This window comes from Diadema antillarum, unplaced genomic scaffold (assembly GCF_040938485.1).
Source record: "Diadema antillarum isolate AM-2024a unplaced genomic scaffold, OU_Dant_1.0 seq00001459_RagTag, whole genome shotgun sequence".
Classification (NCBI taxonomy): Eukaryota; Metazoa; Echinodermata; class Echinoidea; order Diadematoida; family Diadematidae; genus Diadema; species Diadema antillarum.
Genome location: NW_027272204.1, coordinates 911,555 through 983,643, shown reverse-complemented (window position 1 = coordinate 983,643; position 72,089 = coordinate 911,555). Strand labels below are relative to the sequence as shown.

The window sequence follows — 72,089 nt, the reverse complement described above, 5'->3', positions numbered from 1 at the left end:
TGAAACTTTCTCGTTATTTCCTCTTCCCTTCTGCCCAGAAGAGAGAGAGGGAGCGAGAAAAGGATTTTGTCTTTTCTAGAGGCCAACACCGCAACGACAAAAAACAAACAAACAACAAACATAAAAATAGCCCCTAAATGAATCTTATCAGCACGCATTAGCCTTCATAGTCGCACCTATTCAGCTAAAAGGTAACCTATATGCAATATGAACATCGAGTCCCAAGTTACTGTATAAACTGGAAAAGATGAATATTGTATGTACATCCCACACACACGCATAAGCGAAGGCAAAACCTAATATGACGTCCTGATAAGTGATTAATAGATACGCATGTAGATACAACACAGCACTCTCTCAAACGCCAGTAATTATGATAACAATGATAGTAATAATAATATTTTAAAGATTTATTTTCAATAGTATCGATAGAAGTGAGCTTAACAAGCGAGAAACTTACCTGTCTCTATATCAGTAGGAATAATGGTCGCAAGCAGACGGTAATTTTGCTCCACTGTAGGTAAAATACACATCCCATAAAAGGGCATAGTGCATGATACCACATGAGAATTACATCATAAAGGAGTCAATGTGGCGTGATGGACATGCAGAAATGATTACAAAACGCTTGAAAACCTGCATGCAGTCCCGGTAAACAACACGCATGGAGTTTCAGATACTGCTCTCCCCAGTGTTAATGTCATAGATTTGTATGTATGTGTACTCTATACTAGTGTGCGTGTATCGGCTCTAATGGGAGTCACGAGTAACTGGCTGTGGACAATAGATACCGAGATCGTTTCTGTGTAACGAGGTCTTCGTATACTCAGCTGTTCACCAGACCTGCTAAATCTACACATGTACGCCAATCCGAAGTTATTATGCACTCACGATTATGGTGACAATTACCGTACAGAATTCTGCAGGGTTGCCTTCCATTCTTGTCCATAAAGCAAGGACTGGACAATAATTTCTGACCAGTCCTAAGGATGAATTGACAAACAAGATTATAGGCCTAAACGTGGACTCATTGCAAACCAAAAATATCGCTCTACGTGAGAAAACACTAAAAGAAAAAAATCAACAACATAGAAATAAATATCTTTCGACACGAGTGAATCAATCAAGAATCCAGCGTGCAGCAAGAGAGATATCATTAGGCGTTTTCACATCAGCCCGATGTTTCGAAATAGCGCGCTATTTTCTGACTTAGGAAATTAAAAAATATCTCGAGCTTGAATTTTTATCGGGCTGATGTGAAAACGCCTAATGAAAAGTCCCTTGTACATTGCAATCATTATTATGAACAGTTTTTGATTCATATATATATATATATATATATATATATATATATATATATATAATATATATATATATAATATATATATATATATATATATCATTATTATTATTATTAATATCATTATTATTATGTGATTTGTAGCATGCATCATCACAAATTACTACTGCATAATGATGATGATGAATATAGCTAAACTGATTTCCACTACAGCTCCACTTTCTGCAGACTATGATTTCTACCTCATTTCTACCTCATATTAGTATGCAGAAGTGAATATGCAAAAGTTGCATTTTACTCTATTTTTTAGGTCACATTGTATACTTTTGTCGGAAATGAAATAAAAAATGAAAATATGGTTGGAATTCATATTCCGAGTGTGGTTTATATACCCCTTGTCACGTTTTCAGTTTTATAGTTATGACGTAAAGGGGACATGTGAAACACTTTAATATTGTAGTTAATTAGGTCTATACCCCGGAGATACAGTAACCCTAATCGAATTTTCAAACCGATGTTTCCTGAACTAATTCGCAGCAATTATAAACTACACAAGTTAATGATCGATGTTTAATTTAGGACAACGAAAGTTATACACACTGGATGTAATGCAGACAGTTTGACCATGGTTTGACAATTTTACATAAATCTATGATAAATTATGTATGGTCCGATACTTTAAAGAAAAAAAATCACAATTCACGCCAGTCATATAAGTCTATAAAATAATTATGGAGTGGATTTTCACTTTTTAAAAGGGTATATTAGTGACACACGGCTAGAGTTGACATGTCTGTAACAGTGATCACCCGCCATGTCCTCAGCATGAAGAGCCAAAGGCCTACACCTGGCTGAATGCTAATAGGAAACACGCACGACCGCGAGAATAAAATAATGCTGGAATCCCGAGGAATGAAAGTGGCTTACGATTCCAGCAGTGCATGTCTCTGCTATAATAAGGGAGTTCACTGCTGTGATTTGCGCATGTGCAGAACAAAGGTCAAATAGAGAATGTCTGTGTAATTGCCACTGACTTTAAAATGTAAAGAATCCTGGGGCAACTATGAGAATCTGAATTGTGTCAGTACAATGTATGTGTTTCAGACTAAATTGGAATGTACAGGTGTAAGTCATTCATCAACACTGTTTAGCATAATCTCTCCATGCACTTTCTCAAAATTAGGCGTTTTCACATCAGCCCGATAAAAATCCAAGCTCGAGATATTTTCCAATTTCCCAAGTCAGAAAATAGCGCGCTATTTCGAAACATCGGGCTGATGTGAAAACGCCTATTGATTTAATACAAGATGACATGCTTCAAGAAGGAATTCTTGATCACAACACATGTCCATGTTATTTCAAAGTCTGTGGTGTAGGGGTCAAATGAGACGTGCACTAGCCGTGAACACCCTTATAGCACTCTCATCATCTGTCTATCGAAACTTAGTTTACTCCATGAGTAGCCATTAATATGACGCTCACGACCCTCTCTATATACAGCGATGACTACTCGTTAAACATAAAGGGGATGGCTAGTAACCGATCAGTGGGAATCAGTGGGAATGCTGAGGGATGATTGTTCCTATCCTTGTGGGATTCATTTAAGAGTACATTATATATCTACTGTTGTGTGAAAATTATTTGCTTCAAAACGGTCTCATATTCAAGTAATGTGCAGATTAATGCCCCGTCACTGACCAGGCACGCTAACCTGGAAACATTAAACTGCACATTACTTGAATATGAGACCATTCTGAAGCAAATGATTTTCACACAACAATAGATATATAATGTACTCTTAAATGAATCCCACAAGGATTGGAACAATCCTTCTCCAGCATTCCTACTGATTCCCACTGATCAGTTACTAGCCATCCCCTTTAATGGAGATCAAAATTCCATAAACTCATGGACAGATGGGAGAATCATGTGCTCAATTAACTAAGAATGGTTTGTTCTCATTTCAAGGACTGAACATCACGTTGAGGTCTAGGCGATGGAACTTCTTGTTCATTGTTAATTTTACTATTTTACTTTCGATCTGTTCCGCTACATCATTTAAAGGTCCTGTTTACCTCAGGGAGCAGGGATGTTAAAAATGTTCAAGATATCACTTTTGATGCATGAATTATGTTGTGTAAGTCAGTTGTATCACAAAACATCCTATACCATATAAAAAATTTACAGTAAAGCCTAAAATATCAGGAGATATCACTGTTTTTCTCATTAAACCATAACTGTAGACGGTTTAGTCTGGAAGCATTTTTATTATAACTATTGTTCACATTTTGTATATTGAACAATACTTAACATCGATTATACTGCTTCTAACTTTTACATCTAATTTTTACATTGGTTGTTCCTATCCCTAACTCACATTTTAGAACGATTTTAAGAATGATATTGGGTTTTTGTTTCATCTACAAATGGTAAATTATGCCTTTAATATAGAATTCATATAGTTATGTTTCATCATTAAAGATGATTGCCTTTTTCAGATCCATATGATTCATCTTTAAATGTTTGCAGTATTTGTTGGGGGGGGGGGGGAGAGTCGTATTTCTCAAAGCTTGCAAGCGGGAATAAGTCCCGGTTACGGCCTCCACTTGTTGCCTAAACTGACCTGTAATCTTGAGGTAGGGGGAGTTCTGATAACTTAACATATACGTTAATTCACTTGAATTCAATTAAGTTCAATATATTTCCGTTTTCCCATTTTCTTCAACAGAGCGTAATATAATATTAGAATAATTATTGCAAACGATCTTAGAGGGATGGTTAGTATTGGCTGGGATGTTTATTCAGCTTTTAATGGTTTGAGAGATACTTAGAAACCACTTTAACGTTAAGGAGCATATATCTAAGAGGAATTCAAAGTTTATTTGATGAAAATCGGTTATGAAATGGTCGAGATATCACCAAAAAAAAAGTAATAAAAGAAACCGATCCTAATAAAAGGCAGGTCCCATTATTATTAGGATCGCTTTGTTTTGGATATCTCAGACATTTCAAAACCATTTTTTCTCAATTGAACTTTGAATTCCTCTTAGAATTATATGCTCATTTACATTTTATAAGAGAATTCTCATTATCAAAAGAAAACAAAAATCATCATTAACTAGAAATGTCGCTATGGCGACAGATGCCTCCGTCATAATGCATGATTCTCCCAATAGGTGTATAGTACAATGTCTTCACAATGTGTGATCCATGACAGTTTCACATAAATGGTAAAATATTGAAATGACAGGTTTGTCAAAAATGTCTTGAATGTTCACTTTCCTTGAACTGGGTTTGCTATAATTGTCTAATTGTTTACTTGAATTCTGACGGACCCTTTTATAAGTTTATGCATTGAGTAATTGCCAAGCTATGAAGAAAGAGTGTAATTGCAGTACAAAATAGATTTTTTTTTTTGGGGGGGGGGCGGCATTGAAACCTGGCCTTTGACCCTTAACCTTTGACCTTTGACCTTCTGGCTGGAAATTTCCCGGAGAATCTCCATTAGGTAATGCACGTATATATAAGTTTTAAAACTAATAATGCAAGCATTGCATATACTAGTATATGAGGGAAATAGTAAAATTTTGAGGAGTTGACCTTGACCTTTGACCCATGACTATTGACCCATGATCCCTAAATTCTCTAGATAATCCCTGCCAGTCAGTTCATGCGTATGTACCAAGTTCCATGAAGATACATTGAACCATTTGCGAGAAATGTGATATTGCAACATTTTCACCTAACCTTTGACCTTTTGACCTTTGACCTTATGACATGAAACTCTCTCTGGAGAATCTTTACGCAGTAGTACATGTCTACACCAAGTTTCAAGAAAATACCTTTGGGCATTGCATAGATATGGGGGAAATAGCAACATTTTTAGCATTTGACCTTGACCTTTTACCTCTTGCCAATGTCACTAAAATCTACTCAACTAATTGTCCCATCATACATCATCCTTGGACCAAGATTGGTGAAAGCTGCTTCATCCAGTTTTGAGTTATCACATAAACAGATAAATTCTAGGATTTGACCTTGATCTTTGACCTTTGACCTCTGTCCGATTTCACTAAAAAACTAATGAAGTATATTGTCCTATCATACATCATCCTCAGACAAAGTTTGGTGAAATTTGCTCAATCCAGTCTTGAGTTATCGCAAAAAAGGATACAATTTCATGATTTGACCTTTACCTTTGACCTTTGACCTTTGGCCGATTTCACCCAAAAACTTATCAAATAATTGTCCTATCATCCTTTATACTTGGACCAAGTTTGGTAAAATTCCAGTCAATATTATTCAAGTTATCGCGTAAACGAAAGCGGACGGACGTACTTACGTACGGACGGACAACCCGAAAACATAATGCTTCCGGCACCACTTCGTGGCGGAGGCATAAAAATCGTTGGAAACCTGAGGCCCCATCTCAACCGAAACTATACCAACCCTTTAAGTATACGCAATGATTGACTGTTTAATAAAGTTAGTGGTAAAAAGGAATTTAAAGCCTTAATACATTGTTTTAACCAAACTTGTTACATTATCAATGTTCTAAAAAAAGGGTAAGGAGTCCACTAAAACCAGTGCTTGTATACTGTGGGTAACTCTTGTTATTGTTATTGACGTAAAGGCTTGGATTTTCTTAATTGCAAGAGGAAAATATAAAGTAATTCAAAATAGTGTGGTGGGTAAAAGAGATATATTTTCAGCCCTACGTTTTGTTTGTTTTGTTTTTGTTTGATATTTTTTCTACCCTCCACCCAATATCTTTGAATGGTTATACGTTATTAAGTAAATTTTCAAGGGCGCTGAATGCGAATCTATAGATAACGCCGCTCTTGTATCCTTGGGGATTTTGAGATAATCCAGATGGCCGTGAACAATTTTAATTTCCATACATGTTATTTCCTGATAAATGGTGAAAACTTGAAAAGATTCCATGTTTTAATACCCTATGTCGAGGGTGCTGAATCTGAATCGGGTCGACGCCACTCTTGTATCTTTCAGCCGTTTTGCCTCTGGCACCCAGACCAAAATAGGACAGATATTACACAAGTTACAGAACAGACAGAACTGGCCAAAAATAAATAAATGAATAAATAAATAAATACAAATATGAAAGGACAGCGACATTCATCAACTTCAGACACAATCGAATGGTCAACGTATCTAATTCTGCCTCGATATTCAATTTTGATAGCGCAACCATTGCAATTACCGCTATATTCAGGGACAGTTGTGATATTTCATTCGTAAGCAAGACAGTATAACCTTTCTTTCCTTCTTCCGCAGAAACTATGAATAAAAAGAGATAGAGGCAGAAATCGGAACATTTATAACAATGTGCACTATCCAAACAGTACTTGAAAAGTAATAAAAAAAAGAAAAATAGAAAATAAAGCAAGCTTTCGTTCTTCCTTTATCCTTTCTCACTCCAATATCCAAATTCACAACCAATCGGGATGTACAATTCCCTCAAAACATTATAGCCATGCATAAACATTTGCCATGCAGTACAAAAGTTATAACTACAAAGACTAGTGTACAGTATATTTTGCCCCACTACAGGTTTTCCCGGCCAATTTCGGGAAAATGACATTTATTTTCATGTGATGTGCATTCAAATTCGTACGTTTGAAGCGGTGCAGTGACTTTGGTCAAACGATTTCACGTCTAATGCTTTAAAACTTTGTTTTTAAGCACCCACATTAGTGGTCACACGTTCAAATTCGGATGTGAGCATTTAATTTCGTGTATAGGCATGGATTTCCAAGTTTGTGCATTCAAATTAGTGCGATGGGCGCGATAAGCACTTAAAAGCACTTTCAATTTCGTTTTTAAGCAAGCAATTTTCACAACTGAGCATCCAATATACTTATAAATAGGCAAGAATGATTACGTCCAGCTAGTCATTGAATGGACTTTTACTTTTATGACATTTATATTTTCATCATTATGATCAGCATTTGTTTATTTGAGCATCCACATTGTTTTCTTTTGCTAAACATATTGATATGTAAACTTCAATATAAACTCCTCATTTTGTCATGTCATCTCATGGTTGTCTTTGTCTCTAATTTACGTCTTTATTTTCATTAAGATCATCATATTGTGTTTACAATTTTCATTTGACATCTGTATCTTACCTATGATTATCACACAGCTTTCTGATCTTCATCTTATACAATACTATATCATTGTGTGATTCACATGTAGACGTTTTCAACGTTCAATTTAAAACGCAGTACAAGTAATGTACTTTTTTAATGGACATTGTAAAGGTTTAATTTGAATGCTCCTTTTATGAACTTGTTCGCCCATATCCGAACTTGAATACTAGGAAAGAGCTGGCGAAATGTGGAGACGAATTTGAATAACCGTTGCCGAAAAGGTAAGCGCATTCAATGAATTAGAATACGCGAATGCAAAATCGGTTTCCAAAAGCATTAGTCAATTTGAACGAAGAAAAACTATTTTGAGTGACCGTATTTTGATGCCTGAGCAAATTTGACGAAAATGAATGCTTCTTATATGAAATTGAATGACAAAACAATAAAATCGGCCGGTAAAACCTATAGTATTCAGACAATTCAGAATATACTTTTACTATATATCGTTCGGGATATTCGTACAACTTCAAACAGTCTCGAAAGGAATAGGTATAAGAACATATAAATGCAATTTTGGCATCTGGCCATGCATCCCAAGGTTTCACACAACGTTTCGGCCTTCTTTGTCCACAGCTGGATGTTTATTTACTGGCTAGTTTTGTTTGAAGTTATAAATAAACTTTTGGATTTCGGCTTTCTTGTGATGAAATGGAAAAATGTAGGCAAATGTCACTTTGTGCTTGATCTTGGAATGATTGTAATATAAGATAGACGTAAGGAAGCGATGATTATTCCCTTTCGAGTTGAACAGGACAATATATAGGCAGATATCTTCTCATGTGTTTCTCTTATGATAGCTCAGTGGCGGATCCAGAGGGAGCGCGCCCCCTCTTTATTTTTTTTGTTCAAACAAAAGAAATAAAAAGAAAAATGGGGGAGGGAGCGTGCGCCCCCATCTAATTTTGTAAAGACGCCTCCCCTTCACGGAATTCCTGGATCCGCTCCTGTAGAAACTTGATAAACATAATTATTTCATGCGTGCAGCTGCCGCAGTGATGCACAAAGTGGTCACAGAGAAATGTGATGACATCTCTTTATCCAAATCACGTGGAAATTTTGCATCACAATATATGAAACATTTATACCGTATACGTCCCAAAAATAATTACAACGGGACCCTCAGCAACGGTTACTTTAAAAATAGTGAATCAATCCATATACAATTTAAGGGTATGAAGCTATAACTCTTTATCCACATCTTACAGAAAAGGTTAGAGTGGTCACAGAGAAATGTGGATAGTTGGAAAACATGTCATGGATCTATTTCTTCCAAGTTTAGCCCTTGGATGCTCTTCGAACTGCATATCAATGTGTGAACACAATCGATAGGACTTGGAGGGAAGGGATTCCTGACATGCTCTTCAAAGATCCCTCATTTATCGTTGACCACTGAAGCAAACTGGATGGGATTTTCTGCAAATTATAGCTAATGTGTTATATTTTTAGACTCAGCGATAGCAGTTAGACAGCCTGCAGCCTGATCATTTTGAAAGTTATTAGTGCGGAAATTCAATTGTATTTTTCTTTTTTTTTGGGGGGGGGGAAGGGGGGACATAAATGGCAGGACTAGATATTCTGCCCCCCCCCAAAAAAAAACCAACAACAACAACAACAACAAACAAACAAACAAACAAACAAACAAACAAACAAACAAACAAACAAAAAACAAACAAAACAAAAAACACAACAAAACACAAAAACACAAAAACAAAAACAAAACAAAGCAAAAAAACAAAACAAAACAAAACGAAGCAAAACACCTGCCTCTTGTCGATGCGATGTCGATGTCTTTTGACAAATATCAAAATTATGAACATGTTTACTTTATTGTATCAAAATTCATCAGCAGGTAGATCAAGGAGGTTCGAGAGATGGAGTTACAACTGACTGTAATTATTCAATCAGCTGTCAGTTTTCTATGGATGGACAAAAGAATTCCACAGGTGCATTTGTGCCTTTGATGTTCGATGCTTGAACCGCTATCTTTCTGAGCAAACTGAAGATTCATTTTTAACGCTAACATAATATCGGGTATCATGCTGCTCGTTTATATATCAAATGCAATGAAATTTCACCTAATGATAAAGCATATAAAACAAAAGTCAATTCCGTTCGAATATAAGTGTAAAAGTGTAAATCTGAGCTGAAAGTGTTTGAAATTCTACCCTCATATGGAAAGCCGGTTTTATCACTTTTCTCCTTATTTCCGCCAAATGAAACTAATATGGTATCATCTTCAAGTATACTTCTTTATAAATTAATATGTCAGATTGGCGTACAATCACGTACATTCGAGTAATTTTGATATCTATTTCAGCAATATTTGAGCAATTTCTATTCGCGCACCCCCGTGCCGTTACCATTGTCTACCGCCCATCGTTTGTAAGTAGGGATAGCGAAAAGTAATTACCATCACAAAGACATATCTTCCTTGGAGAGTGGCTGATGATTATGCAATGAGACACGAGTCAATTGTCTTCACATCTGAGCGGCAGATCCAGCTTGACACATACTTCAAATATTTTTGAGTGGCGGCTTCGAGCATGGGATCAAAGTGAATAAGACGGTTGTGACTCCATTTCTCGAACCTCCTGGTGTAGATCTAATAGTACAAGAACCCCTTTTCGTGGATGTATTTGTAGAAAACTTTACATAATAACTTACCCTTGATCTTGGCAGGTGCTGTCGTATGCTCGTGTCTGTAGGCACACTGATATGGATCACGTCCCGGAGGATTATTGGTCTACCAGTCTTGATCAAGCAGATTTCACATCACGATGCATGGGGCCTCGCAGCAGAATCTGCAACCAACGACAAATTGGACACAATGATACGTCTTTAGTCCATCATAGAGGAAGTGGGACTATTTCTATTTTCACGCAGAGGAGTTTTGTTTACCGCAAGACGACATCTTTGTGAGGGGGGAAAAAGGTGCTTTTTAATTACACGTGTAGTGACAGAAAGCATAATTTTATATGAAAATATTCACAGTATCCAAAACAGATGGTGTTTTTACACGAATTTACACGCACGACAATGTGTCTTGGGGTCAAAGTCCAAACATCCAATACTACTGCGTCCAAGTTGGAAAATGCAACACTATCATAGCAATATAGAATCCATGTATTGGCCTTCCCGGTTAGTACTATAATACATGTATCAATTAGGCCTTCTGGAGCTATCTCTATGCATGTTACCACAGGGATTGGGTCTTATACTCACTGATAAACTTCCACGGATTTGCAACGACGCAAGACTGCCCACATTTTACCACTGAAACTCGAGGGTGGTGTTCATTAAACAATAGAACTGATTTTTTTTTTCATACATAAAGAGCACTATTGAAAGCGTGACTAATGTGCCATGTAAAATGGGTACCATCAATGATGAACAACATCAATTATGTAGAGCGCATTCTCCGTTTCCAAAGTGCTATTGAATGCCCACTTTAATATAAACACACTCAATCAAGTTGTTTCGCACCGTGGCAGGTGAATGTGTGCTGTACAGATATCAGATCAGCGCCTCTAATGAGCAGACCTATATGGGATTCTGATCGCAGAAATTGAATGAGGCCCACTCCGGGTATTATTCATTGAAACAAAAATGGTAGAAATAGAAACTTCGACAGCCTGATTCAGGAACATCTCATTGCTGATCATATAAGGTCTGATCACGCATTGACAGGCATCACGTTTTAGTTGGGGTTTGCAACAACTAATAAGGTATTATTGATATCATCTACAGTGGCGTATCTATACGGAGTAGGGGGTTTTAACCCCCCCCCCCCATCTTATTTGGCTGCCAAATGAAAATGTGATGTGCATAAATAAATCATGTGTCCAGACCAACAAAATAATCAAATGTTCCCATGGCACTCTGTCTCAGTTGCTATTCAACCGATTTGTCGCTGGAATTGACGGTAGACTCTTTTTGTTTGTTTGTCTGTCGGCCGATTTAGCGAGAAAATTGTCATTGTGTTAACCCCCACCCCCTATCCAGAAGTAATTTTCGTTTGTTTTAAATCTTTTGTAGGGCTGTAATGTGTTCCAAAATGTGAGTTAAGGATTCAAATCACCAACATGAAAGTGATTTTCAGTATAAGTAACGTTGAGTATTTTAAAATATAAAATAGATAATATAAAGTAATAAAAAAACGATTCGCCCTGATCTACATGGTGGATGCATGGATATGGATGGCAAAAGACTATTATGTAACTGACAACCATATGTCATTATCTTCCGAGATGCTACAAACGCTGTATGCTGACGTGTGTGTGTGTGTGTGTGTGTGTGTGTGTGTGTGTGTGTGTTTGTGTATGAGGGTGTGTGCGTGTGTGTGCAAGCGCGCCGGAACACTTCTGTTTTTTTTTTGGGGGGGGGGGGGGGGGCGCAAAATCTCGACGGGGGCACATTTTATGTGACGATGTGAGATCCTCGGCGCGGGAGCGAAGCGAGCAGACGGGGGTGGAAAGGGGGATACCCCCACTGTAGGGAACTTTTGTAAAACAGAGTACAAAAGTCGCGTTTACTAGTATAGACCATTTGAAAGCAAATTTCTTAGGAATATAACATAGTGAAAAATAATCAGTGCGAAGGACCATGATCATAACATACGGGAGTACATAATAATGTGATGGTGTGACATCCTCAGCGAGGGAGCGAAGCGACCGAGCGGGGGGAGGGGGGATACCCTCTCCCACGGTAGGGATTTTTGTAAAAACAGAGTATAAAAGTTGCGTTTATAGAGCATTCAAAAGCAAATTTCTAGGGAATTAACATATTGAAAAAATCAGTTGGAAGGACTATGATCATAACATACGGGAGTACATAATAATGTGATGGTGTGAGATCCTCGGCGCCGGAGCGAAGCGACCGAGCGGGGGGAGGGTGTGGGAGGGCCACGGTAGGGACTTTTTGTAAAAACAGAGTCATTATAAAAGTCGCGTTTATAGAGCATTTAAAAGCAAATTTCTAGGGAATTAACATATTTTAAAAAATCAGTTGGAAGGACTATGATCATAGCATACGGGGATATATTGTGTGATGGTGTGAGATCCTCGTCGAGGGAGCGAAGCGACCGACCGGGGGTGAGGGGGTGTGGGAGGGGGGATACCCCCTCCCACGGTAGGGACATTTTGTAAAAACAGAGTATAAAATTCGCTTTTATAGAGCATTTCAATTTAATTTTCGGAGGAATTAAACACAGTAAAAGAAATCACTGCGAAGGACTATGATAATAACTTATGAAAACTTTTCATTTTACTAGCTACGGGCAGAACGAGCGAGCCACTTTCACTTTGCCATTTATCTGAAATGTGCTCATTAAAAGCTTAAACGTGATCGCATCGTTCGAACAATAAAGAATATTCTTATACTGCTAGAAAGCAAAGAAGAAAATGAAAATGTAAGGGTCACTAAAGCACTGTATGTTTCAGCGGGCACTCTCGAGGACACGAGGCTATCATGTATACACTAAATTTACTCATAAGTTACTATTAGTGTAGATACAATAATGTATGTTGTTAGTGTATTTTAATTTTCGCCCCGTTAGGGGCGAAAATTTTCCATTTTCAGTTATGAAATTACAACATTTAGACAAGAAATATGCCTTTATTGTTCATTTTGGGCTTTAAATAAGTGATTAATTATTTGTTACAGGGGGCACTGGGGGGGGGGGGGGGGGGGGGGGACTCGTTTTCGTCGCGGAATGTCGAGAGTAGGCCAAGCAGTACCTTACTTTCAAATTCGTCTTTCGTCGTTCATTTTCAAATAAAGTCCATTCAATTTAGTCATTTGGCATACATTTTCGTCATTTACAGTTCAAATTCGTCAGTCTCACTCGCAGCACTCAAAACAGCAGGATCGATTTCGTCTTTTGTCAATTATTTTCGTTAATTTTTCATTCATATTCGTCTCATATCTCTACCCGGTGTGATTTTACAGTCATTCATGTATTTTTTTTTTCCTGTAACCGTTCACATTTTACATTCATGAGTTAACATACACCTAAGTGCTCCCCCCCCCCCACACACACACAGAAGTTGAAGCACAGATACACACACACACACAAGCAATCCGTGTACACACTGAAACAAACATATACATGTACCATGGTATACCGTCTCGTAAACGAAAACACTGACAAACAATTTCTAGGCAAACATGATTAAAGACAAAATTTATGTGTAGAATTGTCGCCTGTTTAATGTCAAAGAATGGATAACATAATTACGTTTGCTGCTTTCTAAGGTATAAAATTTAAACTTTGCTTCATGCATTAGGCCTATGATGCGAAAACCTGAACATTACGAGTTAAAGTCCAAAATGTGACACTGACATACTGTCCTGGGTTATGACTTTTGACTGTCGTTTATCCTTCAATCATTTTCGTTGTCTTGTTTTTTGTGTATTGTTAAAGCAAATGGTTAGGGAATAATGTGTAACGATACAGTTTACTAGAGAAACTAAAAATATGTCGGCTTAAAGTTGGTTCACCATCAAAATAAAAAATCGACAACATCTGACTAATTTGAATGAAAAATTCATGAAATTGTGTGAACAAAGACAACAATTTGATCTTCACATTCTGCGATCCGTCAGCGGGAGGGACGAATTTGAATGACAACTGGCGATTTTGAATACTATGTCTTCGAAAATGATTGACGAAAAACGAATTACAATGACAATTGACGAAATTGAAGTTAGGATTTGCGTTCCACCTGTTTCTCGGGACGAAATTGAATAATAAATCTTCGAAATTGAATGACAAAAGTGCGAAAATGGATGGGAAAACCTATAATAATGTTAATAATGATAATAATATCAACAATGAATACCAACAAAACAATAGCAGTGAATTGACTGGTACACTGAATATACCTTTTCCCAAAATCCTGCAAAAATTAAAATTTTGACTTTCCACGCAGCTCATAACAAAGACCACTTACAGATAGGCCTACACGTAATTCTCGGTTTGAACTACATTAAATAATATATTGGGAGGGGATTCTTTTATATTATATTATATATATATAGATAGATATATATATATACATATACATATATTTAGAAGTCAGATGACCTCTCGGATCAAAGATAAAAACTGGTCTTTCAGACTGTTTGGACGTCCGGAAACTATTTGTGAGGACATAAACTTATGTACAAAGATTGGCGTTATAATAGATTCGAAACCGTAATAACATCGAAATTAGTCATAAAAACCATTTCCTTGATTGAAACCGAAAATTGCTATCTGAGCTCATTAAAGGAGACCTTCGGATGATTTTAAGACTTTTACATTTGAACAAGTATACTGCGTATAGACTTTCAGAATTTGTAGTGATTAGGATGAAGAATAAGAATGTTTTCAAAGTTTATAACAAATTGCAATGAACACGGACGGTGACATGGCAGCCTCACCATAAGAATGCATCGAGTTGGGGCTCAAGAGAGCAGAACAAAAGAAGGCGGCATGTATAGATTATACACAGCTAAAGTGGTTAAGCAAGCTGTATTAGAATAGAATTACAGTGCTACATTTCTGAAATATGTGAGCCTCCTATTATGTCATCATCACTGTTCAGTGCAATTTGCTTGAGATTTTTCAAAGCATTGCTTTCTCCGGCTGTTCTCTGCTCAAGGACCGCAATGAATTCCACAAATATATATGGAACTATCGAGTTATGTACTACATAATGTGAAATATTGAAAATTGTCCGGAGTGCCCCTTTAAGATAAAGCTAGAACTCATGCAAAATCAGAGTATCACAAACAATAGGCGAACATTAACCACTATAACAATCGACAAATTGATATTGTGTGATAAACTGAGCTCATGATACCTCGAGGTTGATTTTGCCACGCAAGTAGGCTTGACCATTCAGGAGCATACTAGTATCATAGGCATGCATGAAATATCCTGAATTACAAGACCAACAACAATTATTTTGCATTTAGTCAGTTCGTTACAGAAACAGTATATTGTTCTCCTGAGTGCTTCAAAGGCATTGCACTGTATAGCGTACATAAAATTTTATTATCATCATCATAATCATCGTCATTATCAGTATCATTAATCGCATATGATGATACCTGTAGTTCAGCGAAGATTTCTTCGCTGCACGCTCTGATAGATACCATAGAACAGTGAAGAAATTTTGAAAGTAAACAAGCTGGATTGATACAATCTCTTCCATATAACGTGATGACATTTAGAACCATCCACAAAATATTAAGTTTTAGAGTTGACACTGCAAAAATTTACTGTCCTCAGCGATATTAGATAAAGTTACATTGACACCAAAAACATTGTCACATTTTCCGTTAGATGAACAATTTTTTTTCATTCTCCAATCTAAGATTTGCCTTTTCTGCTTCCTTCATGACATCGCAAAATAAAACAAAAACAAAACAAAACATGAAAGCACGCTTGGTAATTCGTGTACCGAGAAGAGATTACGCATGCGCTGTGTTATATTAAGTTATATCTTACATAAACTATAAAGGGGATGATCTTGACGTATCTTGATGATGCAATATTGTCATTCATTTGCCAGAGTGAGGGTTCTGTCAAAGGAGTTTTCAAGCCAATAGAGTAATACATGAGGCATTCAAACCTTTTCAAAATGCTTGAAATAAAAAACATCGAAATAATTGAAATGTTGTAGGAAAAAAATCGCTCATTGAACACTCGAAAGTGATACCACGGATACCATCATGTCAAGCGTTATCTTATTGTTACAGTAGTTTTGGTCACAATCATGGTCACAGGGGAAAAAAATTTCGTCGCAAAGCGACCAAACGATGTAAGGCATAGGCTTGACAGTGAACAAGCAACAACCCGCAAATTATGAAATGTACAATTAATGCCATTATATACATTAGTTATATAATGATAGATCCTACATGATCGTATGTGTCGCAGACTATATGCTGTATGCACGTTTCTACGAGTTTCGCTGATAAAAGTGCCGCATGTGACAAGAGGTGTTGTGCCCTCGTCTCGATCTCTAAGCTAACTTTGTTGTTATTGATAGGTTATTATATTAGATGGCAAACGGATAAATCGGCCAAAATCAATCCCACTGCGGCCACATACGTAAAACTATAATGATATATGATATGATATGATATGATATATGATATGGTATGATATGATATAATAATATGATATATGATGATATCATATCATATCATAATAAATTGATATACGATATGATATCATATCTATTTTATGGCAAGTATTTATTGTCTATTCAATCATGAAAACAGATATTTTTTGTTTTCCACTGGTATGTACACACAACGAAAATAAAACATTCAAATACAATCATCACACAAGCTTGGTATACAGTTATACACACATGCGTGCATACAAACATATACTTATAAGTACTGTTGCCAACATTATCGTAATCAATAAATCATGAAATACATCATCAACGACGAGATGATTGGAGCTCGCACTTCAGACTGCGACTTCTAGCAACATGCACTACCAAATTTTGAAAAATTATGAAACAAGCTCAAAGAGGCTGCGGCAACGAAGACTATACCAAACATGAGGAAGTTGAGTGCACTTCAAATTCAAGGTTCGAAACTATGATCGAGGGATTCTTTATGGGAAAAAAAAAATCTTTTTGTTTTTCGTTTTTGCTTTAAACACCATGTCGTCATTTTTTATGATCGTCTGCAATTTGTGAAGCCGCAAATTTTCATTAAGATCTTGAATGTGGAGAATGACAGGCAGGGCCGCTCCCGGGGACAGATAGGCCTACAGCACGGCTTCGGCTGGTGAGTCCAAATTAACTGGTTTCCTACAATACGGAATAATCCTGTGAGGTGAATATCTTCGTTGTTTTTGTTTTTGTTTTTTCGTTTGTTTTTGTTTTGTTTTCACCTTTTAGTGAGGGCTTGAACATTACGAAGCTCGCTTTTATCCTCATGACAAGTTTTGATCCATCCCACCCTCTAAATGATTAGAATACGAAATGACCCAATCTATTTTTTTTTTCGGGTTATGCTAAGAACGCTTTTTAATTGGCATCATAATATAGCACTTTTCGCAATGCACTTACTTTATATCACAATTCTCAATACTATCTATCTATTTATGTATGCTATATCCAGTATCTTCTCTCATCTTCTCTTTCACTTTTCTTATGAAAGCGTGATATCATTCTCATAGCAGAAATATTTATAGGAATTATCTCAACATAAAAAAGAACGCATGCTTAAGTATTAGGCTCTTGAGAGAAATCAGGGTGGGGGTCAAAGAAAAGAAAATTGTGAATGTTCTAATCAACGAATGAGACGACCTATTTGATAACGTAATACTGTTGATGAACCTTATGATTAACCTGAATAATACACTACATAGTGTGTTCAAAGTTCCAGTGAAGCGGGGGGCTTTCCATGAAGCGTTTTGTCAGATTTTTTTTCAGGCAAACTGTTATAAGCTACTGAAATTCTTGCATCTGATTGGTTGAGAGCAAATATGTCTGACCAATATAATAAAACATATAATAATATATTTGTAACTTCCTCTCTCACAGTGTATATAAAATAGAGATTATCCCGTCCGTATTTGACTATTCTGATGGTCAACATCGTGAACATTGTCGAAAATAAGGTTCGGTGTAAAAATGGCAGAGGTAAAAATGGCAGAGGTAAAAATGGCAGGGGTAAAAATGGCAGAGGTAAAAATGGCAGAGGTAAAAATGGCAGAGGTAAAAATGGCAGAGGTAAAAATGGCAGGGGTAAAAATGGCAGAGGTAAAAATGGCAGGGGTGAAAATGGCAGAGGTAAAAATGGCAGAGGTAAAAATGGCAGAGGTAAAAATGGCAGGAGTAAAAATGGCAGAGGTAAAAATGGCAGAGGTAAAAATGGCAGAGGTAAAAATGGCAGGGGTAAAAATGGCAGAGGTAAAAATGGCAGGGGTAACAATGGCAGAGGTAAAAATGGCAGAGGTAAAAATGGCAGAGGTAAAAATGGCAGAGGTAAAAATGACAGAGGTAAAAATGTCAGAGGTAAAAATGTCAGAGGTAAAAGTGTCAGAGGTTAAAATGTCAGAGGTTAAAATGTCAGAGGTAAATAATTATGTCAGTGGAAAAAATGTCAGAGGTAAAGTTGTCAGTGGTCGAAATGTCAGTGGTCAAAATGCTAGAGATAAAAATGCCATTGATAAAACTTTAGTCGTTGAAATGCAAGAGGACGAGGTAAAAGTGACAGCTTTTTTTCTTCATGTTTCTGACACCTTTCTCGCAATACGCCCTTTTCGTGCCTTCTGAAATAAAGCACGGGGGAGACCGGGGAGAAATGGGACATGGGGAGAAATATGGGACACTCGTGTAACTTGAAAAATGCTTGGCCAGTTAACATCCAATTATATCAGTAAAAAGATGAGCCTCGGTACACCTGAAAATGGACATATTAACCACTATATGTACAGCTCTACAGGTATCTTGTCAGTAAAATATCAAACTTACTATAGATCTGGTAGGTCCTATACTATGTTCATAGGTGTTTTAATAAGTGTGCAAACTTCTGAAAATAAAATTGCTTGATGACAGACATGCAGGTATGAAAAATTGGCAGGGATCTTTTACTGCTTCTGTTACCACTGGGAGAAATTTAATAGGGCAGTGTTACATTTCTCCCCGCGGCACATGTAAATCCTACTTTGGTCATGATGGTTATCCAATTTCTCTCCAGGTTGTCTCATTTCTCCCCGCTTGATGTTCCATTCCCCCAAAATAAGGGGTTAAACAAATCATTAAGTACACGAAAATGTTTTATATATAAAGGGGTATCACTAAATACTCTTAGTGGGGCAGCTTAGAAAACCTATCGTGCATTTTGTGATACAATCACCAAATTTGGCACAAATGTACATTAACATTATTGCAAACATTTTCAGATATTGGGCCACTTGGAATTCTCTCTTTATGTCCGCCATATTGGATTTCAAAATGGTCGCCATTTGAAATCTACAGTTGCGATTATCTCTGGGTCTAATGGTGCTATTGACCTGATTCTGGTTTGTTCCGGGATTTACGCCCATGCTTTGGAGCAACAGCTAAGTTTGAAAGGCATCAAACATTTACATTTTTTCGCCTGCGGATTCGTTCAACAATGATTGAAAGAAATCCCATGGCAAACTATCGGTTTTTTTTCTCTCACTATAACAGTTTATAGCTCAAATTCATCTCCAGTTTTAATAGGCATAAGTTTGTAAAGTGACCACAAAGTGTTCATTAAACTTCGAGATACATGTATTTGTTTTTGCGCCGTGTGATACTTGAACAATGTAATAAAATATTTTGCAAGAGCTTACTTATGTCTGCCGATACATCCGCTGTAGTTTGTTTTTTGCGTTTTGTGCTTTTCTATACTTCTACATTATGTCGCGATCAGGCCTTGTGAGATAAATAGGCTCCTACGAAACCTGAATGTGAGAAAATAACATAGAACAGGTGAAAAATTAGCGGTTTGCTTCGACTACGTCTCCTTCACTTCTTTACACTGAACAGTTCAAAAATGAGAAATAATGACAAAATACTAGCCTGGACGTGAGCGGAATTCGTTTGTTGTGTAAGAGTGTGTATGTGAGAGTATGTATATCTGCGTATAGAAGTGGTCATTATGTTTATACCAAAAGGGGGTTCGTGCGTGTGTGTGTGTGTGTGTGTGTGTGTGTGTGTGTGTGTGTGATAACTTCATTGGGCGAAACAACGTAGGATTATATTGTTTAAAGGCTTTGCAGCATTGTTGGAACCCCCTTATAATGATAGATAACAGTAATAATAATAATAATAATAAAAATGAATAATAAAAATCATTTCCATAGGCCTACTAGGCTCTTAGCTGGTTTATCATTCCTCTGAACAGACAGATTACGCCACTGCACTTGAATCAAACTCAGAATAATGAGAGTGCTCTAATCTTTTTAAAAAACATAATTCAATAAACATTCTTCAAATCTGCAGTTTGGATTTGATAATTCGATAAATACAGTTTGCTCTGGCTAGGTTATCATTCAAAACCTCTTCATTCGTTTATCTCTGACGAAATCGCTCTCATTACTTCTAACATTTTACCTCTGCCATTTTTACCTCTGCCATTTTTACCTCTGCCATTTTTACCTCTGCCATTTTTCCCCTGCCATTTTTCCCCCTGCCATTTTTACCTCTGCCATTTTTACCTCTGCCATTTTTACCTCTGACATTTTTACCTCTGCCATTTTTACCTCTGCCATTTTTACCTCTGCCATTTTTACCTCTGCCATTTTTACCTCTGCCATTTTTACCCCTGCCATTTTTACCTCTGCCATTTTTACCTCTGCCATTTTTACCTCTGCCATTTTTACCTCTGCCATTTTTACCCCTGCCATTTTTACCTCTGCCATTTTTACCTCTGCCATTTTTACCCCTGCCATTTTTACCCCTGCCATTTTTACCCCTGCCATTTTTACCTCTGCCATTTTTACCTCTGCCATTTTTTCCCCTGCCATTTTTACCTCTGCCATTTTTACCTGGCACCGAAAAGAATTCCCTCTAAATGGAATAATCACGTTTATTGGATTATTACAATGTGTGAAAGTGAAAGGGTTTAGCAATGCTATCACGAGTTTCTTTCATATTTCCTACCCATTACCCCTTTGTAGAGAAAACTTGACATGTATGTTATATACCAGATGGGCCTATTAAGGCCTTTACGAAGAACGGCACTGTGACAATTTGGTAACGGACAGCAGTACTCTATATCCATAGGCACACAAGCACACAAAGATTCTGGGATACAGGCGTCTTCGCTCATAATCAAATAACGTACAAGATACAAGAAATAAGTTTCCATTCAGTTACACACTGAATTACTTTAATGATTCTTTTGTATACCATGATCGTCGTTTACAAAATAGGAATAACATTCAACGCATGATGTCTCAATAACACGGATAAGGTGGGAACAATTTTTGTTACTGTTTCCATTATTACGGTATTTTTCTTTTCTTTGGCACAGAGAATCGCACAATTGAGAGATCATAACAGTGCCATGCGTAGTGTTTTCCTTACTGGTATGTCTAACTTTACATTATGTTCTCCAGCACCGTGTCGCCGTAACATGATACATAATTTACACTCCCTGGCCTGCACCGCGGAATAAGTACGGTAACATCAAGCACGGCGCGGGGACAATTTCTGACGACACGCTGTGGTTTTCAAACACATCTATCGCCTAAAGCTTGTGTTTTAGTATCACCCTTTACACCAACAGATTCACGCCTCTTACGGTGGACTATCTATGAAATAAAACGTATCCTCCGTTTGTATGGAATCATATCGCTCCGCTGATATCGTTTACCACAAATAATACCTTTTCGCGGCCTATCATCAAATACTCAAATAGTACGGTTACTGAAAATTAAACTCAAGGACCCTACCTAAAAGAAAGAGTCCACTGGAGCGAATCATGGAAAGAAAAAAAAATCACATAAATATACAAACAAACCAGATAACATCATACATTCTATAATTTCATCTTTCTTGTTACAAGAATGTTATCTATACAAACTGAAATGAAAAAGAGTCATTAGAATAAGAATCTATCTTTTCATTACTTGAGAGGGCGCTCCAAAGATGACAGCCAAACTTTGTCTTGGGCCGTTCTTATGTTCAGGTACTCAATTATGTAGAAGTCAATAAGAGCGGCCTGGAATGTTTGTTTGTTTGTTTGCTTGCTTGTTTTTTGTGGGGACTGTGGGTTCAAGGGTCAATGGTACCCTTTCAAGGCCTGATACAGATGTCATACGTCCACTTGTCCCAGTTGGCACTCTTGAGGACCAATGTCATTACTGTTTTATCGAGACACAAATAGTATTAGGCCCGCACCTCGGGCACATGAATGACACAGACCACTATTAACAAACACAATCCCATGTCAAATTCATGATTTCACTATCAAAAAAAAAAAAATCTTTTGAAATCACTGCCACGAGTCTCCTTATCCAGCTCCCTATGCCGATCACCATTCCTCTTCAGCTCACATAATCCATGTCATCATTCCTCCAGCATGTAGGACACTGCCATCATGATGACATATAACATGCATTCTTAATAAAAAAGAATATCTCTGAAGTTATCAGGTAATATAAAAGAGGAGTTATGGAGGTACCTTTCGCGATGAAAATAATGCAGGTTGATAATGATGAGAACAAACATCTCTGAGGCTGAGCACACCTCCATTCAACAATGCTAAAAACTAATGAACAAAAAAATATGATCACACACTACCTTCATACTTTGGTAAGGCACAGCGACGAAAAAAAAAATTGAAATTATTGATATGTTTCGAAAGCATATATTTTGTTTAGATATAAACAGAATAATACTGACAGATCACGGCAGATTGACAACAGTCATTTGGCACATTCAAAAATGTAGTCAGAGGGCAAACCGAGCTGCCACAGATAGATGGCTAAATATTCACAATGACTGTCCATTCCATACTTCAGTAATCTTGAATAAATAGATTTGAATCATATTAATCAAATTAAGACAGTAACATGGCCCTCAAGTTACAGAACAGCAGCGTCAATTTCAGTTGATAGCATGCACTGGTCGGGGAAGAAGGCCTCGAGCCCCGGTGAGTAAGTTTACCTTTTCCTCCCCTGGCAACCAGCGGTATGCACCTAGAATCACCACATTCTTTACATCATGTAATATAACTTTGTATCTGTATCTTATGCTAAAATGCCAAATAAATGATGATGATGATGATAATACTAAAGATGATGATAATAATAATAATAATAAAGTATGCAAATTAGGTGTGGTGATGATGTCACAGTCTCACAATTATCCCTTTGATCTGCACATGAATCCCAACAAAATTCTATTGGTTGTACAAATAAAGTAATTTTAGCTCTTGTGTGAAATAATGCAGATAAATTAGCTATGCTCTCTTTCCATGGGTAGGTCTTTGCAGTTGCTAAATCAGTCACTCATTTTTTTTAAATTAATTTTATTATTATTTTTTTTTTTTTTACTGAATTAACAACCACAACAATTTCTGTGAGATTTTCAATGTACAGACCAATGGGAGCTGGAGAATGGCATTACAGTCTTTTCTATGCTAATATGGTGTAGACTTATATCATTTCCTTCAAAACATGTGAAACTCCTAAAATATAGTGCCTTTAAATAAGTCACCGAAAATATGATTGCTGTAAGATTTTTTACTGCATCAACCAATGGGATCAGAGTACGGCAATGACAACATTGTCTTGTCCAATGTGCTACTGTGGTGTAGACTTATAACACTTCCTTGAAAACATGTGAAACTCTTTAAAAACCATTCCCTTGCTATTCAAAGTTCAAATTCAATGACACTTCTAGCGCTCAGTTTGTCTACTTCAATGTAAACTGACATCACCTTGAACATTAAGTGGAATGGTACTTCATTTCAATTCATTTCAAAGTGCACATAACTTTGTTGCAGAGAGACAGCAACAGATTAAACAACTTCTTTGTACTAGGATACTTGAGAAAATTAAAAGAACTAGTGCCTTGGCATGTCACTTATGTTACCCTTAAAAGGTAAGTTGGCTAAAACCGAAGAAGTTAAAATCATACGTTTGATAGCAAAGTATTGACTAAAGTTTAAACAATATATGGCTATAAAACACATTAATGTAGTTACCACTGACTGGCTTAGAGGGCAACATACAAAGTGATCCATCCAGGACAAAGTTGAGGGAGGACTTACGCCCTCCACAAAACTGTATTTCAAACCCCGACATTCCAATATTCTCTATGTCCTTCACACAAACACACTCACACACACACACACACACACACACACACACTCAAAAGTCATCATTTGTTGAAATATTACATAAGTTAGACAAACTGCTTTGAGAGTTACACATACCTTCTGACTTGGTACATTTTCAAAGGACACCATTTTTGGCAGCATTGCCAGCAAGCCAAACGCTAGTTATGCGGCTCTACACACAGCTTCAATGTCTTTGCGATCCATCGCAAGCAGATTGTCATTACCTCATCATCACGAGCTGCTTCCTTGTTTACTAGCCTACAACCCACAGATGTTCTCACACGGAAGTAGGGGGAGGGGGTAGGAGAACAAGGAACTGGTATGCAATAATTATGGTGATCATGTTTATCAATATTGCTGTCTGTTAGTTGACATGATGCACATAAGGTAATCCATTGACAGCTTGCACAACTGAGGCAACACACAGCTTTAAGTAGGAACTTGAAATTTGAAGTGCTGGAAGACAACAGCTGACTTGCATGCACAAACTGCATGGTATATCACACTAAAGCTGATCGAATACAAAATGTGATTAATTCTCAAAAGGAACTTATTACTAATATAAGTTGGGCTGGTTTGCTTTAGAGTATTGCATTTTTTATGATCACACTTACCAGCTCAAATAGTGGAATGCAGATTATCTGGTACATTCCACTCTCTTCATGTACTGCACTAATTTCTGAACATGATAGATGGACGAGATCATATAGTATAAATAGCATTGTCTTAAAGTAATAGGTCAGCTATGTTGGTCAGAAGATTGTTGATCTCTACACAAAATGATTGCCAGTCACATGAACTGGGGATAATCTGACTTCTGAAAGTCATTGATCACTACTCATCATGATTAAATCATCAACAATAAATCAAACCAGCAAAGTCCTCCGTACAGAGCGCAAAAGTTATTTTGGGGACAACTGCATTTGAAGTTTCTCGTTATGCCTGATTTATCGTCAACTGCGAACCAGCAGAGCCACTCTTTCTCTGAAGTTATATCAAATTTTGGTCTAAAATTTTGTCAAAAGATAGACCACACCTTCTACCACAAGATTTCACCAAAACCTCAAATTTGAGTATTTATCTTACGTTCTCAAACACTTACTCGGCCGGTTTGATTTATCAGTGACGAAATATGCCACATTCGTTGCCACAAATATAAGTTGTTCCAGCGGCTGCAAACTAGGTAGACATTTCCTATCGAGGTCATCAAAGGGTTCAATGACTAACAGCCGACTTAGGAATCATGAATCAGTTTTAAGTATTACATTGAAAAAGATATTAAAAAAAAAAAGTGAATTGCAAATTTTCCTCATTCTCCCTCAAAGTCTACGAGTGTAAAGAAGGGATATGTTAGCTTCTCCTTTCCTTTGAGGTCTACCAATTCGATCACGACGATGCATTCTAGGATTTCCCCTTCCATCTTCTTCACCAGATCACATGCTGCTTTCATTGTTCCTGGGATGTGAAGTAAACCAGAGGAAAAAAGAAAAGTCTCTCAGAAGAAAAAGAAAAGAAGCCTGACGTAACACAATTACAATTCAAATGATATGGCTTGCAGTGTTGAATATTCCAAAACATATTGGCCCGAATTCATGACAGTGGTACAAATGAAACCATGGTTTAAACCATGGACAAAAACCATGGAGCGCCACGTGTCCCACGGAATATTTCATTACGAAATTGGTCATTTCGTCCACAAAATGACCGTTTTGTTAGCGAAATTATCATTTCGTGGAAGAAATGTTCAATTAGTTACAAAATGTTGTCATTTCATTACAAAATAATCATTTCAGCGACGAAATGATTGATTTCGTAACGAAATATTCCATGCGTAACTTGGCGCTCCATGGTTTTTGTCCATGGTCTAAACCATGGTTTCATTTGTACCACCTTCATGAATTCGGGGTCATTCAGGACAATTATATAAACATAATGACTAGAAATCATACCTAACAGTTCATGTAGCAGACCAAAGGCGTGATATTTGCTAATGTATTTAATGTATGTGCCAATTGGAAAAGTCAAAGAAAAACTAGAAATGTCGCTACAGCGACTGGTTATACCCCCGCCAAACAACATTTCATAAGCTTTGGTCAAAAAACTGAGGAAGTAGTTAAATCCGCAAGATCTTTCCTTGATCTTCTGCCATTAATATGCCGTTACCATGGCAACGTACTTTCGGGTACTGTAGAAAAATGCGTCTTGCACATCTACAACCAAAGGCACACATCTGTACCAAATTTCATGGAAATTGGGCAAAAACTGAGGAAGTAGTTTGCAACACAAAATTTTCCATCATTTTGGCTCATAATATGTGAGCTGTTACCATGGCAACATACTTTTTGTCACTGTCAAGAAATGTGTCATGCTGACCTATATCCTAAGACAAACATTCAATATGAATTCCATGAGAATTGGAAGAACACTGATGAAGCAGTTTTGCCATGAAGCATTTTGCCCTATATTTTACCAATAACATGCCGTTACCATGGCAACGCACTTTTTGCCACTGCGGAAATATGTGTCTTGCACATTAACATATTCAGATGAACATCTGTACCTAATTTCATAAAAATTGATCAAAAACTGTGGGAGGAGTTCGCGACGCAAGATTTGTACCCATTTTTGCCCATAATATGCCGTTACCATGGCAACGTACTTTTGGGTACTGTCAAAAAATACGTCTTGCACATCTACAACCCAAGGCACACATCTGTGCCAAGTTTTATGGGAATCGGTTGAAAACTGAGGAAGTAGTTCGCGACGCAAGATTTGCAACGGACCGACCGCCCGACCGACCGCCCGCCCGACCGACCGCCCGACCGACCGTCCGCTGATTCCTATATACCCCCTTCAAACTTCGTTTGGCGGGGGTATAAAAAGAGTATAGAATTCCTGATGTGCCATGGCATTAGTATTTGTAGAGCAGGATGTGGAGTAAGATAGATATTTGGTATTTAAAGGAGACCTCCGGATGATTTTCAGATTTTTACATTTGAACAACTATAGATTAGTTTTACTGAGGACAGAGTTTCAGAATTTGTGATAATTGGGATGAAGAATAAGAATATTTTCAAAATTTAGAACAAATTGCACTGAACAAGGATGATGACATGGCAGAGTCACCATAAGAATGCATGAGTTGGGGCTCAAGGAAGCAGAACAAAAGAAGAAGGCATGCATAGATTATACACAGGCGAACTCGCAAGCAAGCGGTATTGTAATGGAATTACATTGCTACATTTCTGAAATATGTGAACCTCCGATGTCATCATCCTTGTTCAGTGTAATTTGTTTAAGATTTTTCAAAGTAATATTTCTCTGCTCAAGAACCACTATAGATTCTATAAATCTGTACATGGGAGTTGTCGATTTATGAACTACATGATGTGAAATTATGAAAATCGTCTGGAATGTCCCTTTAACTGTCACACCCTACTTGTACGTAAAAAACTTGAAAAAAAATAAAGAAATAAATCAATCCACCTACTGGCTTGCTACTGGTGTAGCCCTCTCTGGACTTTATCTACAAGTTTTTGGTGTTTCAGTTCAGTACCCCATAATCTCCTTATTCACATTCATGAGATTCTATACTTGGATGGAATATTTTCATCAAGGCGAGTAAACTTTGTGCATGTATTGGTACATGTATGTGAATTTCTTGCACTTCTAACATCCACAGGAGGGCTCAGCCTACCAGTCTGTTATTACTATTGCTATTCATTTATTTCACCACATTTATCAGTAGTAATACTCCAAATAGTAGTTCAGAAGTGTGAGAGTACTTGCAGAAAAAAGTCTCAAAAAGTTTGAAACTTGTGAAAAACAAGTCTAAAGTAAATTAAACTGTGAACATTTCAATGAATTTGAACTGCTAAAAATGTCTGAACAAGGTAAGTGCCAAATTGTGTCTCGCCCATTCGCGTACCAAGAAATTAATATTTTTCTAACTCCCAGAAGTTCATTGACCCGCCTATGACCTTTGACCTTGTGGTGACCTTCAACTCCCCAAGGGACATTTACCATCCAAGTTTGGTCACAAACGGACAAAGGGATCAAAAGTTATGCGCCATAATCGAAATGGGCCCTAAAAGTTCGTTGCCCCCTGTCTGTGACCTTTGACCTTGTGATGACCTTCACCTCCCCAAGGGACATCTACCATCCAAGTTTGGTCACAAACGGACAAAGGGATCAAAAGTTATGAGCCATAATCAAAACGCGCCATTAAAACTTAACATTGGACCCTAAAAGTTTGTTGACCCCTGTCTGTGACCTTTGACCTTGTGGTAACCTTCAACTTCCCAAGGTACATCTACCATCTAAGTTTGGTCACAAACAGACATATACATCAAAAGTTACGCGCCATAAACGAAACGCGCCCTAAAAACTTAACATTGGGCCCTAAAGTTCATTGACCTCTGCCTGTGACCTTTGGCCTTGAGGTGCCCTTCATGTTTGGTAAAATGTGTAACTTTGTATAACCACTCTTCCCTCCAAGTTTGATTGAAATTGAAATCCTCAGTAGAGAGTTATTCAAGTTTTTGTAGTGTTACGGACAGACGACGGACGACGGACGGATGGACGACGGATGGACAGACGCCGCAGGCGATCCCTTAGTCTCCCCACACCTCCGGTGGGCTCGACAAAAATGGGTCTTGGCAGTACAGGTGTTTGTCTTGGATTAGTTGGTGCTGTATAATGATCATCTCCATTGCATAATAGTTATTTGATATCATTCTGCAGTTTTGTTTTACCTCCTGTGGCAATGAGATCGTCGACAATGATGACAGTCTGACCTGGTTGAATGGAGCCTTTCTGCATCTCAAACACATCCTGGTTAACAGGAGGAGAGGGGACAGGGTGGCAAGCAAGAAAAGAAACATGTTATGCATCAGTAAAGAGTAGCCTTCATTTTTTTAATATAAATAATAAGTGTATCAAATATATTTAAAAAATAGTAATTTTCCTTTTGTTTGCATTTATCATACACGTTCAAAAATTTGCATCACTTCAGTGATCCCTCACATTTATCCCTGTGTCGTGTGGATTTCTATCAATTGGGTTTATATCAGGTTTACATCAGTTTCTGACCACACGTGCACTGGCAATTTAGTGGTTTCTTGGACGAACACCACACTACGGCCTTTCCATATCTCAGTCAGTACAATGTAACATCACAGGTTTAGCAATCTGGAGGTATCAGGTTTGAATCCCAATGGATTTTCGTTTTTCTTTCCTCTTTTTTCATTTATATTCATGGTCAGTTTCCCCTAAATAAGGCAGATAGAAAAATATTGCATCTAATTTTCATCTTTTCTAATTTAAGTGGTAATTGTTTGTCTAAGTCACCATGAGAAAGTCAAATGCATCAAGTAAATTAATTTTGTGATCATTAACACAATGAAGATTAGTTCCGAGTATACTCGGGCAGGTGTCTATGAAAAATGCCTGTTGTAGCAAAATCAGCTTGTCCTAATACAGGTTCATGGCACTTGAAGTGAGGGCTGCACTTAGCTGGGACTCACCGTGCCGTATTCCAAGGTGTACGAGACCTGAATACATTCACCCGGTAGTTTGCCCTTTTTGCGTACGGGAACAAAACTGCAGCCAAGGCGCTGGGCTAGAAGTGGGCCAAACAGGAATCCCCGGGCCTCTAAACCTGCAAAAGATTCACAGCATTGATAACAGGGGATGCGACTAGAGCTGTCTTTTCAAAGCTCATGGGTGGTGAGTTAGCTCAGTCAGTAGCGGTGTCTGTCTCACGATCCAAAGGACCCCAGTTCGATTCCTGGGTCACACTGAGCAATGTTGTGTGTAATCATATTGTCCCCTCTAGGTAGAGGCAAAACACTCTGTCCCTTGGATAGGACATAGGACATAAAAATGGAGGTACCATGTCTGAGAGAGTCACAACTCCTGCATGTTAAAGATCCCGCTTTATTTATTCAGTGCAAGAGCAGGGTGTTTAACCCGGTGATGTGGTCCCACCTTACATCCAACTGGACCCCATGGAAGACCAGGGGCCGTATTCTGAGAGCTAATTAAGTGTCTAATTAGCACTTAATTACCGAATTGGTATTCTGAGAGCATGATTAAGTAGGGGGTATATTAACTACCATAGCAACAAGCGTTTTGGCTGGAAGGACCTACGCGTTTGCGCGTATCAATGCGCGTGCACCTCTGAGAGGACTTAATCACAGAGTTAATTACGAATCGGTATTCTGAGGGTGTACTTAAGTATGAAAGTTAATGGAAAACTTAATGATACCAAAGAGTGTCATTAACTACTCCGATATCACGCATTACATTGTGTTTTCTCTGCCACAACGATGCTTACCGTCTTCGGTAACCGAGGAGCGGTTAAATCTTGTTATCATGGTATCCGTAGAATTCAGTGAAAAAAAGAAATATAGCCGATCTTCGAGGAATTTTGTCATTTTATGTGAGCAAAGAGGTTGAGATCTTCGCGTGCGTAGGTGAGGGGTTGTAATCAAATACCGGAGTGTGCGCACGGAGCTCTTGGGTTGTAATTACAGGGGACGTGCAGGAGCGCGCATTGAGGGCATATTTGCGCGTGTAATCATCATTTTGGCTTCTAACAATGCGTCTGATTGGATGGAATAACAATTAGATGGGAGGGACCTAAGATAATTACAGGGGACTTAATCATACCTTAATTACGTCCTCAGAATACCGATTTTGCCCATGATTAAGGGCCTATTAACTTCACGACTTAATCACGAAGTTAATTACAGACTTAATTACGACCTCAGAATACCACCCCAGCTATTGCAGCTGAATATGGGCTATCCAGCCATCTTCTCAGATGGAAATCAAACAAACAACATTTAAATGAAAATACTGTATAAGCAGTATGTTTTCTGATGGTTTCACTTTTAACACAAAATTTAAGAAGTTGATTGACATTCAAAACAAGCAGAGATGTTGCCTTCTGAAACACTATTGAATTGTGTATCACATTAAAAATGCGTAAATTCAGCATTAATTCTCTCATGAATTGATAATACTCCTCTCTCATTCTGCCAATGTAGTTCTAGATTATGAATTTAACCACTCATGAAATTGGCTGAAAAGTCTCAATTTGAGAAATATTATACTCATCAAATATATGGGGTACAAAGTATATAGCTAACCACTAACGACTTCATTTTCCAGTAACTGCTTGCTTTTCTCCAGATAACCTGACATGCAATCATTGAAGAGGTTACATGGCCCTTAACCCGTTGAGGACGGACTGATTTTGCTACAACATGCATTTCCCATTGATCCTTGCCCGAGTATACTCGGGACTCGCCCTCAACGGGTTAATGTCACCTTGAACACAATAACTTTGAAATTGATTCTCTTAGTTCTGTTCCTTGACCAAATTTGTTTGAATGCAATCCAATGTTCTTGGCACCATCAACTGGACGGAGAAATTTCACTTCAAACTCTGACCGGCAGGTGTCATGAACAAAACTGGTTGACAGTATTGAAGTACGAGTTGTACCTCATATTTTCCCACTTTCATGCATTTTGATTTACCTACCAATGACAACGTCAACTTTCTTGGTCAGGACTTGCTGGACGTGATCAGATAGGAGGTCAATCATGTCACTCAGAATGCTGGGGTCACGGAAGACAGGAAATATGTCCCTGTAAGACAAAAAAAAAAGCGAGATGACATGAAATATGACGATTTTATGACATTCATGACTATGCAGTCTTTGCCAAGAATATATCCTCAAGATATAGACCAAACTTTCAGTCAAGCTTCTATGAGCAAGCATTGTGATTGCATGGCACGGGCAACCTTTGTGAATATTAAAAGCACACTATAGAATTTGAATAGATTATCGAAACAGTCTTTCAAGCAAAAGAAAAAATGTCATTTGTTCAATACCAAAGTGGGAAAGAGTTCCATATGTACCCCTCACTAACCCTACGACTCCTTATGTGCCCCAAAGTGCACATGCAGTGCGCACATCAGAGCCCTACATTATATTCAAAACTTCGAGCCAGCTTTTATATTCAAGTTATCATCATGGATATGGAAGTGCATTTAGAATAGCACCAAGAATAGCACCAAGAAATAAAATTCAGAATAGAGACCAGAGTTTATACTAATTAACATTAGTACCGAGGCCCTCCTACTAATCATACCGTTGTCCGTTGACGACACATCAACATCGACTCAAGATAGTATTTGGCAAGGGATCTGGTAGATGGAAAATCTGTCTGTCGAAGGAGTCTTGTCATTTTTTTACGTTTTATGGCTCTCCTCTGGGATCCGTGAAGCCAGACGCAGTCTCCATGGAACATATCCCCGACGACCAGATACAGCTGACCAATCTTTTGGTCAAGGCCAAGGGATCTGGCATTACAGTGGTAACCACACAAGTGACTTCATGTTATGGCCCCAACACGTTCATCTGTTTATAAATACTGGTTACAGTTAACCCCCGGTGTGGGCGCGCTGTAACCAGTACGTGTTGGGGTCACTGCTGCGATTAGGTTAAATTTACAGTATACAGTACACACTGGTACTACTACTAGGTAGCCATGGTAGCGTCCCAGGGTTAGGGATCTGGTAGTATACATGCTTACCTCTCTGTCTACACTACACTTTACAGTAAAACTGAATGCCAAGGTACATGTCTAGACTAGTAATAAATTTACGTGTATTATTGACAACCAATTTAAATATCTTGTTTGGCCAGGAGGGAGGCAGGCTGTAAGTGTCACGTGTTACTTAACTATACACAGCCCTGTCGCTGTACACAAAAATACTATTATTAGTCGCGACAGGCGTCTGATCGGGCTACGTGTTATTGTTACTGTGAATAGACTGTGTTGATTAATAGGACAATGTAGACTACGCACGGTTATTCTTACCTAAATAGAATACCTGGTTTGGGGAAATCCGGGATGCTTCCAATTGCATTCTTCACTCGCGTCATCTTCTCCAGATCGGTTGAAGCCATTTTTATTGTCGACTATTATGTTCTGCTATTTCTGGGCCAAGGACAAGGCTGAGCTCCGACTCCGAGACCGAGTTTGTCCGAGGTCCGAGGCGCGTGGCGTGGTAGTGTACGTGTGTGGATGGTCGGACTGCTGTGTAGATGTAGCAGCAGTGTAGGTAGTCTATAGTAGTACGGTACGTTGCGTTGTCACATTCACACCACGCTGCAAAATGATAATCCCTGCTGTTGAAATAAGCAGGAATGGAATATATGTACGGACTTGAGAAACACCGATGATGCTCCAACACAATTTAACCAATAAAACTGCTCCAGAAATAGGACCCTACATGAGATATCTCTAATATCGTGGCCTCGCCACCACACAGATTACTCCACTACCGTCTAATCCCGTGAGAGGGTTGTCGCCCTCACCGGCTACAGCGGTAGAGACGGCCGTTTGCTGGAGGGGATGTCCCGGTGAAACGGGGCGTGGTGCTTCGAAAACTGCAAGTGGGCGTGATGTCCCGATCGCCCGTTTTATATAACAAAGTGGTTAAAATACTCGTAGTGATTGTAGCTAACTTCTGGGGCCCGTTGCATAAAACTTACCATTGATTTTCAATGGTAACTACCATCAAAATTAGGCATCACAGCCAATCAGCATCAAGGGTTATAAAATTTACCGCTAATTTGAAGACTTACCGCTAGAAAGGAGCGGTAAGTCCAGCGGTAAGGGTTTTATGCAACAGGGCACTGATTTGTGCGCCTGGGCCCCATTTCATAAAAAAAGTTTATATGACAGCAACTCTTGCTGGAATGGCAGTTGTCATGGTAACGACAAGAATCTAGCTTCCTGATTGGCTGTTGCTACGGAAAGCTGCCATTCCAGCAAGAGCTGCTATCCTAACATCTTTTATGAAATGGGAGCCTGATGCTTATAAATATAGACGATGACATTTTCATCATCAATAATTTAGGCTTACGTGATGAGACCGTACATGAAATACTAGGTCCGTGTAGGACATTATGTGAAAATTCAGTTGAGAGATAAAACTCTTTTGCATAACAATCATTCATTAATATCATGATAATGATAATGATTGGCATTGAGACAGGGCATAATAATCTAGAAGATTCTTAATGTATGCACCTTATCAAGACTTCTTAAATGTCAGAAAAAATACTTTTCAAAGACTTTACAATATTCGCAAGGTGCATTGTCTATCTCAGATCAATTCTCTTTGTATCGCCGGTGACCTACTATAGTATTTCCTCAAATGGGTCCTGCAACAGCAAAAGAACAATCCCCATATGACCACGTGGACTCCAAACTGGTCAAGTAGATAAATGCTTATAAGAAGAGCGAAGGTTTTAATTTTTGTCGGAGAAGTGTGTACGGAGTAATGGTGCTCTATAAATAAGAAGGAGATTTATTGATTACTATACTCCATGACATAATCATCCAGAAGAACAATTTTATATGCACAATACTCTGGGAATAGCTACGGGAAATTGTGTCCAGTACAGGCGCTTTAACATGACGTGATTGGATCCCCACACTTTGCACGTTCCAGCACTCAAGCAGCACTGTTTCTGACCATCTGCGGTTTTCCTTCCCCCCCCCCCCCTCCGGGATGGCATAAAGAATAACAGTACTTGTGTTCTACCTGAAACAAATGCATATTCAATGTCCTACGAATGCGTGCGACCATTTTTTTTTTATCTAAAGGGCAAACATAGATGAAATTAACAATGATTTTTTTAACATGGTCTTTAAAGGGATGGTATAGTAATGGTTGAGGAGAGGATTCAGTTTTTTACTTTTTGTGAGATACTTATAAACCATTTTATGAAATAATAAAAGAACATATAATTCCAAAAGGAATTCAAAGTTTATTTGATGAAAATTGGTTTTGAAATGGCTGAGATATCCAAAAATGAAGTAAAACAAAATGATCCTAATAAAAGGTGGGTCCCACCTTTTAACAGAACTTGTAAGTCTTGTAACAGATCTTTAAACGATAGTTGAAAACCATTATTCAAAGCCGGAAGAAGAAGAAAAACAAAATCTTGTTTCAGTCTACGACAGCCTGTAATTATGTTGTTATCGTTCGTCGCCTATGTGAAGGGGAAATGCTGGTAATCTGAAAGTGACATAGATTCAACATCCATGCTGTGTGATAGTCACACAACTTCCCTAAGTGTTGTCTGCGTTGATCCTTTGATTGTTCACGACGAGACAGGCATATTATTAAGGAAGTGATCGATTCGTATTAAATGTATACGTTCTGAATCGTGGATGTTTTTGTCGGTGTGTAATTGAATATCATTAACTTGCTTTACGTCAGACATGACCAAGTTTGTAAAATATGCAGTATTTGTAGAACAAAGTCGGACAAATGGATGTCTCATGGAAAATGTTTGCTCTCTCAGGTGGTGCATGACATATGATATCCACGTATGTGCAGGTGTAGAGAATTAAAGGACAATGTCAGTATTATAGGAAACAAGTTCCCCAGCGGGCCTTTTCGTCCTTTTCCTCGTGGGCTGTACACAAAATGAAGTTTAGAGGACAGCTGAGAGTCCTTGTTGGTGGGGCGGGAGATCACCCCGCGTTCACATTGTTCCCCTCGACGCGGGGACAGCCACAAGAGATCATCATAACAGTCGCTCCCAGCGTGGGGGAAACAACGTGCCCATGTATTTCAGAGACATTTTGTCTTCACTAATTTGCTGGTGTATGAATCAGATACCCAAATAAAATCAGGGTGAAAAAAAGCTCCCCATCGGATTTGCGGTTTGCGGTTAGTGGTACAGGAGCATTCAGTTCAATTCAATTTCTATTTTCCACTAATGGGGTTGAACACCCTCGTCACCCACAGGCTGCGTGGTTTTCAGAGAGGTCCACACAGGTTCACGTCCAAGCATTATACATACAACCACAAACAAGTACCATAATTTACTTATGCAAAGAACAGAAAAAAAGAAGGAGATATCAACACTGTAGTAAGCTTGTTTAATTTTAGACACAAAAGAAGGAGCGGAATACGTCGCCCTTGTCTTCACTACTTTTTGTGGTAGGCTTCTTGTCCGAGAATTGATTCAGTTACGTAATATCATTGTCTCGAGTTAGAACGTGACGGACGGTACAGCAATGGTGAGCGCCCGTACAGGTTTGTGTTGCGAGCGCTGGTCTCACTGGGCAGAACATACAGTGAAGAGAACGTGCGTTTTGAAGAGCCATGATCCGTGTCGAACTTGATGATTGCGTGTGAGTATATCACTATACAACTGTGCTGTGAAACCAATTGTTTTTGTGTCTCTATTGATTAAGCTAGCTCATCCTCACAGCTGCAAGCCTAAAGATCACGGGGCATTAAATATACAAAAGCGATTGATTCATTTCTGTTTTCTTTCAAGAGCACCAATACAGGGTATGTAAAGTAAAATCCGCTGATACATTTGAAATACGACACATATAACCTCTTTATCATAATTTGTGGCTGAATTGAGAGACCCGTTTTCTTGCCTGTAGCCGGAACATCCCTCCATTATGGTCATGTGTATAATCGTGACATCACAAAGCGTGTAGGCATCCCACTCAAATAACGATATACATGTACAATGCACTCCCAAAATTCACGGGCGGATGCGTTTTGTGTATACCGGTATAATATGCTTATGAATGCGTCTTTGGAATAAGCTATATTATATACCACCTCGGGAGTAAGCTTGAAGGTGCGATTGTTGAATTTGAAAAGGATTGAACTGCGAAGTGTTTACATGCTTTGCAAGGACCGCAGAACGGGGGGGGGGGGGGAGGGGGAGGGGTGGGCGCTGAGGACTGCATCCCCCCACACACACACACGCACACACACACACTTTTAGCTCTTAAGAAAAAAAGGAAAAAGTATATAAAAATATATCATTTTAAAAGAGGCACAGCAAAATCCTCGAATATCTCAGAGGGTTTCCTCCCTTCCTTTCCCGTCGAAGCGGGGGGGGGGGGGGGGGGGGGGGGAGGGGGGAGGAGAGGGGACTGTGAGGCATGTACCATTGACACTTAAAGGGCCCCTGAACTCCAAATGCATGTTGACTTGTGTTGATTTATGATGCCCTCAACATCACTTTTGCGGTGAAACGAATATCTAGAAACATTCCATATATTTTTAACGATTTTTCTTCTATTTTTCTTCAGATTACTTGGAAACGCCCGCAAAAAAAAAAACCAAAAAAAAATCACCTCAAAATCACCTCAAAATCACCAAAATGAACTTATCTGTCAGTCATTGCTAAAGTACTGAAATGTTTAGCAATATATAGATGATGACTGGCGGGGGAGGGAACATGCAAAAGTCACCATCTGTATGGGTTAGTCAAATTAGTGAAAATATGATCGTTGAATAGTTTGATATCGTTTGTCATTAATTTTGTTACGTGAAAATGTTTTCCCATGGGCGAACATTACAAACATGTCCTGCCCATGTGCGAACATAACCAATGTGCCTCCATCACGTGACTGTGTGAAGCCAATCACTAACCTGTATTTGACTAACCCATTCAATGTAGGACATTGGAATGCACCTTCCCCTCGACTCAGCATAACTTGCATGTTTTTGTGATATTAATGTGACTAACAAAAGACATGGCGAGGGAACATGCAAGTTATGCCGAGAAGAGGGGAAGGTGCACTCCAATGTCTTTTGTTAAACATATCAGTACTTTAGCAATGATTGACAGATGAGGTCATCTGAGGAATACTGGTTTGGAAGATTTTTTCGTGAGCGTTCCCAAGTAATCTGAAGAAAATAGAAGAAAAAAAATCGTTGAAAATATATGGAATGTTTCTAGATACTCGTTTCACCGCAAAAGTGATGTTGAGGGCATCATAAATCAACACAAATCAACATGCATTTGGATTTCAGGGGCCCTTTAAACAGATGCCATTATCAGCACATTACCTCCGGACCTCACCGTGTCAAACTTCAGAAAAAAAAAATCACGATTATAATACAATGTGATTTAGGGTTTACCCCTTTTGTATCACCCGTCAGCCATGCCTGTTGCGAGTGTATTCATGTGCAAAATCACTCTTGCGCCTGGAGGCAATGGGTAGTAGCATGGTAGTAGAGACTATAATCTAGTAATATGGTTACATTATTTCGTGTAATGCACAAAAAAAGGTTAAATATTCAGATATCATAAGAGCTATATACTATATAAATGGACATACATTGTCACTTACAAATCATGAATAAAAGATACAAAAGCAAACTGTAGGAGATTCTCAAAGAGTGGTTCAGGGCATGTAGTGTGTTGTCAACAAAAACAGAAGTTTGTGCTCGTGAATTATCATTGTTATTATTATCATTATTGTTGTTGTTGTTAGTAGTAGTTGTTGTTGTTGTTAGTAGTAGTAGTAGTATAGTAGTAGTAGTAGTAGTAGTAGTAGTAGTTGTTGTTGTTGTTAGTAGTAGTAGTAGTAGTCATTATTATTTATGTTGCTATCATATTATTGTCATTATTATCATCATAATCATTATCATTCACACCATAATAATCTGTTTAGATATATTTTCCCGGCCAATTTCGTAAAGTTATCATCCATTTTCTCTCTATCAGCATTCAAATTCGTGCCTTTGAAGTAGTGGATCCTAGCGACATGTTAGTCAAACGATTTCATGTGTAATGCTTTCAAGTTATGGTTACGAAGTTCAGATTCGGATGTGAGTATCAAAGTTCATGTTTGGTCATGAATTTTAAAAGATGAGCACTCAAAGTAGTGCGATTCGCGGGATACGCACTTCAGAGCACACTCAATTTAGTTTTTGGACCATTGATTTTCACAACTGAGCATCAATTTCATAATGCACATACACAATCATGAGCAAGTCAGAGTGGTTTTGTCCATTTAATTATTTTGTAAAGCGTGTTTGCGTTTTAGGATTATTTCAAGAAAGAGATCAGGAGGCCAAGATCTCTCGTTTTCTACTCTTGTTACTGTTTAGACTAAAGAATATGCCGCGTGTAAAATGAAAACGTGACAGCCGTATGCAAATGAAGAGTTTTATCGCAAAATGAGTTAAGCGCCATTTTTAAACATTTGAAGTCCATCATTAGATAGAGCAAAATTAACCATTTCTAGTAATACCTCACTTGTAACATAACAAGGAATGTTCTAGAAGTTATGATTTAAAATATCCAGTATTTTCTTAATCATTTTCTTTGTTTTTTAGCAGATTTAATCAAAAATATCTCAACTTAACAAGAATGGATTTAGCTCGTTTTGCGATAAAACTCCGCTAAATACTTAGTACTGTTTGCTTCTCTTCACAAGATGGCTCCCTATAATTGGAAACCGGTTTACCTTATTCCAGAGAGTGAATAATCAAGTATTTTTCTTCCCAAGAGGAGGCAAGCGAAGGGGAGAGAAGACTATTTTTCTCTCCAAAAGCCTCAAGACGGTGTTATCGTCTCCGAGTAGACTGTTGTAGGGTAACAGTTCTTTGTTCCGAAGATTCGTAAATCCGTAAACAAAATGAATAAATAAATGTCGCAATTCGAAGATTTGTTGGGACGCAACTTCTTTTTATTTTTGAATTAACTAACCGAAGTCCTATAGTTGGCTCACTAAGAGTTTCATATGAACCCCGCATGAAAGATTTGACGTTCTTTATAAGTATGAAGGGACAATTAATGATTATAAGGCTCCGGCAGTCTAAAGTAAGTCTCATGCAAGTAAGCTTCATCTTGAATGACAGTTCAGCCAGATTAATTTGAAGAAGAGTTTCGCCGCTAAAAATGGGCTTAGCGCCATTTCTAGATAATATTCTAAAACAAATCCATCACCAGATAGAGCGGAATATCTCCTTTCCTGGGATACCTCACTTGTAACATAAGGAATATGTATTTGAAGTTATGACTAAAAGTATGTATTTTTTTTATATACGTTGTTTATTTAGCAAAGTTAATCGAAAGTAGCTCAACTTTACAAGAATGGAGTGATCTGGTTTTGTGACTTACTCTTCTTTCTTTATTTCTTTTCACTGAGCAGCTGCGTTTATCTCAGTGCTGCTGTCATTCAGAACAATGCCTTGGTTTACGTTAATAGTTGTATATCTCTGGTCGCAAAATATCCCCCTGTAGTTTCGCAATTTCATTAAAAAAACAGTGAATCTTGAATTACAACTCAACGGTATCATTTCAATCACTTCCTGTGCGATCAACTTTATATCAAACAATTTCCCATGGAATATGAATGAAGAATGGATTTTTTTCCAACTATGAGCATTGTCACAAGGATAGTAAGTTGACTATCTTTCTTTCTTTCTTTCTTGTACCCCCTCCCTTTCAGTCAGCCTCACACACACCCAGAAACCCACATCTAAAGACTATAGGGTAACGTATTATAGGTACACAATTACTGTTACAAACCTATAGACATGCATGCCTGCATCGTAGAGTGAATCCCTAAAGCCCCTTTTACACTTTCACGGACCGCATCACGGATGACCACGGATCGTCAATCCGGGATCATCCGTACTGTTTCCGGCATGACCGTGTTGACTCCGTGAAGTCATCCGGCATTATCCTTGATCATCCGGAATGTCCGCGGAAAAAAAAATTAAGCTTGCTTAATTTTTCATCCCGGACATCACGGATGAAAATCAATACGAACTCTTTCTTGTTGGCACCGTCTACTCCGTGTTGCTTCCGTATTCCTTCCTTGAAGGCACCGGCTATTCCGTGTTGCCTCCGCACTCATTCCGGGACAACCCGTGAAGACATCGGGACGTCCGTATTAGCATCTGCTCCATCCGGGATGAAAAATTCGTGTATTTTGCCAGTACAAGCTCATGAAGTCCATTAAATTTGCTCACATCTCCCTCCATCAGTACAGCCAGCAACCCCTCATACTCTCTTCGTATAATGGTCGCCTGAAAAGCTTCAGTGACCCACACACATTTCCTTCACAATGTGTTCCTTCACAATTTTTTTTTTTTAATATGCGTGTTTTGTTTTGTTTTGCTTTGTTTTGCTTCGTTTATGTTATGATGTTCCCGCAAAATGAGAGTTTGCAATAAAGAGATTTGCCTGACGTCGACAAGCCGAGGCATACGTGGGCTGCTGTAGATTTTCTGATGTGCTTGTTATTAGCTCTGGAGGCTTGTCGCCCTAGAATGATAAAGTATCAAAAGCAAAAGTAAATGTCATCTTTCAACATTTTAGGGATATGTAAAGACCGCGAAGGGACCCAGTTGCATCCGTGCTCTTCCTTGATATGGCCTTGTTAGCTCCGTATCGTTTCCGCTGTGGTCCGCGTTCGTTCCTTGTCTGTCCGTGTAGGCACCGTACTTGTCCGTGTAGCCTCCGTACTTGTCCGTGTAGACATCCAGTCGGCATCGTATTCACACCGGCATTGAGAGGAAAATCGATATTTTGTATGCCGGAACACCACGGATGACGATCCGTGGTCATCCGTGAAGCAATCCGTGAAAGTGTAAAAGGGGCTTAAGTCAAGCATAGCTATCTATGCGCCGATGATCCATGCATGATGTAAAGATCCAGCTGACGTATACGGAGACAAAGGCCACCAGTTTAGTTCTTTAGTTTCACAGTGTCCTTTAATGCTTCACTTGACATTTTGTCGTCATTCAGATACGAAGACTGATAATTTTCTATGCAGGTACAATTTAATTGTTTCGAGGTGCCGCAATTCGATGTGCCACAAATTATACTTTTGGGTTTGAGCCATCGGTCTCGCCAGGGCAGGCAAGCCAGATCACGAGGCATGCATGTATAGCGTCTGACGTTGTTCCGGATGAAACCACGCGGGTCACAGAATGTTGCGTTCAGTTGTTGTTGTTGTTGTTTGTTTGATTGAACTTATAACTTTAAAGTTTCATGAACCATGATTCTTTTCACTGCCACACACTATGACACACGATGGTAATGCATGGAATATGATAGAAAAAACAAATACACACACAGACGTGAATACTCAATCCGTTTTTGTCTGTTTAAAACAATGAATTTCTGAATTGGCGTCGCGCTCAACGTAGTTAAAAATAGTACTCATGTCATGTAAGGCTGGAGTTGAATAGAATCGAAGAATTGAATATCGTAAAACGGATACAAAGAAAGATAAGAGTCTACAGAAAGGAAGTAAATAATTAGAGTATAGGTCTACATGTAAAATACTGAGAAAAAAAGCAACCAAAAACCAACAGGTAACATTGAAGGTGATCAAGGAAAGCACTGTTTCGGTTCATTCCGGAGATTCGGAAATGCACAAGTTTCGCTGATCACCATCAATCACTCAAATAAAAACAGTGCAGGTAAAGCTCATGATACCTTTGACAAGAAGTGTAAGAAATTTCAAAGTTTTCACATTTTTGCCCACAAGTCAGTGATGTTAGTCGCAATCATATGCCCAATTATACATTGTACTTATAAACGCAATTATTTACATTTGCAATCATATCGCATAATCATATGTAATTATACGCCATCATGAAAAATATGCAATCGTAAGTGGCAGAGGTAATGTCACCTGTACAGTATAAACTTGTGAACTGGACACAGATCAGTCTCATCGAAAAGTATCGCACGTGGTCTTACAGTAACCTATAGCAACGATGGGTTTTTTTGAGAGAAAGAGGTTGCTGTCGCTATAATATGTTGACCAAATTCCACAGTTTCAATAGACAATTCAGTATGCAAACCAAATGGAAAGGTGGGATGTGATGACATCATTAAATTATAAACTTTGTTGCATGTATTTTGGTGAAAGAGAAGACATTATGACTGCCGATTCTTCCTTGTAATTCTTTGTCGTCTGAATGTGTTGAAACTTCTACTAGTCTGTTCGTCTGATTTCGCTTATATTTAAAAATCAGCTTGGACATTAGGTGGAATTGAATTTTCAGTCACATAACATTTACATCTTACTACTTGTATTATGCTGCAATTGCGCTGTTTCCGCAGCAAAGACATATTCAGCTGTGTGGTTGGTAGAGTCGCTTCCCAGCATCGTAGAACGTTAATGCCTTCAAATTCTGTGCATGTTTTGTTCACAAGAGTCCAAGTTACATTGGTCCAAGTTAAATAGCGGTCCAAGTCAAAGTGACATAGTGGTCCAAGTCAAAGTGACACAATTATGGTTCAAGTCAAAGTGACATAATGGTCCAAGTCAAAGTGACTAATGTCCAAGTCAAAGTGACATAATGTCCAAGTCAAAGTGACATATTCATGTCAAAGTAACATATTCATGAATTGTATCATAGAAATTATCTATTAGAGAAAATGATCATGATGATTATGATTTAATGATCGCGTGAGACTGAGCGCAGGCTGACGATTCTATAGTACCATCATCTTGGAGTAGTTCGCCTCGGAAGCTTGCGCAAATTGTGCGTCCTAAACGCAATGTCACCTGTTATGATCACTTTTCCATTGCCAAATGCACTTTAAAGGCAATATTTACCATTGAAACAAAAATCGAGCTTTAGTGCTTCAAAAATGGTTCTAAAATGTGAGGGATAGAAATAACCAGTGTAAAAAATTGGAATCAGTATTATTGATGTTAAGTATTGTAAAATTGTTTGATACAAAATGTGAACAAAAGTTTAATGATAATACTGTTTAATGAAAATACCGTTATCTCCTTACATAACAGGCTTTATTGCAAAATATTTACATGGTGGGATGTTTTCTGATACAGCTGACCTACACATTTGCATCAAATGTGATATTTTGAACATTTTTAAAATTACTACTCCCAATCTTTAACAGTACCTTCAATCAAGGACGCAAATGATAATATCTTCTTGCTTCAAAATCACCAACTAGATCAGAGAATGACATTGGCATGAGTTTTTACGGTATGAAGAATCCCCTTAATTCTGTGAGGAATACTGCTGTGATTAGAAAAATGATTTGCCATTAAACTCTGTCAGGATAAATTCCTCACCCTCCCCCCCCCCCCATTCATTTCGAACTTTCCTCTAAATACAATTTGCGTGCCAGTCAATCGAAACATATAGCGCGTTGAGGTTTCCGCAGCTTCCTTCTCATTATCATTCTGCTATCCATAACTTCCTCAATTACTATTGTCGCGTGCGTTTCATTTTCAGTCTCATTGTCACTGAAACTTCAAGGAATTGTATACTTTTGGTAGAGACCTAAATTCAGGTCTCTAACATTCTTGGGTGATATATAATAAGTAACTTCTTATGAAATGTGAAAGAACATGTTTTGTAATTCCAAGAGGAATTTAACGTTTATTTGATAGAAATTGGTTTTGAAATGGCTGAGATACCGAGAACGGAGCTATTTTTATAAAAGGTGGGACCTACCTTTTATTACGATTACTTTGTTTCACTTTGTTTTTGGATGTCTCAGCCATTCCAAAACCGGTTTTCATCCAATAAACTTTGAAATCCTCTCAGAATAGTATCCTCTGTACTATTTCACAAATGGTTTTTTATTTCTGGCAAAATGTTAAAAGCCGAATCCTGATCACCACCACTAATACTATAAAATCCCCTTAAACCCGTTAGTGTGGAGGTGGATCACGCGCGAATGTTTGTTTATTACAGGGAACGTTTTCCCCGCATAGTGCATGTGCACCCTGGATCCCAATTATACTGGCAAAAGTTTTACTTTGACAAAAACATGAGCACGTGAACACCCTGACTTTCATACAAAAAAAAAAAGATAACTTGGCTGTGGAATATGTTTCATGAAATGCTATGTATATAAATATTTCTCGCAGTTGAGTATGTATTAATATCATTATTTGGCTTTCTCCTCCCCTTTCTTCGACGCAGAAAGCCAACTCGTGATGCGAACCCCGGAGAAGAGGAGCACAGTAAACCTTATAAGGAAAGCTGACCCCTATGTATTCATACCGATCTTACTGTAAATCCATCGCATGGAGTGGAGTGAACAGGACGAGATGAAGAGTTTCGACGTTAACAAGTTCCGTCATTCATCTGATCTCTTTCTCCCCGGTTGGAAGTCTATGAGGTCTTCGTTTCGATAACAACTTGTATGCGATACACATCTGCGCATCTGCGTTCGGTGTTTCGGATCGAGAGAGAACAACATGTCCTGCAACAGGTGGCTCCTCGAGGCTCTCACGTCGCTACTGGTGTTGACTTTCGGGACCAGTACGTGGGTAGCCCTCGGCGGCATATGGGTAGAACTGCCTCTCTTGACTAACCTCGGCTTTCCTGAAGGATACAAAACCGGCTCCTACGTCATCGTCATCACACAAGCAGCGGCGATAGGTCCGCTGATATTCGTGGGCCTGCAGTACTTGACACCCAGGCACTGTCGTCTCGAAATCCACACAATTTACGTCATTCTTGCTCTTGGAGCCACCGCGAGTTTTCTTCTCATCTTCTTCTGGGACGCTACTTCTTTTTGGCCTTTGGATCACTCAGATCACTCCACCGCTTTCTTGGTGTTGACATTTTTTATGTCTTTGGTGGATAGTACCTCGAATCTCACTTTCATACCGTTCGTATCATGGCTGAAATCGAAATATCTTAATTGGTACTTCATTGGCGAGGGACTGAGTTCTGTAATCCCCAGCTTCGTTGTTCTGATTCAAGGGTCTGGGGGATACGGCAACTGCGAAGCCAACTTCACTTACATCAACGCCACATTCTACCCTCAAACCAACACGACTGTCGTTGAAAACTGCACACAGTGGGTAGTGGGCGGCGATCGAAACGAGCGCTTTTCACCGCAAATATACTTCACCTTTATATTTATACTCTTCGCACTAAGCACATTGTCTTTTTGCCTACTGCGCTGGCTCCCTTTCCTTCGGAGCCAGTATGATGAAACTGATGACTCAAACACGAGGTTGGAATCAGCTGAGTCACAAAACGGGCAGTGCTGTTGTTACTGCAGTTTTTGTAACCATGACAACGCAAGCGATGATGATGATGAAGAAGAGGCCCCGTTACTTACGCCAAGGTCTGAGGAGCATGACTCCGCTATTAATGACGAAGATCTTCAGAACGGAGGTCAGGATATCAACTCGGGGACCGCTCTTCCTAACGGAAATCAGACATACAACTCGTTGGATCCTGCTTCTGATCTCCACCCAGCACTACTTGATGGGAATATAGTGGATGGATCCCGCGAAACCTCTGTTGATCACATCGACGTAGATCGGGAATGCAGTTCGTCGGCTGGTGATACACAACCCACTGATTCCGGTGCTACGACTCCGTGTTGCTCAGCTGGCTATGTGTTTCTCTTCATCGTCTTAACGTTGATAAGTGCGGCTACGTACGGCGTTCTGCCTTCTATCCAAAGCTACTCAGCAGGAGCATACGGGGCGGACATCTACCTCCTTGTTACAACCTGTGCAGAGATCAGTGTGCCTGTGGGATACCTTTTGGTGACCATCCGTCCAACCACGAACTACCTGGTAGTTGCTCTGACCTCGGCTGGTGGACTTGCGGCTGGCGCCTATTGTATGGTGACCGCTTCGCTCAGCCCTACACCTCCTTTCCAGGATCATCCTCTAGGAAAAGGGCTAATAGTGAGTTACTTTTAGGGTATAGACGATCGAGTAGTCCAAGCCACACCTTTGAAGGGCTTTATCAGTCACACCCATCTTCACCCAGAATGAAACGCAGAGAAAATCCCACATTTTGAATTTTCTTATACCCTCATTATGCATAGTGTTCCTTGATTATGTTCCTCCAGCATTTACAACTCAACGACCACGGGGATAGTAATATCTCACCTCCCTTATCCCTATACGTCCCGGTAGCTATCGATTAATAAGCAGTGATCGTCATGTATATCTTTCCCGATCAGAGTTTGCTGTCTAATCGTTAATCAGTATTTGACAGCACCATCGTAAAACATAATTAGAATACACTGGACAAATAGTCGACGTACAGGTCATTGCCTTCCATTCAAGAATCACTGTAAAGAGAAACAACAACAACAACAACAACAAAAATGCTGATAATACATGACCCCTTCAATAATCTTTATGGCTTGTACAAGAAAGGATGCACAGGTAGCGTGGCGCGTCGCGTTGACTTGAACCCCTGTACCATAATATAAGTCCAATGCTCCCCGTCTTGCCGAAAGGTTGCATTGATAACGCGCCGAGGTCGTTAAGCTCCCAAATGGCGTTTATTGAGGTGGAGGGCGTGCATATTTGAGTATGTTCTCTTGTCGTATCACGTAGGTCCTTTGGTTCTTTGTGTTTTTTGTGTGACAAGTAATGTTTGTATGTATGAGTGCGCCTGTGTGTGTATAATGATAATGAAATGTTCGTGTTTTTCTATGTTTGACCTCCCATAGATACTTTGTGTGAATTTTACAGTTAAACTGATGGCATAGTTTTGGTTGACATCCCACACTCTAAAAAATGTGGGGTTAAAAGTGACCCCGAACGGGGTTGAAAATGACCCCGCATACTTGGTCAACTATGCACTAACCCCGTGAGGGGTCACTTTAACCCCGCATTGCGGGGTCACCCAAAATGACCCGGCAGCGGGGTTAAAATCTAACCCCGACGGGGTTAGAATTCAACCCCGTCGCGGGGTCATTTCTGGATGACCCCGCATGATTGCGGGGTCATTTAAAAAATAACCCCGCATGACTTGCGGGGTCATTAATCCGACCTTTTATGGGAAGCCAAAAATGACGAATTATTTTCACAAATGTCAAATTTTCACATCAAATTTGATAAACAGATTTACATGAAGCTTATTTGTTTTTTCTACCCAGAGCAAAATGTAAAGTACATATCAACATGATACGGCATTCCATGATCATTGAAAAGAAAGAAAAGAAAACGAAAGCGTACATTTAGAGTCTAGCAAGCAGTCTTGAAGAATCATCGATCACTGGCGTAATTTGTATGCTTTGTAGTGATCAATACCAAAATATAAGAATCAGCTCTGCAATGATTCCCTCCTGCTTATGCAGATTTTGGAGAAAGTGGGCGTGTGTCAAAAGATGTTATGATTCTAGATATGACTTGTAATTGTAGATAATGATTATGAATAGATAAGTACATCAGTTTTCCTGGGATTAGAATAACGATTTTAACTTAGTGTAAAATGTAAAAATAATTTCAGTTTTATACAACTAACACAAAAGCACACAAATCACTGCAAAGTATTCGTTTCTCTCCCAATTTATTTAGCACTACAATTCTATCAGAAGAAATTCAACATTTGATCGTGATCATTTCATTTTATTCTTTGTTACAAGCATGCGTTTGTTTACAGTTGGATTTAAAAAATAAAGCTAACCAATTTACAATTGGACGAAAATCAAAGCAAACCGTTCAATAATAGGGTTCTATAGTGCCCGGGGCCAGAGTTGTCTATTTCTATAGCGAGAGACCGCCGATGTGTGATAAAACTAGAGAGTTAGTCTGAAAGTCTGCTAGTCCTTAGACTTTGATTCGAGAATGATAGAGCCAGGACGTCCAATACTAAGTAACTGAAACTCACTTACGTGATTAGGAGAGTTAAGCTGCGTCTGCGATAGGTTTAAAAAGTACATAGATGAGAAGATGATCCGTTCGATATAGCCTACATTTATAGAAACTTTGATTTATTCCATATTCCAAGTTGGTGGCGTTGATCAGAAGGATGATGGCCTGGAAAGGTGCCACGATGTCAGTGAATTCGTTCCAGCTTGGCTCAGTGAAGAGCTCGATCGGCGGCTAGACTAGATTTACATGTTCCTGATTTCCCTGGGCCTACCTGTTTACGACGACGATGATGACAAGATGTGTCCAGCCCTACCTCGACGATGACCTACATGTAATTTAAATTTCAGGCGCAAAGACAAACATCTCAGCAAAGTTCGATCTCGCGACGAAGAAACACCTACAAGAGCACGATGATTAAAATACACCTTCTGTTGCAACAAATCTAGAAGTAGAACTCTCTTTACTTTAGTTGAAGCTGACGATGTCGATGTCGATAAACAGTAACCGTGCTTGAAGTGGAAAACCGGCGGCGGCTCCAACTATACAGTAGCTTCCGTATCTGTACACTTTCGTCTGAAATGAGAACAGTGTATGGTTTACGTAGGTGTAGGATTCAAAATCAGAATAGGAGCCCAATAGTTCCGTAAAAACAAAGTTGAGTTATCTGCACGTTGTAGTAGAGCGGTTAAACCCTCAAAATCATGAGAATTGTGCAAAATTTGACTAAAGTATGAAACGTTCACCAGTGTTAGTACATACCATAAGATTCATTTTAAGATCAGGAGGTAAGTCTGATTTGACCTCTGATGACCTCCAGAGGTCAATGAACTTTAAATATCAGAATATTGATGTTTGGAGGCATTTGTGAATGATAGGCTTAGATCTTGGTTACGCTGCACTAAATATGCATTTGTACTACAAATCTTCTGATTCCACAGGGTATTGACAGGTTTTGTACCTTTGACCTCTGATGACCTTTAGAGGTCAATGACCTCAAAATACCATAATATTGATCTGTGATGTTATTAGTTAATGATAAACATGGTTAAGATGTGCAAAACAAGCATATCTGTTTTGCAATGAAACTGTCTTCATATTCCAAAGAGCAAAGACAGGTTTCTAACTCTGACCTCTGGTGACCTTTTAGAGGTCAATGACCTCAAAATATCATAATATTGATCTGTAGTGTCATTAGTTAATGATAAACATGGTTAAGATGTACAAAACAAGCATACCTGTTTAACAAGAAATTGTCTTTACATTCCAAAGAGCACAGATACGGCTCTACCTTTGACCTCTGGTGATCTTTAGAGGATGTACAGAACAAACACAATTGTAGCCCAGATGGCTACTAGCACATGTTTATAATAAAGAATAAAATAGAATAGAATAGAATAGGATAGAGAGTAAAAGAAAACAGAACACTGCGGTCGTTTTCCTAGACACCCTGTGAGGTCAATATATGCTCAGTCTTTTCTCCTTCTTGGAGTTTACGAAACCGTTTATCTTCCTTCCAGCTATTTCCTTTCTTTTTTTTTTTCTTTTCTTTTTTTGGTCAAAACCACCTCTTCCAAGAAAATTCTATGGTCATAGGAATTTATGAGTTCGATGTTGGCTACTTTCCGCGCTAGTGGTCAGCACTCTCCATCCAAAAGCCCCGCGCCAAATTACGGGGAATGACGTGATGACATGTTTTTGCCCTCTGATCCCCAAACATAAATGACCCTCTGAGCTGGAAGGTGGCCCTCCTGCCAGAATTTATCCCTCTATTTTAGCATTTATTGTTTAGTGGAGTGGGTCAAACAGGAACTCCATAGACAAATTCAGGGGTAATGACCCAGAACAGCGATGACGTTGGTTGCCATAGCCTAAGGACACTAATATTCATTTGGTTTATCATTTTGATATCCAAGAAACAATAAAGTCTTTACCAGTGGTTACAGAGAACAAGTGAATGAAGAAACTAAAAGAGAGTGGGTGAGTTAATCAGAATTAGAGATGAATCATAGAAAATTGAGTTTTCACAGAAACGAATAGGAGGAGCAAATTGAACATTTGACCAGTTAGGAATTAATTTCTAGTGAACGCCACACCCCATTATAAGATTGAGCCAATGAAATGCTTTAGGGAAAGGAAGTTTGTTAGTAAATTAGTTATAAAAAAACATGTCTCAGCCGAGAAATAAGTTAGAGTGGCAAGCACAGTGGGAGCAGCTTCACACTATGTAGTGAAGCAAAGGCTGCAGAGTATTTTGGAATTTTGAGGAACTTTGAGAATAGTTGGAGATCACAGAGATTAAGTCAGAAGTTCTCCTTTCTTGATACATCATGCCCCCCCCCCCTCCAAGTCAACCAAGTAATCTTTATCGACGTTGAATGCACCATCGACCTACGCTGTGAATGTGATGAGGATCTGACTGTCATGACTGAACCGGCGAGCAACAGGACATTAGGAAAAACTATGAGTCACGATAAGACAAAACTTTGGTTTACGCCAATTTGGAGTGCAATTACAAACTCCAAATAGTCAACTGGTGTCATCGGAGATGTTGAAGCGCCCTGTCAGACTGATACAAAGTGGAGAGTGATGGTGACGAAGAGAATACTGACAACGTGACGGCAGACCGCTCAACGGACGGCCCAGTCACATTGACGAGATCGACAATGACATGCAGACGAGGACCACATTCGTCGACCGAGAGTAATCATTTAAGAGGAATGACTTTAATTTACGTTTGAAAACATTTCAAGAGATGTAGTATGGTCTGATATGTTAAGGGGAAAATCATTCTACTGTTTGCAGTCTTGTGAACATACTTGTATCTTTAGCGAAAACTGTTCGAGTACGTGGACAGTGATAAGTAGGCCCCTATAAATCACTCTGTCGAGTAAATTATATATGAACCAAATGGCTTCTTTGAACATGTATTGTGTTGAAAAGTTCTTGGTAATTCTTTTCCAGGCAAAATTTGTACATGACAATTCCGATGTTAAAAGCTTGTGATGGGAAATGTAAACAGTATGTGCGAATGCTTCTGTGTTTCCTGCTAAACTTGTTTGTTAGTGGGGAAAAGAAAAGAAAAGAGAAGAGAAGTCTCGCTCTACCACGTCTACATACCACAACGCCTACGGATATCTTTGTTTCACATTGTTTGTGGGGAAAAGAAAAGAAAAAAGAAGTCAAGCTTCATGAGAGATGTTCAGATCCCGCTAGACACCACAACGCCTACGGATGTCTAGGCTGAAGGTGGGTTTGAATGTCTTATAGGGCCGATAGAGCACCAACAGTAAGTGCAGATTAATTGGCACGCTATCTTTTGAAGAGAAACAATACTTTGTTTCACACAAGATGAAAAAGCAGAAAAACAACTGATAATCATCCGCTCATGTAAAATCAAGCAGAAGTTTTTCAAAACATTTCAAGAGGCATCTTGGTGAGTTACAGTCTGTTAAACATGCCAATATACTGTGAAAAACAAATTGAAGGCCTCGCATTTTCCGACATCACAAAAACTTTGATCAACACGTTCCATATATACTCGTGATGGAGAAGGAAAATAATAAACAACAACATTGCAAGATTAATGCATTTCTTCCAAGACAACAGACAGGAACTGATTCCACGTAAAATAATAAACGTGTATTTTGATTTTTTCCATGCATTTTTCCCATATCATTACACACAATCATTACACACGTATACTTGATATGGTGTTCAGCTCACTGTGTGCAGACTGAGCACGACCCGATAATTCAGAACCTCTGCCTGACAAAGGATTGTAGCCTATCCCGCGAGTCAAAAAGAAGCTTTCTTATCATCTCGTGCACCCTGTACTCTATGTGCAATGCACTCATCATAGAGACAAGCTTGCCTTCACCCAAACTGTTTAGATATTGTCATTGGAAGATTCTGATGATCGCATACAGTGGCTGTGCACCTATAAGAACGCTGGTCTGACCTCAGGATGTCTATCCAGTTTAGTCGTGGAGGAGATTTGTGTGCCGATCTGTGCAATGTACGTAGGCTCAATCGCGTGCTTCACTGAAGACGCAGATGCTAGCTGCCCTGTCTTGAAAGAGATCGAGGGTATAGATCTAGACCAATTTCAGCAGGTTACACTAAATCATCACTTGCTGGCAGAGAGTCTTAACCGGATCATGCAGGTGATATTACCCGCTGCCAGCGTACCCTGATTCACACATTGGATGCAAACCGGATGGCGGCCATTAGTGGAAACAACCAATATTTGGGCATGGGGTCACGAGATATGCTTGAGTAGGGTCTAACATTAGGCCCTACCATTGTATTAATGATATTACGGTTTCATACTCTTATAGAGTCTTAATAGCCTGGAATTACCAACGTTGCAAAAATGATAATGTAGACAGGGGGTCTATGCATTATACGCCAGTTAATGTGAATGAACGACATAGAAAGAGATATAAGAGGAAAATAGTACCGATAATTGCTTTTCTAAACACATAGTAGTCATTAAAAAACCGAAAGATTCGCTCCAGGCTTACCTTTCGCTTTGCACTTCTTATCACACATCCTCGAGGCCTCATCCCCATGGCCCGCCCAAAGCTGTCCGTGCCCGGCGCCCCATCTACCCGGCCGGCCAAATACATGAGGGGCCTCGACGCGCATCGCGCAGTTGATGTACTGTAGGCCGGCTGTGCGTGCAGCACACATACATTATGTATCACCGCGCGCTGCATATAGAATTCCATGACTAACGCGAAATTAAATAGTCCCAAGAAAAATCATAATTTTGACATATTGCTTCTCTGAATTACTGAATGAAATTTATTTTGTACTTTTTATTATCTTGTTACTTTCTAATTGCAATTAGATTCGCAAGCATTGTGACCCTGTTTATTAATATCCGAATATTCGACCAGAGAATTTGCGGGGTCGCAATAACCCCGTCTTTTCTGGTCACCAGTGAATCGATCGAAAATTTATCAGACGAAACAACCCCGAAAGGGGTCAAATTATTTTGACCCCGCAAAATCCAACCCCGCAATTTTTAGAGTGCATTTATATTAAAGAGTATACAATTTCAAGAGGAATGCAAAGTTCATTTGATGAAAATCGGCTTTGATATGGCTGAGATATCAAAAAAAAAGTGGAACAAAATGGTCGTAATAAAAGGTGGATCCTACTTTTAATTAGGACCTCTTTGTTCTTGGATATTGTATTCGCCATTTCGAAACCAATTTATATGAATTATACTTTTAATTCCTCTTAGAATCGGATGCTCTTTCCCATTTCATAAGAGGTTTCCCATTATGTCACAAAAAGCTGGAAACTTGAAGCCCCATATCAACCAAAACTGTGAAGTGTGAAAAGAAATTTATTAGTGTGTTCAAGCAACTCAAACTAAATCGTAATAATGAATAATTTACTAAATGGATTATCTTTTCTCCTTCTGCATGCTTCTTCCTCTTTCTCCTATACCTATTATTCATTTTTCTTCTCGTTCTTGTTCCTCATGTTCTATTTTCTTCTTTTCTCCCCTCTTCTAGTTCTCCTTTTCTTCCTTCATTTTCTTCTCTTCTTGTAAAGTAATTATTATTATCATTATTACTATCATTATTATTATTGCTCTAATTAACAAGAAAAAGTATTTGAAAGCAGGCACGCCTTTCGGCATACCCAGTGTGTGTGTGTGGGGGGGGGGGGTGGGTCTTAATACAGACGAATACTGGGATTTAAGTCAACGCCACGCGACGCTACATACCCACCTTTTCAGAACAAACTCTTATAATCCTCATTGTTGGTGCGCTATCCACGCGACAAGGACTTGATTCCTTCACCCGGAACGCAAGTCCTTCCCTCTCCTTATTCTTCTTCTTTTTTTTTTACATCATTTCTAGCGTGACAAAGCGTACAGCCTATTCATACTATACGTGTATTGATAGGTATTTTGTAGTACCATTGTAAAAAATCAGTGGTATTTATTGTAGTAGTGAAACGGTCAACGTATGCGTCGTTGCCCTCTGCTGAAAACCCGAGTAAAGAGATTAAGGAAAAGATGCTTACTTTTAGGACTTCGATAGTTTAAGACGCTTTGTACCTCATCAATGGCATGCACGCGAAGAATTCAAAATGTTGGGCAAAACCCAACTCCTGCTTTTAGCCCAGTATGGGCTATCCAACCATCCTCTCAGACGGAAAAATAAAAGCAAGCAAACTCCTGTTCATCTTTATGGAGGAATATCAGAATTTTGATATAGGCTTCATAACTTTGTAACGTTATTCATGAGTCACTGGAAGCGTTTTCATTAAACCACGAAACTTAAACTTAAAGAAATTAGACCCAAAGAATGAGTTGCTTCAACGTCGGATGTGATACGCTAACATCTTTAGTTGTCATAAAACTCCGATCTAACATTGATATCAAGTGGTATATTGTATTTCAGCTGTTCTAACTAAACTTACAAGTTCCGGAAAGTTTTCACTTGTTATAAGCCACCAAACCTCCAGAAAAAAAAACAACAACAACTTTAGTCTGGCTTGACGGGCCATAATTATACGTGTTCATCTAGTGCCGTTTTACTTTTCATGTTAGACAAGATTAAAAAATAACTTTCCAGAAGTTTAATGTTCGATCAAAAACAAGAGAGCCCTTCCAGAGAAAAAAACAAAAACAAAAACAAAACAATTCTGTCTCATAGAACCGAGTACAGGAACATTATGTCAATAACAAATGCATCTCCAAACTTTGAATTGCTCTGATATTAGGTATTCGTGCGGCCTGAATGGGACTTACTAAACGGCGCCAATGCGGTCAATTGCCTTTGACGTCATCTCAGAGCTGCTTTTCGTTTATTGTGTGCTCGAAATAGAGCTTTCTTTTATTCCAATTTAGTAAAATAGGCTGCCATTTTCGTACCTATACGACATAGCAAAAACATAATGTTGTCTGACATGTTCTGATTCATATACACTAATGAAGTCAGTCTTCCTTTCGTAATTTTGGTTAAGAAGAGCAATGTCATATCATTCAGGTGACGGTCCAGAATATAGATTTTAGGCAAATGGGATTTAGGTCTATACTTAATTGTATCTAAAGAGGAGCAACGTTTTCACTTATTGTTTCCCTGCAGACTTTAGAGACACTTGCCTGGTAAGTCTTTATTGTCTATGGAACTCATTATATACCCTCTAGACCAGATTGGTATGTCCCAGAAATTTCATATCAGATATAATAGGAAAATCTGAGATTACTATGAATGATTCTTATGAAGCCGTGTTATCTAAAACGATATTTCATCGATCCATTTTCATGCTTTATCCATCTGTATAAGATCCTGGCCTGGATCTTGCAAGGACTCTTCTTTTCGTACTGTCGGGCCACCGTGGGCTGGATACTACGGGGCGAGGAGGACAGCCGCAAGCTCCTGATGTGGTTCGGTGGCTGTACTACGATAGGGACTATGCTCGGCGCCTTTATCATGTTCCCGCTGGTGAGCGTTCTGGGTTTCTTCACGGATTTCGACCCGGACCCTTGCAAAGATCTGCCCACATGCGTCGTACAAGAATTAGTCATCGGAGTATAGTCGAGCCTATACAATTGAGACGGACTGGAAACCCGACTTTAAAGGACAAGTTCACCTTCATAAACATAAGGATTGAGAGAATGCAACAATATTGATAGAACACATCAGTGAAAGTTTGAGGAAAATTGGACAATCGATGCAAAAGTTATGAATTTTTTAAATTTTTGTGTTGGAACCGCTGGATGAGGAGACTACTACAGCTTGTGAGTCATATGTGTACAACAGTATAAAGAAAATGTAAAAGAAAATTCAACATATTTTCACTTTTTCGCATAATAAAAGAGCACTTGACTTGCCTGTTTCTAAAGGCAGGGGAATAATATTACCCATAACATTTGTTGGTAACGAGTCAGGGGAATGTGTACTTTTTTCAAAAGATGGAATTTTGTGAAATTCTCTTTATATTTTCCATATACTGTTGTACGCATGTGACATCTAAGTTATTCATACACTGCAGTAGTCTTCTCATCCAGCGGTTACTGCACAAAAACTTCAAAAATTCATAACTTTTGAACGGATTATCTGATTTTCCTCAAACTTTCAATGATGTGTTCTACTAATATTGCTACATTCTCTCAATCCTTATGTTTATGAAGGTGAACTTGTCCTTTAAGACATCAAGCAGTACAGAATGCAGCGGCACGTTTACTCACTGGGCTGAGCTGGAAATGTGGTCACATCACTTCTGTCCTGGCTGAGCTGCATTGGCCTGCCATCAAGAACAGAATTGATTTCAACATCCTACTGCTCACTTTTAAGGCAATTCATGGTCCCCAGGCCCCAGGATACCTGTCTTCCCTAATCGAGCGGCGTCAGCCTGGTCCTGGCCTTCGTTCATCTGGCCTTACTCTCCATATGCCCATGACGCATCTCAAGGGATGTGGAGACCGGGCATTTTCCTCTATCGCTCCTCGCCTATAGAACTCCCTCCCATCTTTTCTCCGTGAAATTGGTTACCTGTATCACTTGAAAAAGAAAGACTCGCATATTTCACCGGGCATTCAATTGCTAACTTAGAGGAGTTTCTGCCTTGTAATGTTTCTACAAGAGATATGTATGGCGCTATAATGCTGTGGATCATTATCCTGAAAACCGAAAAGAGCATGGGCGTTTTTGTAGACCTTAATACGAATTATCTCTATATTGTGAAAAACAGTCCTTTTGTTTCTGATTCACCAAGATTTGTTCTTTTTTTTTTGGGGGGGGGGGGACTGGATTGATATTTTACTTGCACTCTTCATGATGATGAACCTCAATGACGAATTCTCCTTTAGGAATACATGTAATTCAGAAGAGGGGGAAACATCAACTTACATACCCGTGAAAAATTAACGAAAGTAGGCAATGATTTATGAAATGGAAAATGTGCTCTTATATCTTTCTCCAAGTTTTTTTTTTCTCAGAACTTTAGTTCAAAGTTTCATTGGCATTGTTGCATTAATGCGTATAATCATATCGATCTTCTTCTCATAAATCATGCGATTTATGCGAGGATATATCCCGATGTTGATTAACAGATTGACAAAATGTAGGTTTTCGTTTTACGAAAGAGAAATTGATCAGCTATAATTGACGTAGGAATAGGAATTAAACTGATTAAATTCAGTTGCTTAGTTAATTAATTCAAAATGACCCCAAATGACGTGCAGTGAGCATTAAAAACATAATACATAATGTATAGAAAAATTGGTGTCTGTTCTCTAGAGTCTAAGTAGATCTAATCAAATCGAAATACATGTATGAAGATTATAAATACATCCGTGTACTGAGTGACATAGTCGTGCATTGCAAACCTATTCTACTGGTGCAGTCTTACAGACAGAAAACCTCCTACATCCCAGGGGCGGATCTAGCTTTTTTCCAAGGGGGGGGGGGGGTTTGAGGGGCTGAGCTGGGTATTGCGAGGGAGCGTAGCGACCAAGCCCGAGCGAGCGAAGCGAGCGAGGGGGGGGGGGGTTTCATTTTTAGGGTTGCCAGCTTGCGATTTTAAGCATACTTACATGCTCTATTTTTTTTCTTTTTTGCCGACCCTGGCTCCGCGGTCCCTGGGTTTGTGATGTCCCAATGGCGATGCAGAGCATCGTCCACAAGGCGATGTCTGTGAGCCGCGTGGAGCCGCGTGGCGTCGCGCCAATTTTTTTTTTTTTTTTTTTAGCTATTTGAACCCCGTAAGTGATGTTTTCCTGGCATCTACTAACGTAATGGAGAACATAAAAAGCAGTCCATGATATTACGTCTTATTAGAATAAGATCAAATAACAGTTTAAAACAGGCGCGCCGGAAGCAGTTTTGGATTGGGGGGGGGGCAAACATTGGAGGGGGCTCAAGATTAGACCATGCATATGTTACACAATATACACATACACACACACACACACGCACACGCACACACATATATATATGTAAAGTGGCGTACAGTGGGTCGAAACATGGGGGGAACCATAAAGTAATTTTGACGGTCTGTATGCTTGTGCGTGTGTGCGTGAGCAATAATGGGACTACAATACATTACGGAATGTGATACATTCAACAACGCAGTCATTGAGGAACATTGTAAGTTTTCCTTACATGGATTATGGAATGACGGTGTGAAACGATCGACAAATTATATACTGTCAGCAACATAAGGTGAATGGCATAACAATAAAATGCGAGCGAGCGAAGCGAGCGAGCTTGAAATTTTTGATATTCTGCAGTTCCAAAACTGGAGTTTTGAAGCTATATATTTCGTTTTGGAAATAAATGGGAGCGCATCGGGCGCAACTGCTGGCAATTATTGGCAGCAACATTAGGAGAATGGCATAACGATTCAATGCGAGCGAGCGAAGCGAGCAAGCTTGAAAATTTTGACATTCTACAGTCCCAAAAAGGGGTTTGTAGCTACAGTATATCTTTCACTTTGGAAATTAATGGGGCGGCGCATCGGGCGCAAATGCTGGCAATTACTGGCAGCAACATTAGGAGAATGGCATAACGATTCAATGCGAGCGAGCAAAGCGAGCGAGCTTGAGAATTTTGACATTTTACAGTCCAAAAACTCCCGTTTGTAGCTATATCTTTCGCTTTGGAAATTAAGGGGGGCATCGGGCGCAACTGCTGGCAATTACTGGCAGTAACGTTAGGAGAGTGGCATAACGATTCAATGCGAGCGAGCGAAGCGAGCGAGCTTGAAAATTTTGACATGTTACAGTCCAAAAACTCCCGTTTGTAGCTATATTTATCTTTCGCTTTGGAAATTAAGGGGTGGGGGCATCGGGCGCAACTACTGGCAATTACTGTCAGCAACATTAGGAGAATGGCATAACGATTCAATGCGAGCGAGCTTGAAAATTTTGACATTCTAGAGTCCAACAACTGCCGTCGTAGCTATGTTTTTCGCTTTAGAAATTAAGGGGGAGGCGCACCGGGCTCAACTGCTGGATGCGAGCGAGCGAAGCGAGCGAGCTTGAAAATTTTGACATTTTACAGTCCAAAAGCTGCCGTTTGTAGCTATGTTTTTTCCCTTTTATTCATATATATACATATTTATTTTATTTTCTTTGTTTATTCATTTATTTTTGGCAGCCCAAGGGGGGGGGGTTTAAACCCCCTAACCCCCCCCCCCCGTAGATCCGCCACTGCATCCCCCTCCGTTTTGGCACAGGGTATTTATTGAACAACCATGTATTACACTCATTTACCAAGTATACCCAATGCATGTAAGTTGTTTCAGAATGCAATAAAGTTTTCTTATGTTGCTACCGATGTCGACATAGTCTACACGTCAAAGGCTGCGACAATTTTCATTTCAAAGTCCATATCTGATTGTTTCACACGGCTTATTGCCCCCTATGAATTATAAATATATATATATATAAATATATATATATATATATATATATATATCATATTATATATATATATATATATATATATATCATATTATATATGTATATATATATATATATATATATATATATATATATAATCAAAATCTGAAAGTTCCGCGTCGGTGTGTAATAACAATTTTTACTCTTGAATGCTTGATATACATATACGTATATATATATATATATATATATATATATATATATATATATATACACTGCGCATCCCCCGCAGTCATCCAATCATTCAGGTTGTGGTAAGAATCATAAGGAATACACATGTTTTTTATTGGATAACATGACACTACAGCAGGGGTCTGAGTTCGGGACTTTCGTGAAAAAAAAAAGTCTCCTGCAGATGCACACTAATAGAGCCAAATCTTCCACAAACAAACAAATAAATAATAGATAAATAAATGAATAAATAAATGAATAAACAAATAAACAAATAAATAAACAATACATACATACATACATACATGTAGGACCTACATACATACATATAGGCCTATGCAGGTGCACAGGTAAAAGTCCAGATGAATGTATTATGTTGATGCAACTTAACTAATAAAGAAAGAAATGTCTAAAAACTTGAAAGTTGGAAGAAGAAAAGTTGGAAGAAAAGTATCGCCCATGCAGAGCTCAACATGCCACGGCCGGTGATGCCTCAAACGCAGGGATCCGGAGTTGACGATTTCGTGCAGCGGCAAGATTAAAGTCAATGGAATATATCAGCATACTAAACAAACATATCAGAAATTCTTTCATTATAGAGCCTTATTGAAAAGGTCAAACAGGGTTTGGCGTTGCATTCACGTGTGGAATAAAGGAAATACAACCCACGCTCCTATTATTCTTTTATTTTTCTGAGTTCTCACAGGGAAGCGTCCTATTTTTGTTTTTTACTTTTCCCCCCTCGGTTTTAATAGTGAATCGTTAATATTGATTTAAAAACACACACACACTATTTCTTCTGTTCATAGGAAGCAGTGAATCTTTCTTGTTTACCCTCACAAGTGTTGTGATTTTTTAAAAAGATTTGCCTTTCCCATCGTTTCCATTAATATTCACCTTTGATAATGATAGGACTAGTTCTCGTGTTCACGCTGTTAATTCATCGCATCGTATTTCGCTTCGTTGTAAAATGTAAAATAAAATACTTACATTCTATGCAAAGAATCGGGTGCACCTCACGAGTCCGACACCAGCGAGTCATATACAGCCCAGGAGTCGTGCAGCCCACGAGATAGACACTTGAAAGTGAACAGAGCTCAAGAGTTTAACATCAAAGAAAGTAGACCCAAGAAGCTCTTCAGTCCACCAGCTAGACACTGGGTAAACAAGGCCCGTTGAGTCCGACACTAGGCCCAAAATAAATAAATATGAATAAAGATTTTTTTTAAAGACCCACGAAACAGACATTACAATAAGGGACTTGATGTGTGTGTGCAAATATCAAGATCGCCATCCAACTTCTGAGGCATACTTTTGCTTTTTGCAAAAATGAGACACAACAGGCCTATTGAAAAGAGAAGTGCTGAAAAGAAGACAAATTACCTAACCATTTGAATAAGTGGACAACCCAACTTAACCTTCCATAAAGCAGCTCTTAAATTGTATCCTCGATTCAATTAGAGATGATAATTATATTGTAATATTTGATAAGTTTATGATTAACACCCAATTCCTACAAGCTATCAACAGTTGAAACTTTTGTATAATCAATATTCTGTATACTTACCATGTGATGATATTATGTTGACCTTGCTGATATTGATATCGTGTGTACCTTTTGTAAATATTGTAAATATGTTTATTTACCTATTGGTTTACATCCAATAAAAAGTTCAAAAGAAGTTTACACAGGCAGTTTTTATACATGTTTACCAAATTAAGGGCAATTTAGATGAGCATAAAGGGTGGTTACTTGTGACAGCAGGCGAATAAGCATGATATCCAGAAGCGATACCGTCCGGTTTTCAATCGGTTACGTGTTTCTGAACATGGCGCCATTTTTTCGTGTTCATATTATACTTACACAATGTACACAATGCGAGGTAAATTCTCGTTCATCGATGTATCGCACAACCGTTTTCGGTTGTCTTGGTGTGGAAGGAAGAGCCCACCACCGTTATTCAAACATGGGGAAACGCGTCAGAATTTGTGTCAACAAGATAGGGCCTACTTCCAATCCATGCGCAGTCTTCCATCATGCCCATAATAAGAACTTTGTAGTAATCATGCCTCGATAAATAAAAACAAAACGAATGCAGAGATGCTTTAGTTTGATAAACGAGAAGTGTGTATATAACAAACACTGTTGATTATTGTTCATAGCTATCGCTGGAACGCTCCTGTGAAACCAACCTATCCTATAACAATTTTGTAGGTTTGGGTTCCTTGGCCGTGTGAAGATTAAAAAACTGATACTTCAGTGGAATACATACGAGAAAAAAGGTCAAAAGCGACAACGTAGAAAAAACACACAACCAACTAGCACAAGCATGACAAAAGTAATACAATGAGCTAGTAGACATGGTAGACGGTATATTGTAGAGAAGTGCATGTGGTTCAGTCTGTGTCACGTAGTAAAATACGTTCTATTAAAGCTGATATCGTTCTTCGAGACGATATCCGTTTGCCAGTTGATGATAAAAGCGGTGAAATTTCATCCTGCTGAAAGAGAATATTGTGTCATGATGCCCCTTGTGATTCCCTCTAAAACGATGTATATATAGTTCAGTACATTCATTCCAATGCTACAGACAGTATGTAATATGCACGCCACATTCGAAAGAAGATTTTTATTTACATTTTGTTTGATTTGAGACTATGCGCAATGTTAGAAAAGAAGGGAAACAACACTACATAGTGCTACACAGGGGCGGATCCAGGAATTTCGTAAGGGGGGAGCAAACGATATTTCTGGTGCTACTTCCGAGTTTCATTTCGTTTTTTTTCTTTTTATTCCTTTTGTTTTAACAACATATAAAGAGGGGGCGCCTGCCCGGTGTGCCCCCTCTGGATCCGCCACTGCTACATGAAGTTCTCACAACCCACTATCCTCACAGATTGACGAAGATGTATATACGTACAGTCGAGCCTACTGGTTATGTCAGATGTTTCTCTCGTCAACAAGATGAACCGTTGGTTTGTTTATTTATTTATCAATTTGTTTTTCTTAGCGTATGTGTGTGAGTGTGGGTGTTTAAAGGGGTTCAAGGTAAAGTTAAGGGAGGAGGAGGAGTATAACCACCAATATATATGCCTTTCCAATTTTCGTTCAACAAAAAGTTTGTTACACGTTCCATTCCATCAGGTCCATTCAATAGGCGAGAAACGTGGACCGTAACAATAGAAATTGAAAGCAGACTAACGGGGCTGAGAGGTAACATGTTGTCGCAACTTCCTATCTATCTCGTATAGGGATCACATATACTATAACCAATCAGGTAGTGAAAGCCAGAACTGGAAACGCCATCATCGGGCCGTATGAAGACATCCTGACTTCAAGATGCAGATGGTGCCCTGTCTTGAAAGTAATGGCGGGTAGAGATCTACGTGGACCAATTTCAACGGGAGGCTACACTGAATCATCGCTTGCTGGAGGAGAAAAAACAAACAAAAACAAAACATTATGCAAAGACAAACTGCATTATACACTACATTGTACAAAATAATGTCAATCTCACACTATATAAAGGCAAAATGCAGTGACACAAACATTGTGCAAAATAATGCCAAACTTACATATTAACTCTTTTAACCAAAGAAACAAATTCCGCTTTTTGTTTTTTTTTTAAACACATCACATATATTCTCGCAAAATGCCCGCAAAACGGGGACATGATAAATAGTTTGCTCAAAACAAGCGGGGCATATTCCATTGCTTCTCAAAAGAAAAAAAGAAATCGAGACCATTTGCGAGAAACACAAACGCACATGCACACACACACACACACACACACACACACACACACACACACAAACACACACCACACAAATGTCAACATGCAACCCCCCCCCCCCACCCTCCCCTATGGCTTCAGCCCTCAGGTTTCAGGTTTTATTCACACTTGAATAACTCTGACTGACGTGTAAATTGCCGTTTTTTCTCATACAATAAAATACGTACTAATCATAATAATGTGGAAGTGATGTGGAAGTGGTAGAAGCAATAGAGAGGAAAGAAAACGACAACGATGTGACAACAACTCGCAGATACGGTAAATTCAAGACAGAAAAAGAAAATCACATCTCATCCTCGGCATGCATCATAATATATTCCCACTTTAACAAATGCATTCCAACTTTTAATCGCTATCGTATTCTCTTCTTTACACATCCTAAAATACTTCATAACGGCTTGTGCCGAAAGGGTGGGTTGGGTGGTGGCGCGTCGCGTCGCGTCAATGTGAACCCCACCCTTCGTCCAAAGCCCCCCGGTTTTGCCGAAAGGGTGCGTTGGTATTTTTTCTCATGTAATATTAAAAGACGAGTTTTTAATTCATATTTAACCTTCAAACAACCATTTCAAAGAGGCTATCGTCCGGATCGGTTTACACCCTATTACCACTTGGTCTACAGCCAGTTGGTCTAATAGACTGTCTATCAGTTGGTCTAATAACCAATTGGTCTAGTCATCATTTCGTCCAATTACTGTTTGGTCTAATTGTTATTTGGTTTAATTACTATTTGGTGTTAGACCAAAAATAGACCAAATGGCTATTATTAGACGAATTGACTGTAGACCAAATAGTAATTAAACCAAATAACAATTAGACCAAACAGTAATTGGACAAAGTGATCACTAGACCAACTGGTTATTAGACCAACTGATACTAAACAGTCTATTAGACCAACTGGCTGTAGACCAAGTGGTAATAGAGTGTAAACCGATCCGGACGATAGCCTCTTTAAAGGACAAGTTCACCTTCATATACATGTGGATTGAGTGAAGGCAACAATATTATATAGTAGAACACATCAGTGAAAGTTTGGGGAAAATCCGACAATCCGTTCGTTCAAAAGTTATGAATTTTTAAAGTATCTGTGCGATCACTGCTGGAGGAAAAGAGTACTACAATGTATGATGTCACATGCGTACAACAATAGAGGGAAAATAAAAAGAGAATCTCACAAAATTTGACTTTTTGAATAAAGTGCACATTTCTTTGACATGTTCCTGACCGTATCCGGGCACTTACCCCCTGGGCAACTACCCTCCGGATAAATACCACCCGGATAATTACCCCCCAGGTCTATTCCCCCTTAGGGCAACTACCCCCCGGACAACTACCCTCCTAGGGCAATCACCCTCCAGGGCCATTACCCCCTAGGACAACTACCACCCGGTCATCTACCCTCCTAGGGCAACTATCCCCAAGGGCAATTACCCCTAGGACATCTACCCCCCGGATAACTACCCCCTGGGTAACTACCCCCTGGATGACTACCCCCCGGATAACTACCCCCCAGATAACTACCACCCTACCCCCAAGGGCAATTACCCTTAGGACATCTACCCCCCGGATAACTACCCCCTGGGTAACTACCCCCTGGATGACTACCCCCCGGATAACTACCACCCGGATGACTACCCCCTGGATAACTACCCCCCGGATAACTGCCCCCTGGATAACTAGCCCCCGGAGAACTACTCCCTGGGTAACTACCCCCCGGATAACCACCACCCGGATTACTACCCCCCCCCCCATAACCATACCCCGGACCCCCCCCCCCCCCCCCCCGACCCCTCCTGATACTTACCTACTGGACAACCCTCCCTCCCCGCCCCCCCGAAAGTTCCCACCCTTTGTAATTTTTTCCAGAAGATCATAACACCATATCAGAAGATGCACCTTTCTCTTGCACTGTCATCATTTACTCTTTTGGCTTGTCATTTTCTACCGTTATAACACATTAGAAGATAAACATAACAAAAGGAGAGTTGATTTCACTGCAATTCATATTACCTTAACATTAGCGAGGGACCCTTCGATATAAAGCCATAATTTCTGATAGGATCCGGGCACGGTTTTATGAAGTCAGTCCTGACAAACTGTCAGTTCCACACAATTACCAATCGTTGTAGGTCGATCAAAGCAGGTCCATGGTAACAAGTCGGTGACTCGAGCTTATCAATCAAGCAGAACCCATGGTTTTATTGAAATTAATAGAGACTAACAAGACGTCATAACTAGCAACTTTTATCAAACGGTGCCCTAATTTGTCATAAGAGTAAAATTACAGCTTGTTTTACATACAAGTAGAATTGTGCTAGTTTTTAAATTAAATGTTCTCGACACTTTATGGGGAAGTCCAGTTCAAATATAAGTTAGTCTGATTAGAAAGAGTAAAATATTACGAGTTTAACGGTATTTTTTTTTTTTTACAAAACACCCCTAGTTGTTAACGAAGTCTTTTGTCCTGCACCCTCTTTTTAAATAGATCTATAGAGAGTTGTAGTTGACAGAATCCTTTTTACATTATAGGGCTGCTCTGTTTTATCCCGGCCATTTCAAGAGTATTTTTTTTTCACAAAAACTTGAATCCTTCTTGGAATAACATGCTCTTTAATATTTCGTAAGGGGTTTCTAATTTTCTCACCCAAAAGATGTTTAAAACCTGAAGTTAGGTCTCGACCAAAACCACACGATATGAAAAAAATGATTTTTTTTTTCAATTCAAATAGCAAACGTTGTTCGAAAATAAAAATGAGAGACGTAATTTTCTGGGGGAGAGTTATTGTAAGAGGGGTGACTGTTTGGAGCCTAATTTTAATAAGGAGTAATTGTCAAGGGAGGTAATGCTCTGCGGTGATCATACCAAGGAGGTGACAATCTCTTCCCACATTCTTGATATACTAGTTGTTAATGCCCAATGATGCAGTAGGGCAATTCTGAAATGTGCGTTAACGGTATAACAGTAAAATAGTTACAAAATTGATGAAACAATGCAAAGAAAGCAAATTAAGACAGAGACGAAGTACACAAATAAAGATACAGTGCACTCCCGTTACAACGAACACGGTTATAACGAAATTTCGTTATAACGAAGCAAAACTTCTGGTCCCAAAAGTATCGCCATTAAAGTCTATGGTACAAAATTCGCTTATGACGAAGACGGTTATAACAAAATTTTCGTCATCACGAAGTCTTTTCTGAGCACCACTGACAAAGAAAAACAAAGGAAATGTGCTCCGTTATAACGAAATGCGGATCGCATTCGAAAATGCGTAGCTGAACAAGCATTTTTAAAACGTCTCTGCATGAGCGAACGCATCATTGAATGTTCACTCCGTGTATCACGCACAGTTTCCGAGGGGAACTTGCGTTATTGTAATACAATAATCTGAATTCAGATAAGGTTTGTTTCATTGTTCCGAAGTCCTTTAATACAAAACACACAGATTCTGATACAACTAAATGTCCGTTAGTTCGGAAATGAAATAGGGTTTGTTATTGAGCACATTTTGGCGTTATTCCAAGGGTTCCTTAATCCGATAATAAAATATGGTCCTTATTCTCATTTTTATACGGTTCGTTAGTCCGAAAATGATAGGAATTCAAAACGTTCGTTAATCGGAACATTACAAAAAGTACCGTTAATCCATGGTGGAAAAAGGAGAGTACACTAACAAAACTTAAGAACTGCAATCCTTATAATCGTCTTAAGATAAATAAATCTTCGAAATAACTAACCTTTCTCATTTTTTTTTTCATTAACAAAATTTCTTCGGAATAACGAATCTTATTTCATTTTCAGATGAAAAAGCCTTCGGAACAACGGGCTTTCTGAATAGTGAACCTTTCTCACTTTTTGATTTAAATTATGAACTTTCGGAATAATGATTCTTCAGAAATGCGAACCTTCAGATAAACAAACCATCGGAATCCCGGGAATGAGGAAACTTTGGAATAAGGAGCCTTCGGAGTAACGTACTTTAGTAAGAAAAGAACCTTTGGAATAGCGAACTGTAACCAAATCCTACACCGTCATTTTCTACACATGTGTGACAACACAAACAACTTTATGCTCTTTTTAAAATGTAATATTTAAACGAAATTAAAAAGGTATTCTCCCATCTCACATAGCCTTCCAGCGTATGATGAGGATTCAACAAATAGAATTTTTTATGCGTGGTTTCCTTCTTTTCGTTATACATTGCATATTATATTTGTTCGGTTATAACGAAATTTCGTTAAAAGGAAAAAAATGCCGGTCCTGAGCATTTCGTTTTAACGGGAGTGCATTGCACATGAACACACAGGAGATAAATCCCTTGTAATGAGAGAAAGAGGAAAGGTGAGTAATGAATGACAGGAATAGACTACCTTCACGGTGGACAGAGAAAAGCGAGAGGGAAGAGGAAGATGATGGGTCAAAACCAGGGCACGTGAGGCATGAGATATAAGCTCCTCAAAATAAAGAAGTGTTACATGGAGTTGTGGTAAACGATAGACGATTGTGGTTGAAAAAATATTGCAAAAAGTATAACTCATTCTGAAGTGTAACATTTCTTCAAAATGTCTTTAATTCAATGGTAAAGGCATTCAAACTTAAAACTTCTTTTATACTATACTATCAAGAGAAATCCGAAATTTCGGAGCAGTAAAAGAAAATACAGATTTAGCGAAAATAGTTTTGGTTAAAGGCATTGACATTTTACTGGATTACCGGGTAGGATATGAAGGGACAGCTTCGTGTTTTATGAACATAGAGTCAAAATACAGAGGGAGAAATTAAGCTTGTACATAAATCGTCCTAAATGCAAACGATACAAATCGTAAATCTTTAAGATGTTGTTTTCATAAGATGATGAATCAGTATGGCATCTCCGTGATTCCTGGCAAATAATACAAAGAACTTCGTTTCCTGTAGTAATGATATCCTTTTTATTAAAAGTAAGAGTCGGGGGGGGGGGGAGGGTGGTGGGGGGCAATGACCCGGGAGGTAGTTACCCAGGGGGTAATTGACGTGGTGTATTGTCCTGGGGGTAATTTTCCTCTTGATAGTTATAGGGGAGGGGGAGTTGTAGGCCTACTTATCCGGGGTAATCATCCATGGGGAGTTATCGGAGGGGGTAGTTATTGGGTGGAAGTTATCTGGGGTCTAGTTATCGGAGGAGGGGGGTAATTAACCTGGGGACAATTATCCTGGTGGTAATTATCGGGGGGGGGGGGGTAGTTATCCGGAGGGTAATTATCCGGGGGGTAATTATCCGGGGGGTAGTTATCCTGGGGGTAGTTACCCAGGGGGTAGTTCTCCTGGGGGTAGTTACCCAGGGGGTAGTTCTCCGGGGGGTAGTTATCCAGGGGGCAGTTTTCCGGGGGGTAATTATCCAGGGGGTAGTTATCCGCGGGGTAGTTATCCAGGGGTAGTTATCCGAGGGGTAGTTATCCAGGGGGTAGTTTTCCTAAGGGGGAATTGCCCTGGGGGGTGATTGCCCTAGGAGGGTAGTTGTCCGGGGGGTAGTTGTCCTAGGGGGTAATTACCCTGGAGGGTAATTGCCCTTGGAGGGTAGTTGTCCGGGGGGTAGTTGCCCTAGGGGGGAATTGTCCTGGGGGGTAATTATCCGGGTGGTAGTTATCCAGAGGGTGGTTTTCCAGGGGGTACTGTTCCTAGACCCGTTACTGACTTATGTTAGGGGTAATGTTATTTCCCCTGACTTCTGAAAGAGAGAAGTCGAGTGTACTTTTATTATGTGAGAAAAGTGAGAATATCTTGATTTTTTTATACTTTCTTTATGTAGTTGTACTCATATGACATCACAAGCTATAGTAGTCTTCTCATCCAGCCGTGACTGAACAGAAACTTCAAAAATTCATAACTTTTGAACGGATTGTCCAATTTTCCTCAAACTCTCATTGATGTGTTCTACTAATATTACAGCATTCACTCAACTCACGTGTCTATGAAGGTGAACTTGTCCTTTAAAATGGTTGTTTGAAGGTTAAATATAAATTCAAAACTCTCGTACATGAGAAAAAGTACCAACGCACCCTTTCGGCTAAACCGGGGGGGGGGGGGGGGGGGGGGGGGGCTTTGGACGAAGGGTGGGGTTCCAGTCAACGCGACGCGGCCCAACGCTCCCGACGCACCCTTTCGGCAAAACCGGGGGGGGGGGGGGGCTTTGGACCAAGGGTGGTGTTCCCATTAACGCGACGCGCCACCACCCAACCCACCCTTTCGGCACAAGCCCTTCAGGCCATCATAAATTTAGGTACCTCCCCTTCTGATCTCGCTAAATATAAGATATATTTAATCATCAATATAATTGTATTCCATCCTTTGATTTCTAACGAGTTTCCTGATATGTTTGTATAAACAACTTCCCAATTAATATTTCCCAGTTCTTCTAAATTCAATTTCTGAATAATAATTTGCCACAATTCCTGCACTTTAATACACTCCCAAAATAAATGTGAATATGTCTCAGTGCTTTTACTGCAGAAAGAACAAAGATCATCCGAAACAAACCCAAATCTCAACAGATTAATTAATTTTGTGTAAAGTGCACCATGAAGTACTTTAAACTAAAATTCCCTAAGCTTTGGGATGAGAGTTGTGACTCTGGGTCGGAAAAAATATCTTGGGTTACTTTTAGTGAGAAGGCAAAATTACTCTGTCGATCTCGTACTTCCAATGTATATAACTGCTGTAAATCAGTTAAAAATGCCTGTAAATCCTTCTCGAAGGTATGTCAACAATCCTAATTACTTTTTCATATAATTCTAACCAAATAGCATTAACCTGAAAAGGTTTGGTACTAACCCACGACAAATTAAACCGTCCACTTTTCAAAATTACATCGCAAATCCTCCAAACATATTCAATATCCTCACTGCATAACCCTGCTTTTTGAAAACACACACACACACACACACACACACACACACACACAACACAAACAACAAACAAACAACCAACCAAACAAACAAACAAACACGCGCGCACTCGATTCTGCACCATAAACGTGATACTAGTACCACAAAAGAGTACATTGCATGCAAGGCTTGTCTTGTAAAGTTCAAAACGTCAGTTCGACAGTGGCATTTTAACGTACAATATGCTATTTTATGAACCATGACGCAGAAAATGTTTCGCATATTGCAATGAATCAAATCTAGTTCTTAGCTTTGTCTTTAGTGTACTTGTGCTTGCATTGTTTTAGTGAGTTGGGCTTTTTAAACAGAAATTGTCACTGCAAAGGAAAGACACGAAAGTTCATTACATGCAAGGTCAAGCCTACCATTATGATGCAAACATGGTAAAGATGGTGCTACTTCAAGAGAAAGAAAGGGGGATGGGAGGAGAGGAGGAAAGGAGAGGGAGGGGAAGGGGAGGGGAGATACTGCTAAAATACTTGTAATTTCGGTGAATCGGGTTGTAATTACTAGTATACCTTTATAGGTTTTTTTGTATTTATTTTTTTTTTAAATGCCCTCGCCCTGTGAGATAGTAATTGCACGAAAAGCGATTAGAGTGACGCCACGTCAAACCACCCGAAGAGGCGAGCTCCAGATCGAAGTCGAGCTTCACACTGAGCAAGACTTCGGCTTTCCCCTCTTTCCCTCTTCACTTTCACGGAGCGCGCAAACGATATACGACAGATGCAATCAATGGAGAAAAAAAAAATTAGTAGCAATGTCAGACGTTTAAGTCAGTAAAAGATCGCCAAAGCGATGAGAGGGTTCGTAAACGTTGTCAATATTGTTTGTGGGTGTGGGGTTTTTTTTTTCGGCTGTAATTTCTAAAGTTTTTAGATTTCTTGCTAACTTTTCCAACATTCTATAGGGGTGATTTGCTCATTTATTTTGTTCTCGAAGTTGGCTTTAACCTCGTTTTAAGCGCACGGCCTATTTTATGTAAGATTTTGCGTGATGTTCGCACA

At 39.0% G+C, this 72,089-nt stretch overlaps 2 protein-coding genes across 2 annotated transcripts; one reads left to right on the top strand and one right to left on the bottom strand.

Moving 5' to 3' along the window:
- Window positions 1-25,612: 25,612 nt before the first annotated feature.
- Window positions 25,613-33,284, bottom strand: LOC139709712 (adenine phosphoribosyltransferase-like). Its single transcript, XM_071621668.1, has 5 exons — window positions 33,205-33,284; window positions 31,859-31,965; window positions 29,835-29,968; window positions 29,064-29,142; window positions 25,613-25,764 (listed from the first exon to the last, which is right to left on the bottom strand). The coding sequence occupies exons 1-5, from the start codon at window positions 33,267-33,269 to the stop codon at window positions 25,619-25,621; spliced, it is 531 nt and encodes a 176-aa protein (XP_071477769.1). The 5' UTR covers window positions 33,270-33,284; the 3' UTR covers window positions 25,613-25,618.
- Window positions 33,285-45,381: 12,097 nt separating this feature from the next.
- On the top strand, window positions 45,382-56,327 carry LOC139709698 (riboflavin transporter 2-like). The gene is made up of 2 exons (XM_071621654.1): window positions 45,382-46,836; window positions 56,076-56,327. Exons 1-2 carry the CDS (start codon window positions 45,382-45,384, stop codon window positions 56,325-56,327), a joined length of 1,707 nt encoding a protein of 568 aa, XP_071477755.1.
- Window positions 56,328-72,089: the final 15,762 nt, after the last annotated feature.

Excerpts from the sequence above, each read along its gene's own strand:
- LOC139709712 (XM_071621668.1), bottom strand. The coding sequence starts at position 33,269 with ATGACGCGAGTGAAGAATGCAATTGGAAGCATCCCGGATTTCCCCAAA. Across the intron at positions 31,966-33,204 it reads AAACCAGGTATTCTATTTAG|GGACATATTTCCTGTCTTCC; the intron begins GTAAGAATAACC and ends TTTGTCTTACAG. Across the intron at positions 29,969-31,858 it reads GAAAGTTGACGTTGTCATTG|GTTTAGAGGCCCGGGGATTC; the intron begins GTAGGTAAATCA and ends AATCTTTTGCAG.
- LOC139709698 (XM_071621654.1), top strand. The coding sequence starts at position 45,382 with ATGTCCTGCAACAGGTGGCTCCTCGAGGCTCTCACGTCGCTACTGGTG. Across the intron at positions 46,837-56,075 it reads CTCTAGGAAAAGGGCTAATA|ATCCTGGCCTGGATCTTGCA; the intron begins GTGAGTTACTTT and ends CATCTGTATAAG.